General features: G+C 56.5%; 4 protein-coding genes across 9 annotated transcripts in view; 1 reads left to right on the top strand and 3 right to left on the bottom strand.

Annotated features, from left to right (window-relative positions):
* Nucleotides 1-2,408: 2,408 nt before the first annotated feature.
* PPP1R9B (protein phosphatase 1 regulatory subunit 9B) lies at nt 2,409-18,287 on the bottom strand. The gene is given in 11 exon segments (XM_037808282.1): nt 2,409-4,072; nt 4,278-4,374; nt 4,693-4,922; nt 8,078-8,131; nt 8,241-8,393; nt 8,920-9,055; nt 10,134-10,238; nt 12,135-12,255; nt 13,621-13,753; nt 16,775-16,971; nt 16,974-18,287. Coding segments are annotated over 11 exon segments (2,454 nt in total). The 5' UTR covers nt 18,148-18,287; the 3' UTR covers nt 2,409-4,018.
* A 12,511-nt stretch (nt 18,288-30,798) lies between these two features.
* On the top strand, nt 30,799-43,957 carry SGCA (sarcoglycan alpha). Of its 4 annotated transcripts, none has more exons than XM_037810254.1 (10): nt 30,799-30,848; nt 35,684-35,803; nt 35,914-36,068; nt 36,300-36,372; nt 36,824-37,022; nt 37,438-37,600; nt 38,536-38,744; nt 38,974-39,000; nt 43,402-43,594; nt 43,820-43,957. In XM_037810254.1, the coding sequence occupies exons 1-9, from the start codon at nt 30,812-30,814 to the stop codon at nt 43,580-43,582; spliced, it is 1,164 nt and encodes a 387-aa protein (XP_037666182.1). In that variant the 5' UTR covers nt 30,799-30,811; the 3' UTR covers nt 43,583-43,594; nt 43,820-43,957. The 4 variants fall into 4 exon arrangements, with proteins under 4 accessions (XP_037666182.1, XP_037666179.1, XP_037666180.1 ...); XM_037810251.1 differs by lacking the exon at nt 30,799-30,848 and adding an exon at nt 37,270-37,359 and having other exon boundaries at nt 35,213-35,803; nt 35,913-36,068; XM_037810252.1 differs by lacking the exon at nt 30,799-30,848 and having other exon boundaries at nt 35,213-35,803; nt 35,913-36,068.
* On the bottom strand, nt 39,611-48,954 carry LOC119514479 (spermatid-specific linker histone H1-like protein). 3 transcript variants are annotated; one of them, XM_037810255.1, is made up of 3 exons: nt 48,654-48,954; nt 47,905-48,053; nt 39,611-40,438 (listed from the first exon to the last, which is right to left on the bottom strand). In XM_037810255.1, the coding sequence occupies exons 1-3, from the start codon at nt 48,663-48,665 to the stop codon at nt 39,676-39,678; spliced, it is 924 nt and encodes a 307-aa protein (XP_037666183.1). In that variant the 5' UTR covers nt 48,666-48,954; the 3' UTR covers nt 39,611-39,675. The 3 variants fall into 3 exon arrangements, 2 of the variants coding, with proteins under 2 accessions (XP_037666183.1, XP_037666184.1); XM_037810256.1 differs by having other exon boundaries at nt 48,737-48,954; XR_005212829.1 differs by lacking the exon at nt 48,654-48,954 and having other exon boundaries at nt 40,303-40,438; nt 47,880-48,123.
* Nucleotides 48,955-52,472: 3,518 nt separating this feature from the next.
* Nucleotides 52,473-60,424, bottom strand: part of COL1A1 (collagen type I alpha 1 chain) — a 16,092-nt gene continuing 8,140 nt past the window's right edge. Inside the window, 28 exon segments of the mRNA XM_037808854.1 lie at nt 52,473-52,914; nt 53,042-53,284; nt 53,553-53,743; nt 53,890-54,161; nt 54,163-54,170; nt 54,262-54,369; nt 54,755-54,808; nt 55,178-55,285; nt 55,382-55,435; nt 55,827-55,934; nt 56,038-56,091; nt 56,194-56,253; nt 56,255-56,302; nt 56,475-56,582; nt 56,693-56,854; nt 56,979-57,032; nt 57,160-57,213; nt 57,301-57,408; nt 57,617-57,670; nt 57,868-57,921; nt 58,144-58,251; nt 58,658-58,765; nt 59,031-59,129; nt 59,219-59,263; nt 59,755-59,808; nt 59,918-59,971; nt 60,087-60,140; nt 60,368-60,421. Of these exon segments, the coding sequence (XP_037664782.1) occupies nt 52,768-52,914; nt 53,042-53,284; nt 53,553-53,743; nt 53,890-54,161; nt 54,163-54,170; nt 54,262-54,369; nt 54,755-54,808; nt 55,178-55,285; nt 55,382-55,435; nt 55,827-55,934; nt 56,038-56,091; nt 56,194-56,253; nt 56,255-56,302; nt 56,475-56,582; nt 56,693-56,854; nt 56,979-57,032; nt 57,160-57,213; nt 57,301-57,408; nt 57,617-57,670; nt 57,868-57,921; nt 58,144-58,251; nt 58,658-58,765; nt 59,031-59,129; nt 59,219-59,263; nt 59,755-59,808; nt 59,918-59,971; nt 60,087-60,140; nt 60,368-60,421 (2,625 nt within the window). The 3' untranslated portion in view covers nt 52,473-52,767.

The raw sequence follows: 60,424 nt of genomic DNA, 5'->3' as shown, positions 1-60,424 counted from the left end.
TGGAGGTAGAGGGGTTTGGGGGTGGATGAGATCAGATTTGGACCAGGTGAGCTGGAGGTGGTGGCCAGCCAGCCAAGGGAGACAATGTGATCACCACTGGCTCACAGCCACGAATGAGAGCCTCACATGAGCTAGGTACTGTAGTAGACACTTTCCTTGGCCTATTTAATGTCACCCTCACAATAAACCCATGAGAGAGGGTATTACCCCCGTTTTAAGAAGAGAAAATGGAGACTCAGTAGAGTGAAATGGCCTGTTCAAAAACAAGTGGTGAAGTTGGATAAGGGAGTTGAGAACTCAGGGGAGAAGGGTGGAGGCTGTAAGGGCCAAGGGTTCCCTGCTGGCCCAGGCCTCTGACAGGCATGTGGAGTCAGGATGGTCTTGCAACTATGGGTGTGGACAGACTTAGTAGTCTTTGGGGGCTGAGGGTATCCAAGGAGATCTGTGGGAGTTTGGGAGTCTCTGGGTGTCTTCAGAATCTGCTGGCAGCCATGGAGTGCTGAAGAGTTTGTGGAGATCAGGGGAGAAGGTGGTGTCTGGGGGTGACAGATGTGGGGCTATGTCTGGGTCTTTATACAGTTAGCACAGTGTACGGAGATGTGGTTTGCAGGCATCTGGTGAGATCTGGGTGGTGGGCTGGGATCAGGGGATTGATCCCCTGTAGACCCCAAGGGGTTAGGGAGATGCTGGATATGCAAGATCAGTGCTGGGGTGGGGGTGGGGGATCTCTTCTAGGCCATAGAAGGAAGGACTTCCTGATCCTAATGATGCCTAAGCTTCTGGGAGTTGAGCACCCCTCCCCTCCATCTGGTTTCCTTCCCCCATGACAAATGGTGGGGTTATGGCAAATCTGCTCAAGCTCCCAAGAACTGTGCAGGTGAAAGGGGCTGCACAGCCCACACCAGGTTGCCGAACAGCCATTCGACACAGCCCTAAACATGGACATATATCATGAGCAAGTCGCATCTCAGGCTTGAGACACTTGCGCTAAAGCCACATACAACACCCCCAGTCACACAACACATTCAAGCTTAACCATGGGGGCCTACTTGGCCCACCTTTCAGAACACACAACAGGCACTCAACTGCTTTGAACAGAGGCCCCTCACCTAATACATACAACATATGGGGCAGCAGGACCCCACCATACATGCTCAGCCCGTCGGACCAACAGAAGCCCTCACTGCAAACCCCACATCTGCCTCCCCACCCAGGAAGGGCCAGCAAATTCACATCTTGGACTTCTTGGCTAGGATTCCTGAGCAGGGCAGACAATCCCTCATTTTCAATTTTGGCCTCAGAAGGCCCCAGGGTTCAGTGGTCTCTAATTCCGCAGCTGTGGCCTGTGACCTCGGGGCTTGATCTCAGCCACCTAAAGATCCGTCTTCAGCATTCCCAGGGTTCAGTCTTCCAAAGATGATCCACTTGAGAGGCATGGTCACCATCCCCAGGTTTCCAGATGGTCCTCAGGGGGGTGACGGGAGGTGTGGAGCTAGGCTTTTTTTAGTAAAGGCCATGGAAAGCCAGAATTTGGCTGGAGATGCAGGAGACCTGGGTAACAGCCATCCGCATGGGAGGCTGCCTCAGGGGTAGTGAGCTGTCACTGTCCACTTATCTTGAATGTTGTCAGGGATAAACCAAAATGGCAAAGGGAGGGGTAGGTGAGGATTCCCCTGGAGGCCAGGCCACTGAACATCAAGTGCCCTGGGCCGCACACCAGCACCACGGCAAAGAAAGGCTGCTTCCAGGAAGGGCCCACACTGCTCCCCACTGGCTCTCACCTCTCTGGGACTTCATCAAAGCTTTTTCCCTGGAATCCTGGCACACACACACACCCCCACCCCCCAGTCCATTTAGTATTAGAGTGAGTGACTCAGCAACAAGACCTGCTGGGCACACGGCAGGAGACTAGGGCTGTTAAAGGCCTCTCAGGCCGGCCCCCAGAGGGACAAGAGATTCTCTCTAGGACCCTGGGGACAAAACTGCCCCCACCTGTCACCCCACACCTCCAGGAAACCTTTATTCCCTCAGGTACTCTGCACAGGTTACCTCCTGAGAATAGGGGCCGGGTATCCCCATTGGTTTCGAAGACTTTTCAGGGGAGGGGCATGGGATTCACCCTACCATACCTAACCTATTCTCTAAATTCCTCCAGAGGCCTTGAAAAATACGAATGCGATGGGCAGAACGAACTTGTTGGAGACCCCAGCCCTGATCAGGAAAGCTGGATTCAAAGCATGGGTGCTAAAGGTGGGGAATGGTGGCAGCCGGAATCAGGAGCTTGAGAACTCAGTAGAATATCCCCAGGGCCAGAGGCGGCACCGGTAGGAGGGGACCACCGGGCGCGGGCTGGCGCCTCTCGCCCCTCCCCTCCCCTCCCCAGACAACCAAGAAACCAGGCAGCGGGGCTCCGGGGGCTGCTTTTATGAGGACGACCTGACAGAGGGCATGGTCCGTACAAAACTGGGAACAATACATACATATATATATATATATTATATACAGAGACGCGGTCCCTCGGGGGACCGGACAGGACGGCCGCTGGCCCGAGAAACCGGAAGTGGTCCCGCGGCCCCGCCCACCTGGCTCCGCCCCTCCCTCCCCCGCCTGCCGGGTTGGAGGTGAAGCGCGTGGGCCCGGGGGACCGAGAAAGCTTTCTGGGGGTGAGGGCCACGTCGGGGCGCAGGAAGAGGGGACCAAGAAATACTGATCGATGGCATGGTCTATTTACAGACGTCGGGGAGAAGCCAAAACGGATGAAACGGCGTTTGTCTGTTTTTAAAAAATGAACAAGACCCAGGCTTGGAAAAAGGGCACAAGGAAGAGGCAAAATGAGATGGATTCTGAAAGTGGAGGGGACCTGGGTGTGTGGGGGGGATCTCACCTCCCTTGGTCCAAGCCCCAATTTGGGGTTAAATTGGGGAAACAGAGTCGATTTCATTTAGAAAGCAGGCTGCCAGCAGGGCAGCCCTGGTCTCCAAAAAGATGAGTAGTAAAATTTTGCCCTCCAGTCAAACACTGAAAAACAGTACGGGGTGGGAAGGGGTGAGGCTGAATCCCTGCGATGTTTCTACAAGGCTTCCAGGTGTCGCCCTTCGCAGGGCAGGGCCTGGCACTCGAGAGAAAATGTTCCCCTTGCCTAAGATCAGAGTCTCTGGGGCCAAGCCCCCCAAACTGACCCTCTCTCCTCCCTAGCATTCCCAGGCTTGGCCAGGGACCCTGGACCTGGGAGAGGTGGCAGAACAGTTTCAGGAGGAGGTTATGGCTATTTGGCACCTGGAGGAGGGGAGGCACAAGGAGAAACTGAGGGCTGCTGCCCCAGAAAAGGGGAGCCAGAGACAGGTGTCCTGGACTCTCCCTTTCCCCTTTGCTCACTCATCCTGAAGGATACATGAGAAATCAGTGCAGGGCCAGGCCCAGCCTCCAGGCTCTGGAGTGGATCCTCTCTCTCCCAGGAGGGGACACAGGGACGGGAGGAGATGTTGAGGCAATCCCCCTCTCCCCCAAGCAGGAGGGTCAGATGCAACAGAGACAACACAATGATGGGGGTAGAGGGGGTAGGAAGGGGAAGTGCCAGGAAGCTAGAGTCTCAAGTCCAGAAGCCCAGGGGCCACCCAGGAGCTCGGTGGGCAGGGAGCAGCTCCTAGCTGGCGAGATGCTGGGAGACCCCCAACCCCATGCCAGTCCAGAGACAAAGACTGGAGGTTGTAAAGTCTGGCAGTTTGGTCTGCAGGTGCTTGTGTCCATCCACCACCCAGGCCAGCCCTCGGCATCCCACAGCCTCTGTGCCTCAGCCCCACAGAGCAGGGCAGAGGCCACCTTCCAGCCACCTCTGTCTGCCCGGGCCACCTTAAGTGGGCCTGTGGTGTGGGCCCTCTGGTCCCTGAAGCTGGAGTGGAGGGGTGGGGGAAGTCGGGGCACCTGTCCCCAGGCTGGTAGGGGGCTGGAGTGGAGTATTGAGGACAGGGGAGGGAAGACAATGGGAAGGGATTCATGTCCGGTCAGGGAATGATTCCCGTTAAGTAGAATTGGAATTCCTCAGTGTCTGCAGGTTTCCTTCCAGTTCTGAGATCTGGAAAACAAGGGGAGAAGGGGTCAGACCTGGGTATCAGGCGGGACCCTGTCCCCTCTGCCGCCCTGGTGGGTTCATGACCCTGAGCTCTCAGCCGGCACAGGACACCTCCCCCTCCCTCCAGGGTGTGCAGGGCAGGTGCGTGATGAGGCTTACCTGCTGCTCCCTCCATGGGAGCCTGTCCCTGGGGCGCCCCCCATCCTACCTTATCCAGGAGCTTGTCCATCTCCTCCTTCCGAGCCAGCTCTGATTCTTCCAGTACCCGACGCTGCGCGGTCTCCTTTTTCAAGAACTCGATCTCCCTGGGGATAGGCAGGGCACAGAGTCGTTAAGGGTGTGTGGTCTTGGCCCTGTCATCAGATCCACCTGGGCAGTTCGGCCACTCTCCCTGTGCTTGGGTTGGGAGGTTCCAGGTATTAAAGGCCTCCAGGGCCGGCTCTGGGCTGGCTCTGGTGCACAGTCATTCCGGGCCTGGACACGCCCACCCCAGGGCATCCAACTTCAGGGTTCCTTGCCTCCCTACTCAGCTGGGGGTGGGGAGGCACTGTTACAAAAGGCCTCTCCATTTTCCATGGGCCCGAGGCCCGGGACCCCACCCCACCCCCACCCCGGCCACATACTTCTGCTGGTAGTCCTTGATGAGGCGCTTGGCTTTGCTGTACTTGCGCTCCAGGGCCTGGTACTGGGCCTGGGTCTCCCGCAGGTGCTCGTCCACAGCCTGGCATAGGCTCTGGGCCTCGCCCCAGTAGCCTTCCAACTTCTCCATGCGCTCCTTGTTCTCCTCCACACTCTGCTCCAGCTGGGCCTTCTCCACCCGCCACCGCCCCTTCTCCTGCTCTAGGCTCTGCAGCTGGGAGAGGAAGGCGTGGCCCTGGGTTGGTGGGGGCCAGAGAGACAAGGGGCACCCCTTATCCTGGCACCAGGGCCAGAGTCCAGGGGACTTCTGCAGATAGGGGGCCCGCTGCACTCCAACTGACACGCTGTGGTTGAGCCTGAGGACTGAGGTCCAGAGAGGGAAGGGGTGGGGACCCCAGCCTCAGAACTCCCAGCCCAGGTCCCTGACACTGCACCTCATTTTCAGGGAGGCCGGAGGCCCGTGTTAGTCACTGACTGGCTCCATGACTTGGGGCAAGACAACTTCTGTCTTAATTCTCAGTCCTTCCATCAGTAAAATGGGAGTAACAGCTGCCTTGCCAAGCTCCCAAGGGCTACAATGAGATGGTAGATGTGAAAGAACAAGGCAGGTGAGGGTCACCATTGCTCTCTGTCCCCTCTCTGCACCCAGTCCCTGCTCCTATCACTTTCTCAACAATCCTGACTCCTCTCTCAGCTCCCAACCATCCCAGTGTAGACCTCCATGCCCAACAGATCACTCCTGAATCCTCTGTTCTCTCTCTAGTCACTCTGCTGGGATATGGTCCCACCTCCTCTACCACCTCTGTGTACTTGGAGCCCCAGATTCTGAGCTCCAGCCCAACCTCATTCCCAGCCTTGTCTCCCAGTTCATCATGGGCACCATGCCCAAACCAGACCCCTCACCCTCACAAACCTATGCTTTCTTTCCCAACTCACTCATCTCTTAAAAGGCACCACCAAATCATAGCCACCCTTGCACTCAGCCTCAAGCCCCTGCCTGCCCCTCCAGTCCTGTCTGCTGGAAATGCCCTTTGCTCTCCGTGCCCCTGCCCCTGCAGGTCCTCAGACTTTCCATGTTCCCTCTTGCCACAGGGCCTTTGCACGTGCTGTTCCTGCTGCCTAGAATGCCCCCCATCTGCTTGCCCCCTTGCCTAGTTATTCCCACAAGCTCATCCTTCAGCTCTTCTCAGTGTCTCACTTTCCAGGGAAGTATCCTGGGAACCACCCCACCCCCCACAACAGCACAGCCCTACCCTCACCCCCAGCTGGATCAGTTTTCTCTGCTTTAGTTGCTCAGTCACCCTGTGCTCTCCTGTAGAGCCCTATCTCTTTTTGCAATGATACAGTACTGGTGTGCACAGACCATAGCTGCAAGAGGACAGGGATCAAGTCTTCTTTGGCCCATCACAGCATCTGGAACAGTGTCAGGACCCAGAAGGTGCCCAATAGATGCTTATAAAGTGAATGCATGAACAAACCTTTGACTCGCCCTTCCCTTCATGCTGTGTGCACACTCAGGAATGTGGCCTGTTAATTTTACTTCCGAAATGCAGCTCTAACCTGCGATGGCTAGTCTGATGTGTCTACTTGGCTAGGCCATAGTACCCAATTACTTCATCAAATGCTAATTTAGGTTTTCTGAAAATATTCTGTAGATGTGGTTAACATCTAAAGTTAGTTGGCTTTAAGCAAAAGGTATTACCCTAAAAAATGAAGGCAGGCTTCATCCAATCAGTTGAAGGCCTTAAGAGCAAAAACTGATGTTTCCCAGAGCAGAAATTCTACCTCCGGTCTGCAGCATGAGAACCTGCCTGAGTTTTCAGCTGCCAGACTGCCCTACAGATTTCAGACTCAAAACTGCAACATCAACTCTTGCCTGTTTCCAGCCTATTGGTCTGTCCTATAAATTTAGGACAACCAGCCCCCACAATAGTGTGAGCTAATTCCCTAAAATCCATCTATCTATCCATCCATCCATCCATATATATACACATATCCTACTGGTCCTGTTTCTCTGGAAAACCCTGATTGATACACCCACCATTCCTTTCTGTACCCTCTGCAAGCCTCTGCCAGGATACCACCCAGGGCCTCTAACCAGCTTGTCTACCTCCAAGTCTTGCCCACCCTCGTGGCTCCTCCACTTTGCAGTGGCCTTCTGAAAATCCCCCTGTGGCCATACAGCCCACTCCTGTCCACAGGACGAAGGCCAGAGTCCTTAGGGGGAGTCAGGACCCTTCAAGCCACAGCCCACCCTGGCAATCAGACCTGTCCCCCTTCTCTCCCACAGCCTGGCAGGCCTCCTCTCTACCCCAAATCCAGCCTCCACTCTTGAGCTCATTTCCCTGACAGGAATGCCCTTCCTTCTGTCTTGTCCTCTAAACCCTGCCCTCCTCCAAGGCTCAGCTTCCCTCTCCTCTGTATATGTGTGTGTTGCATGTGTACCCATGTGTGTGTCTGCATGGCCCCCGTGTACCCCTCTCCTGGAAGCCCCACAGGTGCTGGGACTCCTAACATAATGGTTTTTTTTAATATGAAGCCTGTGGATCTACATGCCTGTGAGGATGTTGGCACTCAACATGCCTGTCTGGGGATCTGTGCCTGGCACATGGGGATCTGTGCCTGGCACATGTGTGTGTTTGTGGGTGCCACTGTCTGATGGTGTCAACATCAGCAGCTCTGTGTTGCTTGCCCAGGTAAGAGAAAGTGATGTCCTGTGACACTCTGCAAGACCAGGTGGCCTAATTATGGCTGTGCCTGTGTCTTGCAGCAGAGTTTGGAGTGGATCTGTGCATCCAAGCTGATGCCTCTGCTTGTAATGTCACATGAAGCACGGGTCAGTGTCTCTGTGATTACATCTGTGTAGAGAGGGTGTCTCCAGGAGTCTGTACATGCTGTGTGCCTAGGGTCCATGCTAGCCTGTACCAGTGTGTGTATCCCCAGGTAGTCTGTTTATTTCTGGGCCTGTATGTACAGAACATCTGTAGGACAGTATGGACACGGAAACATCTGGAGTGTGTCTTAACGTGCTTCATTATAATAGCTAATATTGGCCAACTTTTTATTATGTGCCAGACACTGTGCTAAGCACTTTGCATGAAGTGTCTCATTTAATCTTCACAATGACCTTGTGGAGTCAGTACTATTATTTCCCCATTTTACAGATGAAGTGACTGAGACACAGAGCAACCAGCAAGTGGTAGAGCAGATGGGTCCAGTTTGCTTCCGAGTGGCCTGTCCTGTATGTCCCTATAGGTGGTATACGAGTGTCAGCATGCACGTGTGTGTGTGTGTGTGTGTGTGTGTGTGTGAGGGTGGGATCCTCCCAGCCCTCAGACCTGTATCTCACGTGCACACCTGTGCCCTCACCTTTCTTTTCAGCTGCTGGATCTCTGCCTCGGTGACGGCATGCTTGATCTGGAGCTGCGGGAACAGGAAGGTAGGCGCTCAGCTCTGGCTGGGGCTGGGATGCTGTGGGACAGAAGCCTGGCCTGCCCTCGCCCCCCACCACCCAGGGACACGCCCCTCCCACCTCCTTGAACTTGTGCACCAGCTTCTCGGGCTCCATGTCCACAGGGGACAGTGCGTCCTCGTTCTCTGCCAGCTCGAACACCTCAATGGCCATCTCGCCACCCGGGAACGTGGGGCTCAGCTCCTCATCCTCGTCGGTGGCATACTCTCCCGTCTGTGAAGGGAGACGGGGCCACAGCCCCCAGCCAGCCCAGCTGCCTCCAACCCTGATGACCCAGGCCTAGGCCAGCAGCTGTCTGCCCCGTCAGACTGGGAGCCACCAGGGGATGTGGGTTAAGCCTCCCACAACGGACAGGGCCCTCCACAAGATGCATGACTGGAATCTTCCCAACAGCCCCCGGGAATACCCTGAAGGCAAGTATTTTCCCTCATGAGGCTGGGATGCCCAAGGAAACAGCTCATGCCTTCCCTCACACCGGGGGTCCCCTGAGGTCTGAAGCTGTCTCCCTCCTCAGATTAGGTCCCCTGAGGTCAGGTGCTGGGCCTTCCCCTCAGCGGGGGCTCTTTGAGAGAACTGCATTTTCCTTGTAGGACCATCACACTCAGGGTTCTCTGAGGGAAGGGTCTACATCTCAACCCCGGCATAGGGAACGGCGCTTTCGGCTTCCTCATGCTGCCCAGGGAAGGGTCAGAAGCAGAGGGGAGCGGCGGTGCCTCATCCAGCCGCCAGGGGGCCCTACCTCCTCGTCATCCTCCCCGTACTGGGCGTATCTCTGCTCCATCATTTCCCGCTGCCATCGCTCCTGTTCCAGGGTCTGCTGGATGAGCTGGGCCACCTCGCTCTGCTCTCCCGGCCGCTCCCGGCCAATCATAAACCTGCAGGGGCACCGGCATCATCTCCCTGACCCCCATCCTCTCCTGGATAAGGCCACCATTCTTCCCTCTGGTGTTCCCCTTTCCAGACCCAGGCCTCCCAGGGGAGTCCAGAGGCTGCAGAGTGTTAATAATGAATGGGGGAGCCGGGGGCCCTTACTGGGTTTCCTTCCCAGGGGAGGCAAGAAGGCCCAGGAACCCTCCTGGCCAATTTTGGGAAAAGGAGCTATCTGCCAAATTTAGGGTTGGGCTGCTGGGGACACAGGCTCGGGAGCTGCCCGTGTAGGGAGCTCTCCCCACAACGTGCCAGAGAAAACGAGGCAGGGGCCGGGCAGGTGACCATCCCGGCAGGGCCGGGCGGTGGCGTTGTGTCTTGGGTGCAGGCCAAGCCTCTGAGCAGCAGGAAGGGGCGGGATGATGGCGAATGGAGATTAGGATGGAGAGGAAGTAGTGGAACTTCCAGGCACCAGCCCCTCCTCCCCGTGGCCGCCCACATCCTGTTTCTCTCCACCACCCTTTCCTGGGGGCACTGCCCCTCTTGGAGGGGGCCCTGAGTGATCCCTAAAGTTATGCCAGAGACGGAAGGGACACAGGGAAGTTCTAATGCAACCTCCTCAATTTACAGGCCCAGGGAGGAGGACGTCTCCCAGGACTGCACAGAGCTGGTGAGGCGGAAAGGGTGGAGTCTCGGGTGGGGGAACCACAGTTCAGATGGCATTGTCTCTGCACATCTCAGCTCTTCACTGAGAAAGTTGGGCACAGGAAGGGAGAAAGAAGAAAAAGTCTGTGTTATACAGAACAGCCCAGGAGGACTGTGGAGGGAGCAGGAGATGCTGGGCCTTGAGGCCAGAGGGCTGGTGGCCAGCCGTGGGCAGGGAGGACAGGACAGGAAGGCAGGCGTGGGCCAAGGGACTATGGCGACAGCAACTCCTTCAGGCAGGGGGTCCAGGGAACATCCTGTGTATGAGCTAGACCCCCCAGAACCCTGCCTGGATGCGGGAGGTGGGTAGAGTGGCCAGATGGGGCCTGAGCCTCCCGCCTGCTCCCACCCTCCACCCGTCCCTGCCCCCTGGGCCCTCACCGCACTCGGCCCTTGGTGTTCCGGAGCACGGAGGCTGCAAAGCTCTGGGTCACACCCACCAGACTCGTCCCATCCACCTCCACCAGGAGGTCATTCACCTGGATCCTAGGGGAGGCAACGTCAGTTAGGGGGGCTGCGAGGGGCACCGTGGAGCTGGGGCAGAGGGGACCACCCTCCCAGCAGTCCCCCAGGGACTTGGTACTCTGTCCACCTGCACAAAATGCCCAAGGGAGGATGAGGCGTCAGCAGGCCCACCTGGGTGGGCAGGGGGACCCGGCAAGGGAAGTGGACACAGGTGTCCAGGATTGGTGACAGGCACACCTCCTGTCCCCTCCTCCATCCCAGCTGACAGAGTGACGTGACAGCCCCACAGCTGGCTCTGCCCAGGGCCCCCCTGCCAGCATGCTGTGAGCCTTCCTGCACACCCTTTTCAGCACAGACCTGAGTCCAAAGCCAGCCCCCCAGATGCCTGAGGTTCATGTAACACTCTCGCATACACAGCGTCCCCTAGGGTCACCTCACCCTGACATGGTGCACATGCTCCAGTGCTCTCCAGCTGTGGTACCTGGAGCCCTGCTTCTCCACACAAGAAGGGGGAGGTGGGGTGGCCGAGCCCTGGCCATCTTCTCCCTCCACTCCCACCTTCCCCGGCGCTGCAGGCCTTCTCTCGGGGCTCCCACGAGGCCATGGAGTAAGTGGCCTCCTGTAAATAGCTCACTCACTCCCCACACTCCTGTGTGTCTGGAGATGAGTTATGGACATGCTCTCATGTGCACAAAGTCACATATGCACACACACTCCCCAAACCACAAGCAGGCAACAATGGGAAAGGTTCTGCGAAGTTCAAAGTGGGGGCTTTGTGTGGGATAAGTGATGAGTGGGGACTGTCACCCTTCCCTTTCCTGCCACCCCCCCATCCCTCCTAGGCCACAGCAGGCAGAAGTCCCCGAATGAGGCAATGCCGCCTCTCACAACACACCTCCAAAGCCGTCCAGCCCTCCACAGCTCACCTCTGCCACGTGGACAGCGTTTGGATTTGGCTGGATGGTACCTCCAACTCATGACAACCCTGGGGGATACCTGAAAGCGCGGCCCCTCTATCCCCACCCAACCACTCCCACCCCACCCCACTCACACAATCAGAGCAGAGCCACCAAAAGAGGTCCCTGGGCTGGCCCAGGATCCCGGCAGGGCCTCAGAAATTTCTGACCCACAGAACTCACCCCCTTCAGCCACAGATGCTAAACACAGGCACACAAGCACATGTGCAGAGCAGCCCCTCCCCCCAGCACACCCCTCCTATTTTTCCAGCCCCCTTGTACACCTGGACACCCCACCACCACCACCACCGCTCTCCCTGCTCCAGCAATGCCTGCCTGCTTCCAGCTCCGCTGCCAGGAACCTCTTCTACACCACACTCACTCATGTCCACACCCTCAGCCTGACTCACTCCTGTGCATCCTTCAGAGCTCAGGTCAGACATCACTTCCTCCAGGAAGCCTTCCCTAACACCCAGAGAAGTCAAGTCCTCCTGTGTTATATCCTCACAGTTCCCCGTGCTTTCTTCTACATCACTATTTTCAGTCTACTTGTCTAGGTCTGTCTACTGCATGACACTGCAAGCTTCCTGAGGGCAAGGCCCTTGCCACTGACTCCCCAGGGCCTGGCACCAGCCGACGACAGTCAGGGAATTCACAATACTTGTTAAATGAAAAAGAGGATGCTCAAATGTATTCCATCAGGCCTACTCAGTGCCGCTGCTCAGCCAGCACACCCTGAACTGGGACATGCTACACCCATGTTCACCACTCACCCTCACCCTCACCACCCACCCTCCTCCAGTGCCATGAGGGCAGGACCTTCTGCTTTGTTTGCTGCTGTGTCCCTTGGGCCTAAACACACCTGGCACGGTAGTGCCCGATGGCTATCTCACACACCACAGAGCACACAAGTCTCCCAGGAGTGGGCCCGTCCCTGGTGTGGGGCAAGGGGAGGTGGTACCTGCCATCCCGGTGGGCTGCACCGCCCTCAGTCACGGTCTTGACGAAGATGCCCAGCTTCTCCAGGCCCATGTCCGCCCCGGCCCCCATGCCGATGATGCTGATGCCCAGGCCCTCGGAGTCTGTGGAGCAGAGAGGTGTCAGGTGCCAGGCCAGGGTGAGGCTGGGGTGCTCCGGACCAGGGCTGGCAGGGGATGGAGTGAGGGCACCTCCATCCCAAGCCCCTCACGCCAGGGCACAGCCCCCTGTCAGGAAGCCCCCAAGCTCAGGGAATGTCCCACAACAGGGGACAGGACATGGTTCTGTCCATCCCCTCTTTGCTCTCGAGTCACTCCCTGCCCTTTGTTTCCCCCCTGCTGATGTGGCACAGGGAGCAGCAGTGGGCATGCAGGTGAGGCTGAGGGGCTGGGGTGGTGGGCTGTGCGGCATGATGAGGAGGGGTGGGCTGGCGGGGAGGGGGTGGCTTGGTGCAAAGCCTTCTGCTCTTCTTTCTCCCTCAGCCATCGCATCCACAGGCACAGCTTCAATGACCAAAGGCCCCTGACTTCCTCCCCCTGGGCTCCACTCTCCCATCCACACGTGCCCCCCTACCGGCTGTTTCCTGGGCCTCTGACCTCCAGACTCTTGGTCCTCCCCCGCAGCTGAACTCGGTCACTCCCCGACTGGCTGCCAGGCCTGGGAGTCACCCGGCCTCCTCCCTCCCTCACAGCCCCAGCCCCAGAGCCCAAGAGCCACCAGGCCCTCCCTCCGAGTGTCTCTCAGGGGCCCCCCTTTCCCACACTGCTGTCATCACAGTGGTCTCTCCATCCACTGTGCCCCTGCCACCCACCCCCCATTTCACAGCCTAAGTGGTCTTTCTAGAACACCTTCCCCCGCCCCTCAAAGGCTGCCAGTCGGTCTTAAAAAAAAAGACGTTCCTCACAGGGTTGCGTGCCCTCTTCCCCTCACGGTCAAGGTCCAGCCAACCCCACAACCTCTCCTCCCCTGGGGCTGCTCCAAAGGCAGCTCCTTCTGCACAGGCCTCTCTCTCCTCCGCCCCACACAACCCTTAATTCCTCCTCTTCAGATCTCAGTTCACGACCCCCGGCCTTGGGGAATCCCCACCCAAGTCCCCTCAGGTCTCCTGCTAAAGCCACCACCTGCCCTTCCCAGCACCCAGCACAGTGCAGAGAGTATAGTTCCATGTGACTACCCCCCGCCTCGACCTTCCCGAGGGCAGCTGCCACGGCTGCAGTTTGCCCATCATTGTGTCCCCAGCACATAGTCTGGGACCTGGCACCTGAGTGATTAAGCAAATAGTGCTCCATGACAGGGCTGGCAGCAGGTGTGAGCTTGTGCTGGGTGAGAGACCAGGTATGGCTATGGGGTGCTGGCAGGGGAGGGACAGGAGGGCTGCCAAGGGGCCGTGGCAGGGGTAGAAGCCCCTGAGGGCACAGAGCAAAGGTGGTGCTGGGGAGGAGGTCCTGGGTCAACCCCACTGGGCTCACCCTTCTCCAGCTCCACAGGGAAGAGCTCCAACCTCTCCACCCGCTTTTCCAGCTCATACTCGGCGGAGGCGGCCATGGGATCCACATCCTCGTTGCGTCGATCGTAGTCTTCATTGGAGTAGGTGCTGAACACCTGGGGGGACGGACGGAAGAGGGAGCAGCTGTCAGAGGGGCCTGAGGCCAGGAGGGCCAATGACAAGAGCACAAGGGCAGAACTGTGAGAGCAGGCCAAGCCACCCTCCAGTGCTCTGTGCCCCTTCTGCTGTGCACTTCCCCCCACCCCACAGCCACTTGGAGCCAAGGCGGGGTGAAGAGGGGCAGGGAATAGCCCCATCAGATGCCTAAGGAGCAGGTGTGGGGACCCCATCTCCCCCCACTGAGGTCCCTGCCCAGGACACTGTCTCCTCCAGGAATAGGCCCCAGGATGCCCCCAGCTGGCAGCAGCACCCTGGTGTCCCAGCCTTTGTTTGGGCTTGCTGGGTGTCATCCCTACCACCACCATCCCAGAGGCTCCGCCCCACCTGCAGGGGCTCACAGGATTAGATCCCAGCTGGGGGGGCCCAGGTGATCACTTAGCTCAGTGCCCTCAATTTCACAGCCATAGAGAAACGGCTCCGGCCCTTGGAGCCCACCTGTCAGCTTGCAGCAGTCAGTCTGCCCTCCCACACCCGGCCTGCTTGCCCTCACCCCCTGGAGGAACGGGCCATCCATTTTGCAGAGTCCCGAGACCACCCACTTAGTCAGGGGCAGGGCAGGATGAGACCACACCCAGCTTGGTTCCAGCAGGTGAATCACCAGCAACTTTGTCCCACCACACACTTGCTCCAGGCCCTGGGGATGGAAAACTGGTGTGGGACCCTGTGAGCCTGGGCCCTGCAAACCGGCTCTGGCCCACTTTTTGCATCTGGGTCCCCTGACTCTCTGCTCCAGCCAATGGGGTCTTCTCATGCTTCCGTCTTTGTGGTCTCCTAAGTCAGCCAACTACCCCTCCCCAGACACACACATACCCGCCACCATGACCTCCAAATCACACCTTCAGCCTGCTCTGCGCTTTGCCCTCCTGGCTTTCCTGTCAGTTAAATCCTGCTCCCCTTTCAAATCCCGCCCCCTGCAGGAAGCTCAGGCCTCAGTGAAGGGGCCACAGGCCACCCCCACCTCCCCCCACAGGTTGCCCAGGGCCACATGCCTAGCCCTTCAGAGCACCCCAGGCCCAGTCCCACCTCCCCGGGTGGCAATCTGGATTTGGGCTCTCTGTCCTCAGCAGAAGCCTCCACCCCCTCCAAAAAGGCAACAATGTCAGCTTTGGAGCTCAAGACCCTGGACCCACTGTCCCAGAGTAGGGAGGAGGAAATCCCCAGCAAGGTCAAAAGTCAGACACATTAGCGCCCCCCTCCCCCCGGGCTCTCACACCGGTGAGCACCAGCCACCAGGGAGCCGGGAAGCACTGCTCCAAATCATGTGCTATTTTTTACCAAAAAATCAGGGTAATGTCAAATATAGAAGGAAGCCCAGGGCCTAGGATGTAAAGAGCAAACTCTATCTCTGAGGGGATCAGGCTGCTCAGAGAAACGGGGGGGCGGTGGGTGGTTGGGGGGGGTGGTTCCTGCCTCCCTCTGTGATTTCCACTCCTGTCTTCGGTACCCCAAGAAAACCCCGACGAGGGGTTTCTCAACGCCTCCAGAATCTCATGCCTCCAGATTCCAGGAAGGGGAGAGGGGAGGTGATGGGACACCTGAGGCCCCAGCCCAGGGGAAGGGGCTGGTCTGGGAGGAGGTGGCCACCCACTTTTAACCCTTCAGGCCTCCTGCTGGGGTGCAGGGTGGTGAGGAGGGACAGAGGTTGAGCTCCTCTGGGGCAGGTGACTGGAAACGTGGGCAGCTTCAGGATCCAGGAGTACTTATAGAAACCTCAAGCAAACAGATTGGGGGGATGGTGCTAGGGCCAGGGGACAAGCTGTGCAGGGTCCAGGCAGAGGAAAGTCCACGGGCCTAGGTACCCCAGGAAGCAGACCTGGGGTCCTGCACGGCTGAGCCTGAGGTGGTGAGAAAGAGCTATTAAGGCAGAATGTGCCAGCCAGAGCCGAAGGTGGAGGGGATGGGGATGGCCTGGGGTTCTGAATTCTCCCCTCCCCCTTAGCATGGGCTGAGGATCTCAAAGCACAGGTGCAGCTCACAAACCAATCACCAACAGCAGTAGTGGGGATGGGGGAGGGGACAAACAGGGGCTCAAAAAGGGGCAGCTGCAGCCCCTCTTGCAGGGCACCCAGGGAATGTGGCATGAACATGCAGGGACTGCCTCGGCCAAGGCCATGGGAGTCTGTCCTAGTTAGCAGCCATGACCAAAGGTATGCCCGCTGGCTGCTGCTAGGCACCCTGGGGGATTTCCCAGCCCCCACCCCCCTGCCCGGGAGAAGGCCTACCCCCCTGAAGAGCGACCCAAAGTGCTCCCTCCCATGGAACAGGGGACCTTTGGTAGCAGGCCAGCACTGACCCCACGGACAGAGCCCCAGGGCTAGCCCTCCCACCACCAAGTCACATGGCCCCAGCTCAGCCAGCCCTCACAGACCAGCTTCCCTCTTTCACTTCTGCAAAGTTGGGGTGGGGGCTACAGGCAGGAGACAAGGGCTGCAACCCTGTGCATCTTCGTTTTGGGAAGTTCCTGGCTCCCGCTCCCTCCCTCCCTCCTCTGTTCAGCCGCTGGCACCCTATCGCGATCCTGATCCTGTGGAGGGGGCAAAGCAGAGAGTGTGAGGGAGGGCTCCCCAGAGAACAAGGGCGCGCGCACGCGCACACACACACCTTCCCACCTCTCGAACCTTAGCCTCTGGTCGCCCCAGGCTTTGGAGGAAGGCATGGCCGGGAGAGGGAGGGAAGGCAGGTGTCCCCGGACCCGCAGGGCGGGTGCGACCGGAGCGCTGGGCGGGCCTGCAGGGGAGGAACCTTACGGCAGGTCGGGGCAGGCCACCCCCGCCCCAGGCCTGAAAACCGTCCCTCCTTGACAAACAGCTGGTACGCCCCCCTCAGAGTGGTAACTTCTGGGAAGGGGGCTGGGTGGTAGGAGCTGACTCAGCCTGCCAAACCCGGCTGGCGGGGCGGGGGCGACGGCGCGCACGTGGCAGGGGCGGCGCGGGGGAAGGGAGTGGGGGCTCACTCACTTGGATGGGCGCCGTGCTGAAATGAATCTTGCGGCTCGGGGCCGGGTCCTCTTCCTCCGAGAGTCCCGGGATCTCCACGCACCCCGACTCGGGCTCGTAGGGGGGCTCCCCATCCTCCTCGTCCTCTTCGTCCTCCTCCTCCAGGGCACTGCCCCCAGAGTCCTCCCCGAGCCCACTGTAGGCGCTCACGTCCACCAGTCCGCCTCCGAGAAGTCCTCTTTCTTGGACTCATCCACCTCCTCGGGGCCCACGTCGGGGGCCCGGTCATTGCCCACCCCCTTCTCTGGCGCCGCCGCCGCCGCCGCCTCCTCCTCGGAAGCCGCTTGGGGCTTCTGCTCCTCGGGCGCAGGGCTGGATGTGGTTGCCACGGTGCTGCCATTCTCCAGGGCCGCGTGGACCGTCACCTCCGCCTGGATCACTTCCCCAGGCGCCGCCTCGGCCTCCGACTCCCCGCTCTCCTCCACCTCCACAGGCTTAATCTTGCGCACCTCCCGGGGCTTGGGGGGCGGCCGGGCGGGGGCCACTCGGTGCTGCGGGGGCTGTTGCCCTCCGGGGCCGCGTTCCTTCTCGGCCTGGGCATCCCCCGACGGGGCGGGCGGAGGAGGCGGTGGCTGGAACACCCGGGACCGCTTACTGACCAGCTTCGAGTTGACCTGAGGGAGGCCGGCGGCCGCGGCCCTGGGGGGCCCAGGCCCACGGTGGAGGCCGGTCCTCAAGTCGGCCTTCTCGAAGACGGCGCTGAGCTGGCTGACCGTCGGCGACACGGCGTCGGCGTCCAGCTTGTCTAGCGCCTCGGTGCTGCCGTTGAACCGCACCACGACGTCCAGCTTCCGGTCCTGCAGGCCGGCGCGCTCCTGCCTCAGCAGCCGCCGCGCCACGGCCTCCTTGTCGCCGCCCGTGGCCGCCGGGACGCTCCGTTCGAACAGCTTCCGCGTCTCCTGCAGCCGGGAAGGCGGGTGCGGCGGCGGCGCTGGCTGTGCCGAGGGCGCGGGCTTGGAGTCGAAGCGGCTCACGCGCTCCGACACGCTGGTGCCCAGCTTGAGCAGGGCGCTGTGGTCCACGTTCTCGTTCAGGCTGCTGGCCCGCGGCAGCGACAGGCGCACGCCGCGCTCGGACGCCCGCGGGGCCTCGGCTGGGCCCGCGCCGCCGCCCGCCTCGCCCGGCGGCCCCGCCGTTGTGCCCATCTGCAGGAACATACTTTTGATGCGGTGGACGTTGGAGCCATATTTCTTGTGGTGGGCCGCCTTGGGAGCCTCGTCGGGCCCGGGCGCGTCCGGAGGCTTCAGTGCCTGGATGCCTGCCTCGTAGGCGCTGCGGTGCGGGGAGGCGCTCCGGAGGGGACCCCCGGGCCCCCGCGGCTCCGTCTTCATCATGGTGGGGGGAGCCGGATTCGCATGCCCCCGCTCCCCGCTCCCCCCCTCCAACAGGCTGCTGGACAAGTCGCGACCACCGTCCCCCTCCTCCCCAAAAAGAAACCCCGAGAGGCCTTTCTTAGGCTCCCCCTACAACCGAGCTGCCAAAAACAGTTAGCCGTGCTTAAAAAAAAAAAAAAAGGAAAAAAAACGTCCGCGCGCCCTGTGTGGGTCGCCTCCCCCAATCAAGCTGCCGAGACAGTCAGACCCTCTTAAAAAACCCAAGCGGCCTGGTACGCTCGCCCCCACCCTAAACAGAGAAGCAGCGGCCGGGGACGGTGGGACCGTGCGCCCTGCCCCCGAAGCAGCGGCTGCGGTGCCGGCTCACATCGTCCGAGGCGGTGTCAGCGGGGCTGGCAGCACGGGCGGCCCCCACCCCGTCCGGGGATCTCCGCTCCCGGGACACCGGGCACTCCGGCGCCCATGGCTGCTCCGCCGGCCCGGGCCGCTCCGCCGCCGCGCCTCCCTCCCTCCCTCCCTCCCCCCCCCGCGCCCCTAGCTTCGGTCTTTCTCTCGCTCTGCCCGAGCGGCGGCTGCGGGAGACCGAGCGGCTGCCCTTCTTGCCGCCGCCGCTGGGGAACTGGCACCTCTGGGTCCTAAAGGGATCGGATTTCCGGGACCGGAGTCTGTGAGCCCTCCCCTTCCCCTCCGGCCGAAGGAATCCCCTCCCCTGCCCGTCCCTCGCCGAGAGCCTTCCGCTGCCCCCAGACCCTGGCCAATCCTCTTCCACCCTTCCTTCCCAGCCTGTGGCCGAGGATGATGACAGCCCACAAAACCCCTACTATTTATTGGGGGAGGGGGAAGCGAGCAAGCCACAGCGTCTCAGTGCCACCTCTCTCCACTCCAAAATGTGAACTAGGGGATCGGCAGGGAGGGGCAAAGGATCGTTTCCTTCCAGGTCCTTCGAGCTCCCTAGTGATTCAACGCCATAAGCATCAGACTCACTGGATGTTGGGGGGGGCTGTTTGACAGATTTCCGGGCCCTCCCCCAAACTTTGTGACTCAGAATATCAGAGGGTGGGCCCGGGAATCTGCGTTTTTCACAATTTCCCCAAGGGACTCTTTTGCACCATCTGAGATGTGAAACCTTGGCCCAAAGTTGCTGGCCTTGGGATGGCGGTGGAGGGGAAACGGAGAAAGGAGGAGGCCTCCATTAACTGAACGGCAGGGAGTCACCGGAGCTGCCCTTTGCCCTTTGGAAGTCTGAAGAGCCGGTACCTGTCACCTGCCTGCTCCGTACCCCAGGCTGGACTAGAAGGAGCAGAATTCCTGTCTGCATGCCCCTACTGGGCACTCCTGCCCCTCAGATAGGAAGAGGGGGTTGGGAGGAGCAAGTCTAGAGGCCGGGATTTCCCCACTAAGAATTCTATTTGGGGTCTCTGATTCCCCTAGGGGGTGTGTGTTTCCTGGCCAGTGGGGGGGCGGGGGTGTAGCAGTGACCTACACATCCCCTGTCCTGGCAACTCAGAAAGCTGTTTTGATGTTCCCCCCCCACGCACCACCCACACAACTGGGGGCCTGGGGTTGCCTTCTACCCCTCCCCATCTGCCCTGGCCCTGGGGGTGATGGTCTACCCTCTAGACTATGTCCGACGTGAACAGAGCCACTTTGCTCCACAGATTCCAGATAATGATGAACAGAGTGGACCCTAGGACCCAGAGAACAACCCAGGCACAAAGCCTCCCCCCTCTCCCAGCTGCTTCCTGCATCTCAGGCCTTCCTAAGGCCCCTGCCTCCTCCCCCGCCCTCTTCCCCTCCATCCTCTTCCTTCCCTTCCTGACTCCCACTGGCCTGGAAGGGCTGGCAAAGGGAATCTTCCCACTTCACCACTGTAGGGGTGTGTGTGGGTTTTGTGGAATATTAACCTGTTAGCGCAAGCAAAGGAGCTCTGTACTGGGTGGGGGTGGGGGTGGGGTGGGGTTAACTGCCTGGGAACCCCTCATATTGGGATCGGGAGGGGCCAGGAACCATGGGACTGGATCCTTAAGGCTGGTGCTAAGGGGGAGAGATGATTTGGGTTCTGAGCCAGAGGGCCAGAAATGAACCCAGACCTCTGGCTTTCCAATACCATCTGCCTCTTCTTTGCCGGGTTGCCTGGGCAACTGCCCCCTCCCCAATTTTGCACTTTGGGATATAGGGTAGAGTGAGGACAGAACACCATCCTCACTCAGGCTGCCTCCCTTCCTTAGAAGGCATCTTTCAGGAACAAGCTCTGAGACTTAGGTTTCCAAGCTCAAGGATGGGGTTGGAAGCCACCCCCACCCTCCCACAGGTCCCCCAACCTCCCATGGGTAGGGAGAGAAATTTACCCAGTTGGGGGTCAGGCAGAATGTCCTCAGAAGCTCTTGTGTGAGTTGGAGGAGGGCACAGGCCCCTGGGTGTTCTGCCCAGAATCTCCCACACCCTTTGTGGTGAGTCATCTTAACTGGTCCAAGCCCAAGGGGGTCTGTGCCCACGCCTTTGGCCAGGTGGGGAAGCCCCCAGCTTGTGAGGGTGGGAGGAAGAGCTGAGAACCAGCTGTCAGGCCCAGACACCCCGGGTCCCCCAACATCTTTTGTAGCAGCTTGGCATGAACTGGAATTATTGGGATGCTCTGGTCTCCCTTGTCCTGAGGTTCCAAGGGTGAACCCCCTTTTAAATGCTTTGGGATGCAAAAGAGAGGAGGTGGCCCAGAGCTTGGGTGACTTAGGCTAATGAGTGGGATTATCATTTCATGGCCTCTTGGTTAGCTCAACAACACCAGAAGCCAGAAATCCCAAAGAAGCTTTTATGGAGCAGTAAGTACTGTACCATCACTCCTTCCCAGGGGCCAGGCACAAGCTGGCTGGCCTGTGAGATGGGTGGGGAAGGGGGTGTCTTCTTCTCCAGCCCCTCCCTGCCTGTCTGGTGCAATAATGCCACCTGTGAGGAGGGGCACTACATTTGAGAGGATTACCATCCAAACTGAAGGGTTTAAACTTAATTTTCATTTCCTTGAGCTGTAATCCTATTTCTGCAGGGTAATTTAACCACCTTTTCTCTCTCCATTTTTTCCTTTGCCCTGGGACATGTGGTGGAGTGGTTCCCAAAATTGACCCAGGAGCCAAACTGCCAGGGTTCAAATCCTGGCTCTACCACTCACTAGCTGTGAGACCTCCTCGGAGAGGAATGAACTGAGGTCCAGAGAGATGAAAGTGATGGGAAAGCAGAAAATAGGGAGGGAGGGGAAGGAGACACCTTTGCCAGCCCTGGTTAAAAAGGCCTGAGGCCTCAGTAGGCAGAGATAATTCCCTTAACCCTCTGCCTGATAAAGTCCCTCCCTATTTTCCCACGCCCCTAGGTCTTTTAGGATTGTTCCTCAAGGCCTGCTAGTTTTAAACACCAGGTGTGACTGCAAAGGTTGGGAGAGGCCTGATTTGTGATAAGCCCCAAGCCCTCAGCATCCTGGGCTCATGCCCGGGCTCGGTGCCCAGGCTGGCTTCTCTTCCCAGCCCTGGGTCCTTGAGACTCAGCTTCTGAAAGTGGCATTTCTACCTCACCTCAGTCAACTGAGCAGAGGCCTAGGCCCTGCCTTTCAGGCCGTGCGGTGGAGCCGTTGGTCTCACCCTAAGCCCTCCTCTCCATCCGTCCTCCTCTGCCAAGCGCAGGGCAGATCCAAGGATGCTGGAAAGGTGTGCATGTGTGTGCACACTTACATGCAGGAGAACTCAAATCCAGAATGTCGGTGTGGAAGGGGCTTTCAGTGAATGTCCCCTTCCCAGGTCCACACTTGAAGCAGAACAGAACGTGGGAAGCCATGACCATCTTTGTTAGAATGCCTACCTTCCACTTCCCAGCTAAGGACTTGGACTAATTCCTTTACCTGTAAAATGGAGATAATTATTAACCTCAGAGAGTTTAGGATCACATGAGTTTGAAATGCATTAAGCACTTAGAACAGCTCCTGGCACAAAATAGGAGCTTAGAGTATTAGTTGTTATTGCACATATCATCTGCACATGCATGGGTGTTGTGTGCATGCATGCACGCACCTGGGCAGGTGTGGCAGAGAATGAACATCAGTATTTGCGTCTCTAAGCGGGTCTTCACAGTTCTCTGGGCCTTTTGCTTCCTTCCAAATCTTGTGGGATCATCCCTGGAGTGAAAGTGACTTTTCTTCTCTACCTCCCAAAGGGTTTCTCATTCCTGCCTCTTGGTGTCTCAAGTTCTTCTTTACCCCTGCAGAAGCAAATTATATAAAAATTGATGTAATCTTGGGGTCCCTCCCTCACAGCTGGAGATTGTCTTGCTGCCTCTCCACAGTCACTCCAGCACCTTTTGAAAAGTTTGGATACATCTTGGAGGCTTGGGAGGAAGAAGGAGGAGTTGCTGTGTGTGTGTGTGTGTGTGTGTGTGTGTGTGTGTGTGTGTGTTTTGGGGGTGGGGAAAGGGGTGGGGCAGAGAAGATTTCTCCAAATCATCAGTTGCTTTAAAAGCAAGCCTATATTTAGCCAGGCTTAGAGCGCCTGTAAATATGTATTTTGCAATGCAGACAGTCGTAGTTGTGGGAGCTCTGGAGATTTGCAGGGAGGTCAAAGAAAAAAAATAAATATATCCGGAAAGATTGAGCAATGTATTTTTGTCATCAGCAGATTCGAAGAACTCTTTTGAGTTGCCTGCTTCGACTGCTGTGAATACTCATATCTGTGTTTTGATGGTTTCCATGTTTGCTCTGCCCTCTGGATCTTGTGCTTTGGATGCCTGAGGAGGGCATGAACTCTCCGAGTTACCTTCTTCTGCCAGCTTCTGCCTCCCCTGTCCTGGGTCAGGAGAAAGGGCATCCTGCCCCTGCCAGGGTCCAGCCCGCCTGGCTCCACCAGACTCCTCCAGGCCTGTGTGGGCCTTGGCGCAGGCACAGCCTCAGTAAGGGCAACTCTTGAGTTTCCCACACTCAGCCCCTTGCACTTCAAGGTGGCCTCGGTGGGGGGTGCAGGTGGGGAATCCCACCCACCTCAGGAGAGGTCTACTTTAGAAAACTCTCCTTTAAAGAAAACATTGTACTTATGTTTTTTAACTTTCATTAAAATGTTTCTTAAAAGTTCAGAGAATCATATAACAAATATGAAAACTAGCATTTTGTCTTTTTGCTTCAGGTTTTTTTCATATAAAAGAAGTAGAATGTTAGAGTTTGAGCTGAAGCCTCCTTTGTTTCTCCCCAGTCCTGGTGCCCCTCCCTCCCCACTCTTACCAATTTGGAATGCATCCTTTCTAATCCATAATTTTCTATTTTTCCTACACATTTAAGTACTCATAAAACAGCATGTGGAGTGCTTTCTGTATTTTAAAAAATTATATAATGACAATTATACCTTGAGTATCATTTTGTCTGTTTCTCACTCCATGTGCTCTTTACAATGGAGCCATGTTAGTAACATATGGCTTTGGTTCGTTCATTTTAACTTCTCTTTAGTATTTTACCATGTGAATAAGCCACAATTTGTTTACCAGTCAGTCTTTCTACTGACGGACATCTTGGTTTTGTCTCACTCTCTTTTCCCACCACTATTATAAGCAGGGCTGCAATGAATACTCTAAAAGCAGAATGCTGGGGCTGAAGGGCAGGTCCATTTTCAACTTGACCAGTACTGCCAAACTGTTCTCCTCAGCGGCTGAACCAATTTATATTTTCACCACCAGCATTTGTACAAGACGTCCTGGTTGGCCACATACTTGCAAATATTTGCCCTTCTCAGACTTTTTATTTTTGCCAATCAGATGGGTATGAAGTGGTATCTCATCTGAGTCTGCATTCCCTGCCTAGGAAGTAGAGCATCTTATCATGCTCGTTGGCCATCCGGGTTTCCTCCTTCATGAACTGCTTTTGTTGGTGCAAGTTACAGAAGTAGCTTAAGCAAAAGGGACATTTTATTATCTCATATAACAAGATGGCCCAGGGTTGGCTAATTCAGGAGGGGAACTATAATGTCAAGGACCAGGTTCTTTCCATTTTTCTACAATAGCTTCCTCATCATGTTGGCTTTCTCTTAGACTCACCCGTCATAGTCCCAAGAAGGCTGCCTCAGTTCCACGCATCTCATGCAGCTAACAATGTCTAGAGGCAGAAGAGATAGGATGTCTTCTTCTTCGTATCTCTTTCCCAGTGACACCCCAGCAGCTCTCCCTTTGGTCTCACTGACCAAAACTACATACATGCTGTCTTAGTTTCCAGGCTGCTATGACAAATACCATACAGTGGGTTGGCTTCAATAATGGGAACTTACTGTCTCACGATTTTGGAGCCTGGAAGGATTGCTTCTTTCTGGGGTCGGGGCATTCTGGAGGGCTGGCAATCCTTGGGGTTCCATGGCTTCTCTGCCACATGGCGATGCCCTCTCCTTTCTCTTCTGGGTTCCTGCTGGCTTTTGGCTCCTCCTCATGGCTTTGTCTTTATAAGGCCTCCAGTAATAGGATTAAGACTCATTCTGATTCTGTTGGCCACAACTTAACTAAAAATAACATCTCCAAAAGGTCTTATTTACAATGGGTTCACACCCACAGGAATAGATTAAGATCAAGAACATGCTTTTTCTTATCATGCTATATTTAGACCAATCACAATTCACCTAAGGGGGCTGAGGAAGGTGCAGTCTGCCCCAAATCCCAGACCCTGAATAAAATCAGGGTTCTGTTAGTGAGGAAGAAGGGACAGAATGCCACTTGGGGCAGCACTCAAAAGATCTGTCCTTTTCTTCTTGATTTGTAGGAAATCTTTATATATTTTGGATACTAGCCCTTTATCCATTTTATGTGCTGTCAACATTGCCTCCCAGACTGTGACTTGTCTTTTAACTTTGTTTATGATGTCATTTACACAGCAGAAGGCTTTAAAAAAATGTAGTAAAATCGATCCATTTTTATGAGTTGTGTCTCTTGTCTAAGAAATGTTTTCCTACCATGCGGTCTCCTACATTTTCTTCTAATTATCTTAAAGTTTTTTGTTTCACTTTTAGGTCTTTAATCCATCTGGAATTATTATTTGTGGATGGATGGTGTGAAGTTTTTTCATAAAAAGGCCAATTGTCACAACACTGCTTATTGAATAGTCTGTTCTCTCTTACTGAGTTGCCATGCCACTGCCATCATAAATCAAATTCCCACATATGCCCGGATCTGTTTCTGGGCACTTTATTCTATTGATCTCTTTGTCTAGCCCAGCACCAATACCACAATGTTTTAATTACCATTGTCTTCAAATAAGTCTTGGTATCTTGTAGGGGCAGTTTCCCCTCCTTATTCTTTTTCAGAATTGTCTAGTCCCTTCTCAGCTCTTTGCTCTTCCAAGGGAATTTTAGAATTAGTTTGCCTGGCTCCGTGAAAAACCCTGCTGGGATATTTATTGGACTTGTATTGAATTGTTTAATATGCAATTGTCTTTGTGATACTGAGGTTTCTCATCCTGAAACTTAATACATCTCTCTATTCATTCCATATAGCCTACAATAATGTTTTTCTTCATAAATATCTTGAAACATTTTTTGCATGTTTCTTCTGGGTTCTGTACAATTTTGAGTTTATTGTGAATGATTATTCTAAAATAATTAGAATTACAATTTCTAATAAATGATTGCTAGTGGAAGGAAACACTGAATTTTGTATTTGTATTTGGATGTTGATCTTTTTCCAGCAACTTTGCTGAGCTCTTAATAATTTTTGTAATATGCCTGTAGACGGTATGACTGTGTGATTGTAAAAACTTTGTGGCTCCCACTCCCTTTTTACAGTGTATGGACAGATGAGTAGAAAAACAGGACAAAAATTAAATGAAAAATAGGATGGGATGGGGGGATGGAATGCTTTGGGTGTTCTTTTTTACTTTTATTTTTATTCTTATTTTTATTCATTTCTTTTTTGGAGAAGGAAAATGTTCAAAAATTGACTGGTGATGAATGCACAACTATATGACGGTACTGTGAACAGTTGATTGTACACTGTTGGTGATTGTATGGTATGTAGATATATCTCAATAAAACTGAATTTAAAAACATATTATGCCTGTAGAATCTTTTGGAATTCCTCTCTAAATAATCATATCATCTGCATATACTGGCAACAGATTTTGTCTTTTATTTTCTTAATCCTCCTACCACTGGGTGGTGGCTCCTAAATCTGACCTCTCCCAGCTCTCAGGCTGAGCCAATGGGCTGGCTCAGGGCGGCCATTTGCCTTGTACTGTCCTTTTATAAATAAATAAAAGACTCCTTACCTCCTACAGAGCTTTACAGTTTACAAAGCACTTCACGTCCATTATCTCATTTGATTCTTACCACCCCCACTTTACAGAGAGGGAGTCTCCACATCCAGAAGTCTAGCTTTGCAGAGCACTGCGCTGGGGACCTCAGACAGTCCCCCCATTCTCTGTCTCTCCCTCTGCAGACTAAAAAGTTTGGCCAAGAATGGTGTCTCGCATTCTGGGACTAAGTATTGATGGCTTCCAGCGAGCGGTCACGAGGCCCGAGGAATCCTTTGAGGGCTGAAGTCCACCAATAAAAAAAAGGCGAGGGAAAAGAGTCTGGTACACTTAGGTCCTCAGGAGGGTGCCCCAATATGTCGCAGCTGGGAGAGGAGGCTGAGGACATATGAAAATGTCCTTGGAAGTCCGGAGGTGGATAGAGATGAGCGGGTTGGGTGGGGAGGGTGGTTAAAGAGGTCATTAGGTCTAGTCCCCTGCCTCCAGGAGGGCTCTCCTCGCGCTAATCGTTTGGAAGAAAGTCCCCTGAATCCAATAGGGGACGCAACGGGGGTCGCGGCCTGCGGGTCCCTCCTGACCGCCGCGCACGGCACGCAACTGTGACGCGCAACCACAGCCGTGGGCGGGGCGCTCGCTGCCCCCACCGCCCGCCCCTCCCGCTCCAATATTGCGCAGGCGCAGGTCTGCCCGGAGCAAGCCAAGGCGCCCTCTCGTGGCCAGCTGTCAGAAGCACATCCTTTGTTGTTGCGCTTGGGGCGGCGAAGAGAAAGGGGAGAAAGATGTGGGTGGAGTCTGGGAGGCAGAGGCGAGAATCAAATCGCAGTGACGAAGATTCCTTTCCTTTGTCCCTCATGACAACCTGTTATCCCTCGTTTTAGATGCAGGTGAAGAAACTGCGACCCTCAGAGGTCACGAGTCTTAGGGACACAGGTTCATAGAGACTGAAGTGGAAAGAGAGAGTTGGGGAGGTGCATTCATTCATTTATTCATTCATCAATCATTTATTGAGATAGAGACAGAGACAAAGAACCAGAGGGATTAAACTGAGGCACTGACCGGCAAAGATGGGCCAGAGAACTGGGGACACAGATGCCGATGAAATGAAGCAGGGAAGGAGAGCCAGCTGGGATCCCGTAGCTGAGGCAGGCACAAGGGGCGCTCAGGCTGGGCTTGCAGAGACACGGCTGAGAGAGCCAGACTCTTGACCACTCCAGTTCCCCCAGGCGGATGCTCCAACAGCGAGGGCTAAACGGAGAGCCAAACAGCTCCCACAGATGGGACAGCCTGAGCCCAGGAGGGACACTAACTGCAATGGGTTGAAACAATGAAGTATGTTTAAAACCATAAGTTTCATAATAATACCAATAACAAAGAAGTTAATTGGCCACAGTTTGGAGGATACCAGGGAACCAACTTGTTATTTCAAAACTGGTAAATAAAGGAAAAGAATCAACATTTATCCTCTTTCCTTTATGAACTGTAACCAAATGGTGAAAGGAAGTCTGTCTAGAATTATTCCATCTAACAGATGGAATTTGATCACCATTTTGCAAACCATGATGAACCAATGTATGAGGTACTAACCATCAATGGCTAACACCACAGAAAGGCATGATGTGCCTCTTGGTAGAAGAAGTAATGCCAGCACCTATTAAATGGTCTTTCCAAAGAAAATCAAACCTAAACCTGATCAGGCCTCTAGATTCAACTACAATTTACAGGAAATAACAATTTACAGGAACTACTAAGGTCTGAGGAACGTGTTAAAGAGCACCATGGAGATGCAATCAGCAAAGTCCAGACTGTGGGAAACTACAGAATAAATGACCTAGTTTCTTCAGGAAAAAGAGAGATGGGAGGAGGGGGTTCTATAAATTAAAAAACACATAGCAATCAGTTGCAACATGCACATCTTATTTGGATCCTGAGTCATATAAATGCATTGTAAAGCAAATTCTGACATTTATGAGTCAATTGAAGTTTGAAAACTGGAGAGCTGATGCTAAGGGATCACCAGTTTTTAGGTATAATAATATGATTAGGTGTAATTGTGATTGTGGTAAAAAAAAAAGAGTCATTATCTTTTAGAGATATACACCAAAATATTGACAGATGAAATTAAATGGGAAGGAAAGTTTGGGAGGGGTCTAGGTAAACCCAAACTGGCCATGAGTTGATAACTGTAGGAGCTGGGTGATGGATATATGGGGGCTCATTATATTATTTCATATACTTTTGTCTAATTTTAAAATTTCCAAAATAAAAGTATTTTTAAAAGGTGGGGTTAAAAGACCCTGTGACCCTCCCCCGCCCTGGGCCCCAACCGCCAAAGGTGCTGAGGTTAAATGCAGCAGCAGGTTGCAACCCAGTGGGCTCTGAGGTGGAGAGGTCCTCTTGTGGGCCTAGGGATTTGGGAAGACTTCCCGGGGGGTTCAAACTGGTTCCCAGGGCAGCCCCTGGCTTCTCTGAAGCCAGGAAACGATTGGGGGGGGGGGGGGGGGCAAGTAGCTGCAGTTTTTCCAGTAAGAAAGGCTTGCCTCTGTAGGCCTGGTGGCACTGGGTGTGGGCATGCCACCTTAGGACAGCTGAGGGTGTGAGGGGCAGCTCCAAAAATAGCAGGGGAGGCCACATGGGGGAGGGAGGCGAGTCACATGGAGCCGCGGAGGGGCTGAGGCCTGGGCAGCTGCCCAAACTCTGGCACCTCTGCTGGCCCCCTCAGAGCCCTCAGACTCTCCCTCTGCCCCCCCTGCCCCGAACCTTCCTTCCTCATGCCCTCCATCTCTGACAAGGCACAGGGATGCCAAGGTGACTCCAGGCCAGATGCTGCCCTGCCTAAGAGGCTGAGTGGACGCTGACTCTGGAATTTGGTGGCTCTCTAGGGATGGGTGGGACGGTCAGGTGGGAAGACAGGAAGGGTCAAGGACTAAGTAACCTGCCACCAATCGCCCCTTCGGGCCTGACCTAGGGCAGGTCCCAGCTGTCCTTGCCTGGGGCATTGGATGTAGGGATGAGGTGGGCAATGCCCTTCCTCTTGCAGCCCTCTTGCAGAATTTTGGAACCTTGGCATCCATAGGTCCCTGCTTCCCCGGACCAGATGCAGGAAAGGGAAGTGGTGTCCAGCCAGCAAGTACATCAACAGCTGTCATTTATTGAGCCAGGCACTGTGCTAAGGGTTTTCCATGCATCCAACCATCTGCAGTGCGGCCTTGGGGAACTCACACACTACCCACTGCCTCAGTTTTCTCATATGCAAAGTGGGGATAGTGGTAATGCCCACCTCACGGAACTGTGGTGGGGATGGAATGAACGCATATGTACATATATGCAAATATATGGAAAACCTTCAGCACGGTAGCAGGCAGGGGTTAGCTGTCATGACCCACCAGGAGATGAGCTCCACGGGGGCAGGGATTTGCTTGTGGCTACAACCTCCATTCTGGCACAGAGCTGGTGTACAATAAATATGTGCTGGATTCATTATTGATTCCTGACAATGATCCCAAGAGGCGAACACTATTTGGCCATTCACAGGTGTAGAAACAGAGGCCTAAAGAGTTTGAGTGATTTGCTCAAGGTGTGATTCTCCCTGTAGGTGGTGAAGCTGGGATATGGATCCAGGCCTCCGAGCCTGTGTGCTCAGCACTAGCCTGGGGGCTTTTGAGCTGGAGAGAATGCCTCCTCCATTTCTCTGGCCCCACCTGGCTGTTTCTGTCCAGGGGGATCTCTCTCTGCCCAGTCCTGGGGTACACGCTTGGGGGTGCTTTGTCTGTGGATAAGAGCACCCTGTGTGCTGTTAAGGAAGCTGCCACCCAGCCCCCTACACGCTCTCCGTGCCAGGTTAGGGAGACAGAGAAGATGAGGTCCTCGTCTCCGAGGAGCTCAGAACACCTGTCCCAGCCCACAGTGCTGTGTGGTTGGGGCCGATAGTGAGGTGCACAGGGGCTCAGGGGGCCCCCAGCTATACCTGGGGGGAGGAGGGAAGTCAGAGAGGCTCATGAAGGCGGGGATACCTGTGCTGAGCCTTGAAAGGTGTGTGGAAGTTTGCTGGCTGGGTGAGGGCAGAGGAAATAGCTTGTGCAAAGGTGTGGAGGGTTGAGGAACATATGGGGCTGGGGGCAGCAGGGTGTGGCCAGGCAGGAGTGGGGGGGCAGCGGTGGTGTGCGGGGTTGGGAGGTGTGTGGAGGAGGGGATCCATGTCTGGATGGCCAGGGCCAGGGAGGGCCTTGGAAGCCAGCAAACTGGGGCACTCAGGGGCAGTGGAAGCATTGGGGTTTGGAGGGGGAGGCCTGGAGGGAGCGCCCAGGCAGCCCAAGCCAGGACCCAGCTGTTCGGGACGCCTCCCCCTCCGGCTTCCTCCCTCCCCCCTCCCCGCTGCTCCTGTCCCTGTCACTCACAGGGGCCGGTCAGGCTGGAGGAGCCATGGCAGCGGGGCTGGTCTGGATTCCTCTCCTTGTGGGCAAGTTGGGGCGCTCTTCGGAGAACAGGCCCAGGATGAGAGGGTGGGATTGAGGAGCGGTGAGATGAAAGTATAGAGGGTCCTCCGGGAAGAGGCTGGGGTCGATGAGATGGAGGCTGGAGGGGCTTTGGGGTGTGAATGCTGTGGCCAGTGGGGGTCCCTCAGGGGACATCTGGAATGCAGGGGCTGGGAGCTTGGAGGGTTGGGGGTGTCTTAGAGCAGGGGCAGGCCTGACAATGCAGGCACGGAGGGTCAGGGGCTCTTTAATGGACTGGCTGTGCCGCTGCCACTTCTGTCTGGGCCCAGGCTAAATTTGGCCCTGGGAGGGAGGGTGGGGGCCGGCTGGAGCAGGTCCTGGGTCCTCTCCAGGGCTTAGGACCCCCTTTGCTCAACTTCCATCGGCCTCTGGAGTAGGTCCTGTTCCTCCTTGTGCATTTTTTTTTTTTAATTTTTATTTTGAAATAATTTCAAACATATAGGACAGTGGCAAATACAATACAAACCCCCTACAGAGAACTCCAACCCCCCCCAGATATCCGTATCTACCAATTTGACATTTTGCTACCTTTGGAGTACCTTTCTTTCTCTTTCCTTCCCTCCTTCCTTCCTTCCTCCCTCCCTCCCTCCCTCCCCCCCCCCTTTCTTTCAACTATATCTATTATCATCTTTCTATCAATTATCTATCTACCCACTTATCATCTTCTGAACATTTGAGAGCAGGTTGCATATATCATACTCCTTGAACTCATAACACTTCCATGTACATTTCCTATGAACAAGGATATTCACTTATGTCATTAACTTAATTGCAGTTAATTCAAGAAAATTTAATATGGATATAAAGCTTAAATTCTATATTCCAATTTTTCCTTATGCCCCCTTTGAGCTTTTCTCCTCCATTCTTAGATCCACTCCAATATCATATTTTGCATTGTCATTAACTCTTTTTTTTAAATTAACTATATCCAAAAAAAAATTTTTTAAAGAAAGATACACAATAAAAAAGATTTCAAACAAACCATAATAAGGGAGTAAGAAAAAGACAACTAGCGTAAAATAACTACTTTACTTCCAACATGTTCCTACTCTACCCCAAGAAAATAACCTAATATAGCAACATTTCTGTGAACTTGTTCCTACCATACCCATCAGAAATTAACAAACCATAGTCATTCCTGGGCATTCCCAGAATGTTAAATTTACCCACGATAGCTTATCTGTTCTTACTGGGTTATCGTTCCCCCTTCATTAATTGTTCTCTATCACTAGTTCCCCTACATTCTACATTATAAACCATTTTTTTAGGAGTGTGTTGTTTAACCTCCAGGTGTTTGTGAATTTTCTAAGTCTCTGATGGTTATTGACTTCTAATTGTATTCCATTGTGGTCAGAGAATGTGCTTTGAATAATTTCAGTGTTTTTTAAATTTATTGAGGCTTGTTTTATGTCCCAGCACATGGTCTATTCTGGAGAAAGTTCCGTGAGCACTAGAGAAGAATGTGTATCCTGGTGATTTGGGATGTGATGTTCTATATATGTCTGTTAAACCCAATTCATTTATCAGATTGTTTAGGTTTTCAGTTTCCTTATTGGTCTTCTGTCTGGTTGATCTATCTATAGGAGAGAGTGATGTGTTGAAGTCTCCCACAATTATTGTGGAAACAGCCATTGCATCCTTTAGTTTTGCCAGTGTTTTTCTCATGTATTTTGTGGCATCATGATTGGGTGTATAAACATTTATGATTTTATCTCTTCTTGTTGAATTGCCCCCTTTATTAGTATGTAGTGGCCTTCTTTGTCTCTTATAACATCCTTGCATTTAAAGTCTATTTTATCTGAGATTAATATTGCTACTCCTGCTTTCTTTTGGCTGTAGCTTGCATGAAATGTTTTTTTCCATTCTTTCACTTTCAATTTCTTTGTGTCCCTGTGTCTAAGATGAGTCTCTTGTGTGCAACATATTGATGGTTCATATTCTTTGATCCATTCTGTCAATCCATATCTTTTAATTGGGGAGTTTAATCCATTTACATTAAATGTTATTACTGTGAAGACATTTCTTGAATCAGCCATCTTATCCTTTGGTTTATGTTTGTCAGATATATTTTTTCTCTCTTTCTCCTAATGTCCTTTAATCAACAAATACTGAATCTCTTTAGTACTGAACCTTTCTCCATATCTCTCTCTCCTTTCTTTGTTTCTCTGTCAGTGGGGCTCCCTTTAGTATCTGAAGTAGGGCAGGAATTTTATTATCAAAATCTGTCAGCATTTGTTTGTCTGTGAAAAATTTAAGCTCTCCCTCAAATTTGAAGGAGAGTTTTGCTGGATAAAGTATTCTTGGTTGGAAATTTTTCTCTCTCAGAATTTTAAATATGTCATGCCACTGCCTTCTCGCCTCCATGGTAGCCACTGAGTAGCCACTAGTTAGTCTTATGTTGTTTCCTTTGTATGTGGTGAATTGCTTTTCTCTTGCTGCTTTCAGAACTTGTTCCTTCTCTTCAGTATTTAACAGTCTGATCAGAATATGTCTTGGAGTGGGTTTATTTGGATTTTTTCTATTTGGAGTTCGCTGGGCATTTATGCTTTGTGTATTTATATCGTGTAGAAGGTTTGGGAAGTTTTCCCCCACAATTTCTTTGAATACACTTTCTAGACCTTTACCCTTCTCTTCTCTTTCTGGAACACCAATGAGTCTTGTATTTGGACATTTTATTTTATCTATCATATTCCTGAGGTCCATTTCGATTTTTTCAATTTTTTTCCCCATTCTTTCTTTTGTTCTTTCATTTTCCATTCTGTGGCTCTCGAGGTCACCAATTCATTGTTCATCTTCCACTAGTCTTGTACTATGAGTATCCAGAATCTTTTTAATTTAGTCAACAGTTCTTTTTATTTCCTTAAGATCTTCTATTTTTTTTATTTACTCTTGCAATTTCTTCTTTATGCTCTTCTAGGCTCTTCTTCACGTCCTTTATATCCTGTGCCATGCTCTCGCTGTTTGTCTTTAGTTCTTTGATTAATTGTTTCAAGTTTTGTGTCTCCTCTGATCTTTTGATTTGGGTGTTTGGGTTTGGGTTATCCATATCATCTGGTTTTATCATATGCTTTAAAATTTTCTGTTGTTTTTGGCCTCTTGGATTTGCTTTACTTGATAGGGTTCTTTTAGGATATGTAGGATCATTCAAAGACAAATCTCTAATTTGTCAGATCTACAGCTTGGTGGCATACACTTTAACTAACCAGCAGATCGTGTCCACAAGTCTTCTATTCCCCTCAAGTCAGTTCTTCACAACTTTGTCTTTGTGGTGTGTGGGGTCTGATTCTTGTGGGGTCCAATTGGTGCACCAAATTTGGGTGCATTGCTGGTGCTGTCCTCCCTGAATGTGGGGCATGTGTCTGAGCAGTTAGGGAGGGAGGGCAGCTTTAACAATCAAACCTCCCAGGTGTTCCTGGAGATTTAAGGCTGTTGCAAGAGTCTAAAACATCATTTCAGTCTTGCCTCAGATTGTCTCTGCTGCTGACCCACAAGTCTTTGGTATTGGCATGTGGTCCCTGGGATTTCCGAGTAGGTCCCTCTTCCAAGCCATGCCCTTCTAGGGCCTCTGCTGAGGGAAGGTTGTGCTACGTCACAAGTGCGCGCCATCCCTCAAGGGAAGTTCTGGGCTGCCGGGCCGTGTAGGTGCATTTCCAGCCTGCTGAAAGGATGGCTGAATGGGGTGTGTTGATTTCCCCCTTTTCGCACAGCTCCGCCTTCCCAGCTCCGGGACAATTAGCTGCGGGTGCACAAAAGGCAATTGTCCACGCCTGATTTGTGGCGTGTACGTGTTTTGCTGGAAACACTTCCTGTCACACTGGGTTTCTTGGTGCGGCTCTGGGCTGTGGCTCCGGCACCAGGCAGGAGCATTCCCAGCCCGCCGGGAAGATGGCTGCAAGGGGTGTGGTTTTTTCCCCTTTTTGACTCACTTCTGCCTTCCTCACTCCGAGACAATTAACAGCGGGTGCCTGAAAGGCTATCTTCCATGCCAGATATTGAGGCATTTGCACAGCCCGTTCCTGTCGCGCTTCACTGTGCGGTTCTTGCTGCCGTATCTGCAGCCGCTTTTGGGTTTTTTTTGGAAAAGAAATAGTCTGCCTCCAAACAACAACCCTCGGTTTCCCCACACCACAGCATGGCTGCCGGACATTCAGCAGCTTACTCACTCATTTCAGAATGCAGACTCCCAGTTTCACCAAGTGCATGGTTCCTGTGGATTTAGCAGACCTTGTCCAGCTGGTGCATTGCTGGAACTGGTGTTCTGGGTCACTTTCTGGCTTTTACCTAGTATTTTTCATGGAGGTGTTTTTTTTTCCCCGTCTCTCTTAGCCACCATCTTAAGTTCTCCCCACTCCCTGTGCATTAAGGGAGGCAAGCAAGGGGTATGGGGTCCCAGAATGGCCACCCCCCACCCGAAGTCTTCTTCCCCCTTTCCCTGCCCAGCCTCCCAGACTCTCAGGGTGGGGTTCTTTTCCAACTGCCCCTAACACACACACACACACATGCACAAAGACCTCCCCTAGCCAAACATGAGACCCTGCCCACCATGACCCCAACCTGGGGAGGGGTCTTAAAATGAGGAGTCTCAGATATGGTTCTTGCCACTGATTAGGGTGGTAGCACAGCAAGGGTCTGCTGTGCCCCCCACCCATCCTTTCCTGGGAGCCAGTGGAGCCTCCCTCCTTCCAGGCACTTTTCCCAGGCCCTTAGGGGCACCAGGGACTCTGTGGGGAAGGGAATATTGTCCCCTGGACTAGGACTGAAGCAGTCCATGTGTTTGGGGGTTCTGGGGTCCCCTCAGGTCTCCTGGCAGGGCCGGGGGGCACGGAGGCCCCGCAGACCACCCTGCACCCGCTCGTGGGCCGCATTTTTGTGCACACCTTGGACCACGCCACCTTCCTGCGCCTGCCCGAGCATGTTGGTGAGAGGGGGCCGGAGCGGCTAAGGGCTGTGCCGAGGCAAGGCAGCCTCACCGGGGGCTGGCAGAGGCTCCGACCGTGTCTCCACTGCCCTCTCCTCCCTTCCACCAGCCGCCCCCCCCCACCGCCCGCATCACCTACCATGCCCACCTCCAGGGATACCCAGATCTGCCTCGGTGGCTCCGCTACACCCAGCGCAGCCCCCACCAGCCTGGCTTCCTTTACGGAGCTGCAACCCCAGAAGATCGTGGGCACCAGGTCATTGAGGTACAACAGGGACCCCAGAGGGCTGTGTCCACCCCCCAAGAAAATCATGGGGTGGGTCTCTGCAGCCTCCTGGTTGCAGCCCTGTGTGCCAGGATGGGGCATTTGTTCATGTTCATTTACCTATCATTTTCACATCCCTAGTTTGGTGCGGTGTCACCCCTGCCAGGTCCCAGCTGTTCCCCAGATCTCCCCTTAGTCCCACTTCCCAGCCCTCTTTCCCCCGTCTTCCAGGTCATAGCCTACAATAGGGACAGCTTCGAGACCACCCGGCAGAGGCTGGTGCTGTTGATCGGGGACCCAGAAGGTACCACCAGCCTCGCCCACCCTGACCCCACCAATGCCAGGCGGGGGGGGGGGGGGTGGATCTCCCCTGGAAGGGAGGAGGCTAAAGGGGGCTGTGGAAGGGAGAGGACTGGAGAGTAGTGGGGAGCAGGGCATTCTGGAAAGTGGAAGTCAGGGAGGAGATGCCATTTATAAAGTTTTTAAGGACCGAGCACTGGGCTGGGATTCTGGACCCTGGCACTGTCTTCCTGGCTCCTTGGCTGACAGACTGCATGAACTTGGACATGCCATTGAGGCTGCAGTGTTGGGGAAGGGCACCTGGGGCCTGTGAGGTGTGGGGTGTTGGGGAGGGGGAGGGAGAGGAGCAGGAAGGGGTGTGAGGCGATGCAGGGAGAGCTTGGGCAGGATCAGTGCAGGGCTGGGGCCAGAGCCAGGGGCTGGGTGCAGCCTGAGCACCCACCTGGTCCTCCCAGGCCCCCGACTGCCATACCAGGCTGAGTTCCTGGTGCGAAGCCATGACGTGGAGGAGGTGCTGCCCTCGACACCTGCCAACCGCTTCCTCGCAGCCTTGGGGGGGCTCTGGGAGCCGGGAGAGCTCCAGCTGCTCAACATCACCTCTGCCTTGGACCGTGGGGGCCGCGTCCCTCTTCCCATTGAGGGCCGCAAGGAAGGGTAGGCGAGTAGTCTGGGGGAAGAGGCAGCTTCCTTTTATCTGGTTGGTGGGCATGGAACGGGGGTCTCCCTAATTACCAGATGGGGCTTATCTGCCTTTACACACCCTCACCACGCTCATCTGTACCTCCCAGCTTCACGCCATTGTCCAGTCCCCTCCAGCCACCCCCTCTTCTCCCGCTCACCCTCCTTAGCCCAAACCCTAGTTACCCTGAATTCTGCACTTCCTGTCCCCACGAGGACATAGGAGATCCATCAAGGGACATTCCTGGGAAGATAAGGCCACCTGGAAGAGTGGAGGGCTCTGTGCACTCTCACCACAACCCCAGATCTCAGGGTGAGCCCTGGAACCCGCAAATCTCCAGTGTCTGGTGAGCTCGTTACTTTGCTGACAGTGGCTTCTGTCTGGACCCAGGGTGTACATCAAGGTGGGCTCTGCCTCGCCCTTCTCCACCTGCCTGAAGATGGTGGCATCTCCCGACAGCCAGACCCGCTGTGCCCAGGGCCAGCCTCCACTGCTGTCCTGCTATGATACCTTGGCACCCCACTTCCGTGTTGCCTGGTGTAATGTGTCCCTGGTGAGGAGGGGCCCTGGTGCCAGGGGTGGGGTGGGGCACGGCCCCCATCACATCACAATTTCACCCCTTCTCTGATTATCTCTGTGTGCTCTCGATCTTGGTCTTGTTCACGCATGTGTATGCAGGTGCACGCAAATACACACACACTCAGGTATTCTATCTCCTCCCACAAGAGGGCGACAGAGTCCATAATCCAGACGGGGTCTCACCCTTCTGGGCTCCCAGACCAACCAAGCCCCAAAGCAAAAATCACTCCCCCCACCCCCGCCCCACTGCAGGGCGGTTAACTCTTTGATGACCAAGGACCTCTGTGGGACAGCTCTGCTTCCTTGAAGTTGTCACCTAGCAGACCCACCTGTGATGAAGAGTGGGTAACTCCATTTTGTGTAAAACAAAGACGCGGCTCTTTGGAATGTTGAACCCAAGGTACCTAAATTCCTAGAGCCCCTGACTGCCTGGCTGGGAACAGCTGTCATGCTCTGCTCCTGTGAATTGGCCAACAGAGCAGGGAAGGGACTTTTCAGGGGCTGATAATCGATGACATCCTTGAGCACCTGCTACATGCTGGACACTGAAAAATCAACATGTTTCATCCTTGCAGCCACCCTATGGTGGCACATAGGTTCTGCTCATATCATTCTGACTTTACAGATGAGGAAACTGAGGCACCCAACTAAGGGCTTCAGGATTCAGAGCCAGGCAGTCTGACTCTAGAGTTGTGCACTACCATTGTCCTGTCCTGCCTCTCTCAGAACTCTCTCCTGGCTCTGGCACCAGGGCTGGCCCAGCTAGGTCCCATGAGCTGGTGGAAGCAGGCGGAAACCCTGTGGTTGGATGGGGTGATGGGTAGGGTGGCCCCGGAACGCACGCCCTGTCCCCCAGGAATCCATGTGTCTGGCCAGCTGCTCCGGGTCAACCCTGGTCTCTCGGAGCAGGTGGATCTGTCGGTGCTGGAGCCCGCAGACGACTCACCCACCCCAGGGGATGGGGTCCTGGAGCACGACCCGTTCTTCTGCCCTCCCACCGAGGCCACGGCCCGTGACTTCCTGACCGACGCGCTGGTCACCCTCCTGGTGCCCCTGCTGGTGGCCCTGCTGCTGGCCCTGCTGCTGGCCTACGTCATGTGCTGCCGGCGGGAGGGACGGTGAGTGAGGGGGAAGGAAGGGCTCTGCGGGACCGGGTGGAGACCCAGACCCCACGGGGAGTGCGGGGCTCCTTTCTAGGTCGCTCTGGTTCCCGGCCCTCGGCACCAGGAGGGCACTGTGGAAGTCGGCACGCAAATGAGCCTCGTCCACGCACACCCGGGGCCCTGGGGCGTGATGAGGCAGAGCCCAGAGCCGGGCTAACCACCCCCTCCCTTCGCTTTTCCACAGGCTGAAGAGAGACCTGGCTACCTCTGAGTGAGTAGGGGAGAGCTGGGAAAGGCTGGGTGGGGGCTCCCCTCGACTATTGGGCTGGAACCTCCAACCTCCACAAGCAGCACAGAGGCCAAACCAGATTGTTCTGGGGTGACAGGGGTGGGGGGCACCTCTGACCTCTGAGCCTCCAGCCCTGGGCCAGCTGGATTCCGGGTCTGACCTGTCCTGGCCTCACTTTGCTTTCTGTGTTTTCTGGTCCCCGTGGAAGAGTGTGATGTGGAACGAGGGAGTGGGCCTGGCTAGGCTTGGGGGGTCTGCTGCACCCAGGGGGAAAGGGTTTGAGAAGCAAACTTAAGGGGCTCCTCCTGCCCCCACACTTCTCTCTGAATCAGAGTCCTGGGTTCCAGGCCCAGCTCTGCCCCCACAGTGGCCCATCCTGGTCTCCAATTCTCCACCTGCAGACGAGGAGCCGGTTGGACTAGCTCATGTCTGCGGTGGCTTCCAATCCCTCCAGCCCTTCCCCAATCCGTGTCACTTTGCCCCCGCACCCAAGGCCTTGGCCTTCTCTCCTACACCCCCAACCCTCTTCGACTCCCCCTCCCCTGGACCCCAAAGATTCCAGGAGACAGGTGTGAAATAATTTAGGCTCCTTTTATTGGCACTGCACTGAGCCTGTGGCGGGCCTGGTGGCCCTGCCCGCTTGCCCAGCCGGCCTCTTTAATTGCAGCGGCATTTGGCCCCTCTGCGAACGCCCTTGGTTAGCCGCTTGTGCCCCTGCTTGGAGCCCATTAGCAACCTCTGCTGCCCGGGTCGGCGCTGCCCAAGCTGACGCTGCCCAAGCTGGCGCTTTCCGGGTTGGTGTCTCCTGGTCTGCCGCCGTCGCTGCTGTCGTTTCTTGGCCTTGAGCTTGGAGGCGTGCTTCTTGCCCATGCGGAAGGAGCCCGAGGCCCCCTTGCCGGACACCTGCTTGAGCATGCCCTTGTCCACCAGCCCCTTGAGCACCCGCTTGAAGCGCCAGGCATTGCAGGCCATATCATAGCCAGTGGTGGCCACCGCCTTCTTCAGGGTGGCCAGCGACACGCAGTTGCGAGTCCCCTTGCCCTCCACAGTCCTCAGGATCACCTTGGACATACTGGGCTTCTTCTGGGCCCTGGGACAGGCATGGCGCCCAGCCTCTGTCTTGCTGGGGACCCCTGACATACTGGCCAGCTGGCCCGCACCCAGGGCAGTGTTCGAGCCCAAGGGCGAGGTGGGGGGAAGCAGCGAGGTTTCTTTCTGCATCTCTTCCTGGGGTGGGTGAAGGGAGCTGGGACTGAGGACCTCCAGGGTGGCGGCCAGAAGTGTCCACAGGTCTGCTCCTTGGTGGGTGGGTGCGGCACGTCCCGGGTCCTTGGTTCCCTCAGAGGCTTCCTTGTGGGGCTCTAGCCCACGCCTTCCCCTGGGATCACCCACGGCTGGCCTCAGCAGATTTGTGCCAGTGCTACAGGGGGCAGGATGGTTATCTCTGCGGTGACCTCAGGGCACATTGTGAGGCCATCAGAATCCTGTGCAGGTCACAGGGGCCCATTGTTCCCTCCCGGGTGGGGGAGGGACTGGGACATGCCAGATGGTGTGGGCACCTGGCCCTAGGGCACCCTGGGGAGGAGGGCTCTGGTGGTGTCCCCAGCACAGGGGACACACGCGGGTGCACGTCCTTGTGTGCTGGTGTGGGAGTGGGTTTCAGGGGGTTCTGCGCCCCCAGCTTAACCCCACCGCTCGTCTCCACCATCTTAACCCACTGAGCTTTTGACCCCATGGGATGAAAAATACAAACATGTTGAAAATCATGATTGTACCAACCTTTCTGAGTTTTTACAGTGAACAGAAATATTTTCCAGAGGAATTACAGAAATGTAATTCCTTGATTTACTTTCTGATTTAATTCCTTGATCAACTTTCTATATCCAACAGTTAAAAGGCTTCATGTTTTTTTCTACTTTCATTCTCATTTTATAGAATTTCTACCCCATTGAGTTCAGTGATTTTCCATGTAAATTTTACAAGGAGGATTTTATTATTATTATTATTTTATTTTTTTTGGCCTGTGCCAAATTTGATCGGTTATACCTTCTGCCATTATGATATTATCTCGTGACCAGTATTGAGCTTTTCTGGGTCAGTTTTGTAGATCCAGATGTTGTCAGGAAGATTTGCTTCCAGCAGTTTTAAATCAATAACCAATTTTACCATGAATGTTTGGGTTTTGTGTTGATTTATTTCTACAAAATCCAATTTTTTCCCTTGTTTGGTGTCTGCCATTTTTCAAATTGGGACTCTGTTGCCTTTTCTCATCTACATCAGATTTTACAGGTTAAAAGTCCTCCAGGCCCCAAAAGCCCTTGCCTGCGGGCGTGTGAGCCAGCAGCAGGGTGGGAGGGGCAGTGGGCTTCCGGCAGGGTGGGCGAGACCGAAAGCCTCCTGGCGGGACGGCAGCCACGCCTGTGTGTGCGTGTATCTATGTGCACGTGTGTGTGCGCGCGTGTGCATGTCTGCAGGAGTGCCGGCCCATTTGTCTGCCCGAGTGCTGATGTGGAAAGATGAGAGGAGGCCTCCGCAGCTCTCTACTTCTCCTGTTCTAGCAAAAACACCCCAGAACATTTTTCCACCTGTGTGTGTTGCCAGAGTAATGAGACCCAGATGCGGGGCTGGGGGTGGGGGGTGGGGCACTTAGCTGAGGCCTGTCCCCACCAGGGGGCGTCACCTTCCTGGCTGCCCGCTCCACACACTTCTGACTCCCCTTCCCCCTCAGCCTCCCCTTTCCTGAGAACGGAAAATTCTCTGCTTGCCAAATTCCAGACTCAAGAGCTCATCTTGACCCGCCCCCAACTTTAGATAGTCACTCCACCTCCTCCCGCCAGCCAGCCAGGACTCAATCCCACTGCCCCCAAGATGAGTGTGGCCCATTCAGAGCTAGAAAGTCCATCTTGTAGTCTAACCTCTCAAGCTGTCATGGGAGTCTGTGTCCACTATTTGAGCTCGGACATGGGTGGGGATCAGCTCCTTTTCCCCACCTAATCAGTAACCAAGTGGCAAGTGGGGTCACTTCAGCCCTGTCTGGGGCCCCAGCCCCTTCAAGGAAACCAGTTCTTACTGTTTTTAATGAAAATTTCCTGTTCTTCTGTCTGAACTGACCTAGCAACTGGGTAGTCTGGGAATTATCTCTGGGCTGGGTCTACAAATGCAGGTGAGTTTGTGTAAAGGAGCTTGAAAGCATCTTACCACTGGAGGCCAAGTTCTTTGGGTAGGCTTGCTCTAATAAAATAATACTGATGATTATAGTAGCAACTAACACCCCAGAATAATAGTTACCACTCACTACATGCTGACCAGGAGATGTTATAAAGGCTTGTCCTGTATGAACTAATTTAATTCCCACAACAACTCTATTACAGTTGAGGAAACTGAAGCACAGAGAGGTTAAGTAGTTTGCTTAAGGTCACACAGCCAATAAGCAGTTGAACACAAATTCAAACCCAAACCGAGTCCTCATGCTTAACTACCATGCTGCCCTGCCTCTATAATGAACTAAAGCTTGCCTAAGGACAGCAGACAGCCAGCCCAGGAGGATATAAATGAGAATAAGGCTGAGTGTTCTGAGGAGCCACTGGAGCTAGACTTCGGGAAGGACTTCCTGATGGCCATGGCTGTAACACCACTCAGTGCTGCTGGCATTTCCAGCTCATTGAGGGTGGTGCCCAGGCCCGGCCCTCAAGGAGCCCAGATCTGAAACAAAGGCAGCAAGAGCATGCTGGGGACAGGCTAAGTGGGCATGGGAGGAGTCAGGGTTCAAAGGGAGCAGAGGACAGGCCTGAGGAGCCAAAAGATGAGCTAGTCATGGCTGGGCAGGAGATGGGACAGGGTGTTCCCAGACAAGGAAAGAGCCTGGGCAGAAGCTAAGAGGTGAGAAAAGGTGAAGGAGGAGGTAGCTCTGCCAGACTCACCGGGGATGGGAGGTGGGAAGGAGGGCTGGGTGTTGAGAAGTTGGAGAAGGAGTGGAGGAGGGAGCTGAGTGGTAGAGGGGGCCCAGAGGGGCTCAGGATATCAGACCCCAAGTGCAGATGCTGGGCCCTGGAGCAGTGAATCCACGCAGGTGTCCCCTCGGGTCTGGGGACCTTGGGAGCACTTGGCACAGGCTGGCACCGCTCCACATGCCGAGGCTGCATTTTCCCACGTAATCCCCACTACAATCCCACATTTTACAGTGGAGGAAACTGAGGCCCAGAGTGATTAAGTGCACAGCTTTGAATGCAGCTGTCTGCCCCTGGAGCCTGAATGTCCTGCAGCCCCTGCCGCCTGCCCCCATGTGTGTTTGAGTCTCCCCCACGCACCAAGTGGGGGGGTGCTGCAGGGTGGCTCCCGGGCCACGGGCCGAGCTGACAGCCTGCCGGTCCTGCCTGCACCCAGCATCCAGATGGTCCACCACGGCACCATCCGCGGGAACACGGAGGAGCTGCGGCAGATGGCAGCCAGCCGCGAGGTGCCCCGGCCTCTCTCCACCCTGCCCATGTTCAACGTGCACACGGGCGAGCGGCGGCCTCCCCACGGGGACAGCGCCCAGGTGCCCCTCATCCTGGACCAGCACTGAGGGCCCGGCTAGGTGGGTCCAGCTGGGCCGTGCCAGTCTCTCTGGGAACCAGGCTGGGGCGGGTGGTGGGGTACGGCAGCAGGCAGGGGAGGGGCGCTTAGGCAGTGGTGGAGGGGTGGTGCCTGGCAGTTCCGGAGCCGTGCCCCACCCCAGGGCCAAGAACTTCCGGTCAGGATGGGGGAGGCAGGAGAACTGGCTGTGGACTCTCCCCTCACTGTCCCTTCTCTCCCCACCCAGAGAACAGCCTCGGCCCACCTGCTGCCTCCAGCCCCTGGCCCACCTAGCCCCCAGGCTGGCAACAAGCCAAGAAGAGGGAGCGGAGAGGTGAGGGGGCCTGGGGTCAGGCCCCTCAAAATAAATCCCTGCTGCTCTGCTTGTCCGTTGCCGCCAGTGCCTTCCTCTCAGCAGCCCCTTCCCCAGCCCCCACTGCCTCTGTTTCCCTTTCGGCCTTCTGGGACTCCCAGCCTGCCTCTGAGCTTGTGGCATTTTGCTGTTTTCTCAAATTCTCTGGAGGAGAGAGGGAAAGGATCTGCTACAAGTTGTCTGGTCTTAATCCTCCCTTGAAACTGATGGCAAGGGGTACCTGCGTTATCATCCCCATTTGACAGACGAGGACACGGAGGCCTAGGGAGAGAGTGACCTGCCCAAGGACACAGAGCAAGTAAGTGGCAGAGCCTGGATGCGAACCGTGGCTGCCTCCCTGAGCCAGCTGGAGGGTCGAGGTTCTGGAAGCAGGGGACCCAGGCTTTACTAGGAGAGTTAGAGGTCGTTTGACGAACCCATCAAGCCTCTGGAGGAAGATGTGCCAGGAGGGAAGCCAGTCTAGGTATGGGGAGATGCAGAGAGAGAGGGTTGGGGTACAGGAACCCCCTCCCAGTAGGGTTCCCCAGGCCCTGGGTACAGAGGACACTGCCCAGCCTGGGGCCCTTGTGGAGCTGAGGACTGACAGTGGGCTTTGTCCCCAAACCCACGTGGAGCCCTGGAGAGCTCAGCAGACCAGGAAGAAGCCTGGGCCACCCCAGCGGGCTGGTGCTGCTCCTGCGCGCTTTCCTCCTGAGGCCACATCCAATGTCACATCTTACCACTGCTGAGGATGGACCAGAGAACGAGCTCAAGAGGGGCCCAGGTAAAGGAGGGGCGGCAGAGGAGCAAGGACACATGGCCCCGGCCCTGGCCCTTCTCCAGGTAGCAATTGCCAAGAGAATCCAAACCTGGCAAAGGCACCTGTCAGCCTGGGCCTCGTGGTCCTTGGAGCACCAGCCCCCAGGCCTGGCCCCCGTTGTCCCAGAGCATGACCCTCCAGCCACCCCTTCCCTCCAGGGGACAAGGCGGGGAGGCAGGGGGCAGCTCTCCCCCACCTGGAGACAGGGGCTCAGCCTCGGGGCTGATGGGGATGGTGAAGGCATCTCAGGGTGGTGCCTCCTTGGCCAAGGACCCCTGCAAAGGGCTCTTTCTGCCTGCTGAGTCCCGGTGGTCAGAAATGTACAGGTGAGGGGCCTGTGAGGGCCCCAAAATGTCCTCGAATGCCCAAATCCATCCATTTCTCATAGCCTCCACTCTACCTTCCCCAGGCACCACGGCCTCACCCCTTGGCCCCTGCAACAGCCTCTCTGCCTCCTCCCTGGCCCCCTCCAGTCTTGTTTCCAACGGCAGATGGGGTCACACTTCCTCAAGGAAAACCAGGGTACATCACTCCCCTGCTCCCAACTCTCCAGTGCCTTCCTGTCACAGGCAGGGTCCACAGGGTCCCAGCCCACCTCTCTGTCCTCACCCCCACTCTCTCCTTGCTTGCACTGCTCCAGTGCAGTGGCTTTTGGGGTTCCCACAACATGCCAAATACACCCTGTGGCCCAGCCTTCGCCCCTGCAGCTCCCTCAGCTGGGAACCCTGAGCCCTGATGTCCACACAAATCCCGCTCCCCCTCACCCTCCCATAGCATCCTCCTGGCCTTGGCCCAAATGACATCTCCTCAAAGGGGCTTCCCTGATGCCCTCAGTGCACAGAGCTGCCCCCCCCCCCAGGCTGTCTGCCCCCCAGTGCTGCTTGCCCTCGGATGTGTAAGCTGCCTCCTGCCCTGGAACATAAGCCCCCGGTGGGCAGGATTTCTGTCTGCCCCCAGGAGGCACAGCGCCAGCACAGAGTAGGCCCTCAGGGAAGGTCTCCTGACCGAATGCACGAAGGGACCTGTCCTGTCCGGCTTTGCCCTGAGTCCTGTAGGAGGCTGCTCCTCCTCTCCGGGCATGGGGTAAGCAAGGCCAAGGCTGAAGCTTCTACCACTGTCTTCTGGACCTCCCCCTCCCCGCTGGGCATCCCATGCCCATTAACTGATTAACTACTTTGTCAAACATTAATTCCACAAGCATTTACTGAGGCCAAGCTGACCTCAGCCAGACCCAGAGAGTGCTGGTGAGGTGCAGCATATGTGCTCACTAAACGTTTGTTGAATGAATGCTTAACCCCCAACCAACGGGTTTCTCTGACGAAAGGGTGCCTCTGACTTCTCATATGCTCTTTCCTTCTTTCTCCTGGGGCCCATCATCTGACCCAAACCAGGAGTTGCCCCGAATCTACACAGATGGGAGCCTCTGAGCAGCCTGCTCCTCTTCAATCCCAGCCCTCCTGAGCCCTTGTCCTCTGTCCCTGTGCTTGTGCCCCTTGGCCAGGCAGTCCTCGGGCCCCTTCTGGGTTCTTCCTCTGCTGGCTGGGGAAGGGAGAGTGAGAGGCCAGCTCCTCACTTCCCGCTTCTCGGCTTTGCCTCGGGGTCTTGGCAGCGCCTTCTTCCCTGCTTGGCTCCCAGGAGCACGTGGCAGCCTGGCTGCCGGCCTGGGAGGAAGTGGCCGAGACGGAGCCGGGAGCACAGCACGACTGCAGAGCACACGGGGCCAGCCGTGCCTAGGTACACACTTGCACGTGCCCCAGCCGTCCCTGGCAGACGCGGGGAGGACACACACACATTCAGTCCCCTCCACTCCTTGCCCTGACATGTGAGGTTCCACCCAGCAGTCCCGCACCCTCCCCTCCCCCAAACTTGGACAAATACCAGGAGCAGCAGCGACCCGCCCCCTACCCCCATTCCCGACCGCAGGACATCTTCCTCCACCTTCGGTCTCTGTCACCCTCTGCTCCACCCTCACCTCCTCCAGCCCTATAGCCGGACACTGCCCACGAGGCCCAGTGAGTGAGTCCCACCTACACCCTAAACAGCCCCCATGCGTGGCCTGACCCTCCAGACGTTTCCTCACCACCTCTCAATTGGCCCAACTGACCCGGAGAGCAGGGTACCACGCAAAGTGGGCCTGCCCCTCTAGATGGACACTGCCCCCATCTCCCTTATTGTGATGCCTCCTGCAAGGAGACACACACACACACACACACACACACCATTTCACAGAGAACTCTCGGGGTCAAAATACCCAAGTGTGTTGGGGTTCGGGGTCAGCTGGAGCAGTTTCGAATCACAGCTCTGCATCCTGACAGCTGGCTTGACCAGCTGACAGTTTGTCTACTCATAAGATAATAATAAGGAGAGCTGCCTCGGACTGTGGTGAAAATGAGTGAGAGTCAGGTGAGCTCCAGCATGTAGTAGCTCCCAGGAGTGGAGACATTATCACACATGAGTCTCGCATTGTCACGCCAAAGCCAGAGGCCAGTGGGTCTCTCCGGCCCTGCGAGCCAGAAAAAACAGGCTCCATCTCCATTCCACGCCCCCGGAAAAGTCCAGTCTCCCCTGTGAATTGGGGGTGGAGGCTTCATCTGCATGACCGTGACCGTGATCTGCCGCCCACGGCTGTGCTCTCCAGTACCGATGACACGATAATATTTTTGGCTATATGAAGTTCAATAAAATATATTCTTAGAATTAATACCACCTGGTTCTTTTTATTTTTTTTGAATGTGGCTACCAGAAAATGAAAAATCGCACATGTGGCTCGCATAGCATAGTGTTGGGCGGCACTGTTTCAGGGCTGTTTCTTTATCTCCACCCAGATGGGCTCAAACCCAGACCTCAGCCTCATCCTTGCCTTCTACAGAACTCCTGCTCACGCCAGGCCGCTGGGGACGCCAGCGCTTTCCCAGGGCTTGGAGGGCGGCCGGGTTTGCCCCTAACCGTGAATTCACCTTGAACGTGACCACGTGCCCTCCTTATTTTCAGATGTGCTTTGTTCCCCACCTTGGTTCTTGTCCTCCTCTTCTTCTCTCCTTGGCCCCCTCCCTGTTGGCAGCACCCCAACCCCCTAAGCCCAAATTCCTCCCTTTTTCTTGCACTCTCCCCAGCACTCAGGTGCACCAAACTCACCTCTCTGGGCCCTTGCTTTATGTACCTTCTGCAAAGCGCTGAGTCTCTGCGTGGGTAGGGGTCCGATGATCCTGCTAGACATGGGCCAGCCTTTTTCCAAGGGCAGGGGCTTCCTTCTCCCAGGGTCTTGTCTCCTGGTCCGTTGTCAGGCTCACAGCCGGACTTGGGAACCCTCTGGAACACGTGTAGGGGAGGGGCCACAGGCACAGCCCCTCATCACCTCCAGGCTCCCTCTGGCCCTGGAACCTCAGGACCATGCTCCCCTCCCCCACTGGCCTCTCCTACTTTTCCCCACACCCCTCCCTGCCCGCATTCACCACACTCACTCACGTAGATTCCTCCTGTGCCCTGTTTTTTTTTTTGCTGCAGGCGTAATTGTCTCAAATGCCTGGGCCCTGTGTCCTCACAGTTCACACACCGTCTCTTTCGCTGCCATATGTGGGGGGAAGTTGCCCCTGTTATATAGACCCCCACCACCCCCACCACAGCCACACTCACGTGTGAGCCCCTTGGAAACCAGACACACTTGTTCACGGGTGGGTGGGTGCACAGAGAGTGAGACACACTCTCGTCCACACCCACACCCACCAAGGAACCCACACAGGGCCCACTGGTGGGGCCCCCCCACTCACACTTACACGCCACACACAGGCCTCTTCACGTGGGCACTGGCTCCGTGTGCATTCACACACAACATGCACGCCTGCTCCCCCAACCCCAGCCTTCCCCATGGGAGGGAGGCCCCTCTCAGCCGCTCCCCTTCCTCAACCTCACCATCTCCTCCATCTGGGAAAGTCTTGGAGGCTCCCGGGCAGCCAGGGGTTAAGAAGTTGAAAAGAAAAGGAGGGAAAATTCACCATATTTCCATCATAGAAAATCTCGTCAGGGAGATGGTCTCAGGTCACAAAGCAACCCAGGATTCTGAGACAGGAGCAAATATCAAAGATCCATAAGAAGACTTCTCACTTTCTAGAATTTTCCATCTGAATTTGACTGAAAAATCAGCCACAGGAACGCGGCTCACAGAGAAGACAAAGATGAGTCCCGTGCAGCAGCACTGCGAACAGCAGGCCCTGTGCCACCAAGCAGGGGGCAGCGAGGGTCTGGGGGAGCGAGTCTGGGCAGCGGTATTTAGGGCAGCCGTGATGTCAGCGGAGAGGAGGACTTGAGCCAGGAATGTGCTACAATGGCCCCTTTGTCCCCCTCCCCTCCTGTCCTGCACCCAGACAGCAACCACAGACAGGCCCACACCACGTGATGCAGGCGAGGCTGGAGCTGCTGCTGGGGTCACCGCCGCTGTCCTGACACGGAGTGCTCGCCTCCTGTGTGTGCACACACGCGCACACACACTCATGCATCCATGTGGAGATTTGTACAAGTGTCATGAGAGACACTAACCCCTTTGCCTGGCAGCCTCTAGCCACGGGCAGCTGTTAATTAAAAGTAAATAACATTAAAAATGAAGTTCCTCCGTTGCACAAACCTTCCCCTGCTGTTTGCTCCTGCACACTTGCTTCTTGTCTCACCCTCGCTGTCTCCCAGGCACCAAGGTGCACGTGGCTGCACCTTCTCCTCTCTGTGCACTGTGGCGTTCTCACGTGTCCTCTGTCCTCTCCCCCGTCTGAACACAGACGCTGTGCCCAGCCCTGCACTGTCCTCAGTGAACTCTGTTTGGCTTGGTTGGAGTAACATGGTGAAAACATGACAACATAAAAAATGGCAACAATCTCTGGGATAAATGGCCGAGATGAATCTTGTAACACATGTGCTTTGGGAACGCAGGAAGGAAAGCTCAGCTCGCGTTGGGCAGGGGAGCGGGAGGATGATGGGACATGAGTGTGGCCTCGAGGGTGGAGGCTGAGCAAGCAGAGGTGGGGGGTGTCATTTCAGGCAGAGGAAGAGGCATAAAGAAAGGCCCGGAAGTGGGTACGTATGCGGGAGTGACAGTCACCCTCTTTGGCTCGTGGGACGGTGAGCCTGGGCAGGTGGGTAGCAGCCGGATAGAGCCTTAGGATGCCAGGCTCCGGATGCTTCCAGGTGCTCCGTGGGGACAGCCAAGGGTCCCGGGGTCCAGAGATCCCGGGTCAATGGGGTTCCCTGGGCAGTGTGTAGGTGGGCAGGTGCCACCAGTCACTAGATCGATCCATCGACAGGTGCCACAACCTCGCGTAACCTGCGTAGGAATAGACCTTCCTTTACCGGCCACAATCTCTTGTCCTCTCTAGATTAATTCCTTTTCTACACTGCCCCAATTGTGGCAGAAGTGTTGTGATGAATTATTAAAGGACATGATTAATAACCACGAGTACTCAGTGACAGCTGCCACACTACGCAGCACTGGCCCGGTAGCAGCACACTGCAGACCCGCGTGGGGGCCCGGGGGGCACGGGCTTTGCCTTCCTTGAGACTCAGGCCCCGGGATGCTGAGGAGGGGGTGTCATCTTCTCCCCGTCTCTGGGTCTCTGGGCACCTGGTCCACTCCAGACTTCTGACTCTCTGGGTGCCTCGTCTGTCCCCTCACTGACCACACTCTCCTGCTTTCATTCCCTGAGACCGGGGAGAGGCCGGTCACCTTCCTTTCGGGCCTCAGGGACTCGAGCTGCAGGGACGGGCAGGCAGAGGGGGAGGGGACGGAGGTGGTGGGAGAAGGAGGAAGAGGAGGAAAGAACTTTTCAAAAAAGGTTGAGAGGCAGGAGGCAGGGGCTGGGCGAAATGACCTCCCAGGGCCACTCCACACCCAGGGGTGTCACATTCTGAGATTCAGAAGACCAAGAGGGACCCAGGACATTCTCAGTGGCGTTAGGACATGGATGAGCCTTGACCTTGAGAGACTCTCCTGGGGACTTGGCCGTCCCCTCAGCCCCCTGGGAGCCCAGGAGACAGGCTGGTGCCACTGGTCCCCACGCCCGACCCCGGGCAGGCTCAGCAGACCCCTTCTCAGGCTGGAAGGCTTGTCGCCTGTGGGGCGGGAGCTCGGAGAAGGGGAGGAGGGGGTGGCAGCCAGGTGGCCTCCATGTTTGCAGGGGAAAAGGCCTTGCTGAGGTTCCTGGGTACTCCTGGCCGTCCCACCTCCCTTGCCCAGGCACAGCCCTCCCAGTTCGCCCCAGGGAGCCCTCCTGATTCCAAGCCAATCCCACCTCTGCACCTCCCCCACAGCAAGAGGGCAGGCATGAGGGACCCAAAGGGGTGTGTGTGTGTGTGTGTGTGTGTGTGTGTTGCTGATATGCGTGCATTGCCTGGATAGTATTTTAGGGGAGAAGAGAGTTTGGGAAACATGCGAGGACTGCAAGAGAGGAAAGAAAAAGGATTAAGGCACAAGAAAGGCCCGAGGAAGGGGGAGGGGTCTAGCAAGGGGCTTGGAAGAGATGGGAAGGGATGGCGGCTGCGGCCAAGGCCAGGGCGAGGACAGGAAGGGACAGGAAGGAGAGCCCCCCACCCAAAGCCCCCTCCCCCTGCCTCCCCCCTCCCAACCCCAAGGAAGGAAATGAGGAGGCCACTGCAGATCTGTTTGGGTCATTTCCACATGCTTTATTCCAGCAATCAAAATAATTAAAAACATCTCAAATTATTATACACATACAAAATAGGTACAGAGTCTTTTGCTTCCTCCCACCCCTAGAAGGAAAAACTGCTTTGTGCTTTGGGAAGTCGGGCTCTGAAACCCAGAGAGAGAAGGCAGAACAGGCTGAGAGAGGCAGTGAGGATGGGAAGAGCCGCAGGGGACAAGGGGTTCAGAGGAGAGAGGGGGAAGAGGGGAGCGAGAGGCCTGAGGAGAGCTGGAGAGGCAGCCAGAGGCAGGTGAAGAGGGCAGGAGGGCGGAGGTGAGCGGCGCGGGCTGGGGCCGGCAGCACGCCCTCCCCCATGTTAAATAGCACCTTTAGAAAATTCACACGAGTCCCCATCCACAGGAAAAAAAAAAAACAAAGAATAAAAAAAGACTTTGAACAAAAAGGATCATTTGCTGGCCAGAGGGGCATGTCAACTTCTATAGCACCAGTGACTCCCTTCCCGCCCCGTCACATAGATGTAGCACCTTTGATATAAAACGGGGAGCCCCGTCCCCCTTTCCCCATCCCCGCCCCACACAGTTGCCCCGGTTGACACAATAAAGACAAGAACGAGGTAGTCTTCAGCAACAGTTACACAAGGAACAGAACCATCTCTCCCACCCAGCCCTGCGGTACAGGGGGGGCTTGACAAGCTTCCCCCAAATCTGATGTCTCTGCTCTGCAGTGCCTGACTCTCCTCCAAACCTGGTGAGGGGCACTGGCCCCCCTCAAAAACAAAGAGGGGTACGTTTCAGGGGCCAGAGGGTGCCAGATTACAAGGCTTCTTGGCAGTCTGAGAACCCCAGGTTCCTCCAGGGTTTGGGGGTGCTGGGTGAGCGGGCATGAGGGCCATTTGGGCGTTTGAGCATTGCCTTTGGCTGCTGGGCAGACAATGCATTGTTTCCTGCGTCTTTTGGGGAGACTTAGATTTGGGGAGCAGTAGAGGGGAGGCCCCAAGGGGAATGGAGGAAGTGAGCAGAAAGGGCAGAGTTGGGGTATCATAAGCCCAATGGGCAGAAAGGGACTTACCCCCACATGGGTCTTCAAGCAAGTGGACCAAGCTTCCTTTTTTAAAAAGTTATTTATTTATTCTTTTTTTTTTTTTTTTTTTTTGTATGGTTGAATGCACTTTTGGTTTTTTTGGTCACGTTCAGTTTGGTCAAAGATAAAAACTAAGTTTGAGAGATGAATGCAAAGGAAAAAAATCTTTTCCAAAGTCCATGTGAAATTGTCTCCCATTTTTTTGTTTTTTGCGGGGTTCAGTTTGGGTTGTTTGTCTGTTTCCAGGGTCGGGGGGAAGTGGGTTGGGTGGGAGGGAGCCCGGTGGGGGCGGAGGAAGTTTACAGGAAGCAGGCAGGGCCAACGTCGAAGCCGAATTCCTGGTCTGGAGCACCAATGTCCAAGGGGGCCACGTCGATGATGGGCAGGCGCGAGGTCTTGGTGGTTTTGTATTCGAGCACTGACTTGGCCCAGGCTCCGGTGTGGCTCTGGGGGTGGGGCGGGGGAGGGCAGACAATGGGAGAGGGGTGTCACCACGTGGGAGAGGGGGCCAGGGGGCTCTGGCTTGTCCCCATCAGCAGAGCCCAGAGGGCCCAGCCCTGCCCAGGGACTCACCGTGCATCCATCCACGGTGACGCTGTAGGTGAAGCGGCTGTTGCCCTCGGCCCGGATCTCGATCTCGTTGGAGCCCTGGAGCAGCAGGGCCTTCTTGAGGTTGCCAGTCTGCTCGTCCATGTAGGCCACGCTGTTCTTGCAGTGGTAAGTGATGTTCTGGGAGGCCTCAGTGGACATCAGGCGCAGGAAGGTCAGCTGGATGGCCACGTCCGCAGGGTCGGAGCCCTCGCTGCCGTACTCAAACTGCAGGGGGGCAATGAGGCATGAGCGGCCCCGCAGGACCCTCTAATCCTGGCCTCCCTCCCTTGTGTCCTCAGAGAGAACCCCAATTAACACCCCATCACTCGCCCACTGGCACCGGGTGTCTAAGCCAGTGTCAAGAACCTCCTGCCTCCTGACCCCGCTCTGTCTGTCCCTCTTAGCAGAGGTCCAGCCCAGGCCTCAGCCCCACGCTCCTCCCGAGTCCTGGGCCAGCCCATTGCCTGAGTGGTTCTGAGTCCGTTGCGCACACCTGGAATCCATCGGTCATGCTCTCGCCGAACCAGACGTGCCGCTTCTCCTTGAGGTTCTTGCTGATGTACCAGTTCTTCTTAGGCACGTGGGGCTGGGTGGGGTACAGGCAGGTCTCGCCTGTCTCCATGTTGCAGAAGACCTTGATGGCGTCCAGGTTGCAGCCTTGGTTGGGGTCAATCCAGTACTCTCCTGCGGTGGGGCAGGGCAGGACGGGGTCAGGGAGGTGGGCCGTCTGCACCAGGAGGAGACAGGGTCCCCCACGGGCAGGGGACACTGGCACCCGGGCCCCCCCCAGGCCCAGCCCCGTCACACAGGAGGAGGAGGCAGGCCCTCACCGCTCTTCCAGTTGGAGTGGCACATCTTGAGGTCACGGCAGGTGCGGGCGGGGTTCTTGCGGGTGCCCTCGGGGCTCCGGATGTTCTCGATCTGTTGGCTCAGACTCTTGAGGGTGGTGTCCACCTCGAGGTCACGGTCACGGACCACGTTGGCATCGTCGGCCCGGTAGTAGCGGCCACCTTCAGACTTCTCTTGAGGTGGCTGGGGCAGGAAGCTGAAGTCGAAAGCGCCGCTGGGAGGGCCAGGAGGACCAGGGGGTCCAGGAGGGCCGGGGGGGACCCTGTGCAGAGAGGGAGGGGAGCAGGATTACTGGGGTCCGAGAGCTTTCAGGGTGGAGGGCCGTGAGGCAGACGGGCTGGGGGGCTACGTACAACAGGACCAGCATCGCCAGTGCGACCTCGGGGACCAGGGGGGCCGATGGGGCCTGGGAGACCATTGAGTCCGTCTTTACCAGGAGAGCCGGCAGAGCCAGGGGGACCCTGAGGGAGGGCGAGAAAAGGAGAGGGTTGGAGGAAGCCAGAAAGCACACCACACCCCAGCTCTGGCGGAGAAGCCCACTGCCCTCCCTGCCTGCCCTGGCTCCTGGCCCCATGAGGCCCCAGCTCTCCCCAAGATGAGTCACCGCTCATTCCCACAGCTGAGCCAGGAAACATTTTGTGGGAGGAAGGAATGGGGCAGGGGGAGGCTGAGGGCTGGAGAGGATTGTTTGTCCCAGACTCTTCTTCCCTGCCCCCACCCGTCCCTTCTCCCTTCTCCCTTCTTCCTTTTCCCAGAGAGGCAAAGGATATCTGTGTTCCAGGCAAGGGTCCCCTAAGTGAGCCTGGGCTTGGGGCCCAGGAAGAGGAGAAAGAAGGTGTGACTTACGCGGGGACCAGCAGGGCCAGATGCTCCAGAGGGGCCTTGTTCACCAGGAGAGCCCTGCGGGGTGGGTGCAAAGGCGAGTCAGGCCCCTTCGGCCGAGTGCAGCCAGCAGGGCTGGGCTGCGGGGTGAGCGGCCCTTGGCAACTTGCCCTTGGCTTGGATATTCTGGAAGTCTAGCTCCAAGGCATCCTGTGGGCTTAGACCCTGCCCACGATCCCTCTCTGTCCACCCCCTCTCCCTCTCAGAAAGGTTTATGGAAATGCCCATAAATTTATGGAAATACTCCTTTCAGGAAAAGCCCCTCAATCTTCAGATCCCAGACTAGAGGGGGAAACTGAGGCAACGTGCATGCTACAGCACAGCAGGGGAGATGATGAGGAGGACATGATGGCAGCCGGGGCCCAGGAAGGTGCTGAGCATACTCACGGGAGGGCCAGCAGGACCCTGGAGGCCGGAGAAGCCACGGTGGCCTTTTATGCCTCTGTCTCCTGCCTCGCCAGTCTCACCCTTGTCACCACGGGGTCCTTGGGGTCCCTAGAGGAGAAGAGGGGACAGGCTGTCAGTGGAAGTTCTGGGAGACCAAGTGGGACGAGGGTTCTGAGGGCACCGGGGCCAGAGCAGGGCACTTACAGCGGGGCCACGGGCACCAGCGGGGCCAGCGGGGCCAGCGGGACCAGCAGGACCCTGGGGAGAGCAGAGCGCGTGTTAGAGCCCAGCTGCGGGGTGACATCTCCCCTCAGCCAGATCCCGTTGCCCACCTTCTTTCCCACTGGGACCACTTCTCTCCCGACCCGCAGACAAACCTCCCCAGCGCAGGCTTCCTGTGAGCAGGGGACCAGTCCCCGGGGACAAACCTCATTCCTCAGCAGGGAGGGGTAGTGTCTGGGATTGGGGCTTAGAGGCTGAGCTCCGGCTCAGTTCTCCAGGAAGGCCAAGGGCCCGGATGTCTGGCAAGGCCCCCTCCCTCCCCCCAGTCCCCCCAGCCCAGGTGAAGTCCGATGGCCAGCTCTGGCCTCGTGGCAGGCCTGGAGAGTCCCCGGCCTGCCCAGGAGAGGGAGCAGGGGCGGCTACTTACAGTCTCACCACGGTCGCCATTCTTGCCAGCAGGGCCGACGGGGCCGGGGGCACCAGGGGCACCGGGAGCACCAGGAGGTCCAGCGGGGCCACTCTCACCACGGTCACCCTGGGAGGGGCAGGGAGGGGCGGCGGGTCAGCCCCAGCTGAAGGGGCCGGGAGTGGCAGGTGAGGGGCGGGCAGGGCTGTGGCCCTGGGGGTGGCCGTCTTACCTTGGGGCCAGGAGAGCCATCTCGTCCGGGGGAGCCTTCAGCACCAGGGGAGCCCTGCAGGGGTTGAGGGGCGAGAGTCAGCCCGGGAGAGGAAGGGTCAGGCCAAGGCCCAGAGGCTCACACCACAGCCTGGCCTGGCTGCTGGGGGCTGCTCACCTCACGTCCAGATTCACCAGGGGGTCCAGCCAACCCAGGGGGGCCGACAGGGCCGGGGGGGACCACGTTCGCCGCTTGAGCCGGAAGGTCCTTGCTTGCCGGGTTCACCCTGAGGGAGAACAGGAGAAAGCGGCAGGTCAGAGGGAGGGTGGGGAAGGGCCCTCGAGCCCCCGAGGGGTGTTCTCTCCAGAATCCTTCCCTTTTGGCTCCTCCACCCCCATCCTGCCCTCCAGGCCCTGGGATGGTGCTTCTCGGGGTCCCCCATGACAAGGGGCACTCACAGAGGGGCCAGGAAGACCGGGGAAGCCTCTTTCTCCTCTCTGCCCGGGCAGGCCGACCACACCACGCTGTCCGGAGATACCCTGAGGCCCGGGAGTACCGGGGGCACCCTGTGGGAGGCAACGGGGTGAGGCATCTCACGGCTGGCATGGCGCCGTTCCCCACTCTGGGCCATGGCGCCCGTGGACGCCCCCAGAGCTGCCGAGACCCCAGCACTTACGGCAGGTCCGTCAGCACCGGGGGATCCTTTCTCGCCAGTGGGGCCGGGGGGACCAGGGGGCCCAACTTCACCGGGACGTCCAGCGGGGCCGGTCTCACCACGGGGACCTTTGCCGCCTTCTTTGCCAACAGGGCCAGGGGGACCAGGGGGGCCGGCATTCCCCTGCAGGGGGGCAGGAGAGGGGCTGTCAGAGTCCAGTGGATTCAGGAGCACCGAGGCCTGTCCTGATAGGCCGTGTCCCCCACCGCCCCGGCCTGGAGCAGTGGCGTCTCTACCGGGTACTTACGGAGGGGCCGGGGGGGCCGACTCGGCCAGCAGCACCAGGGAAACCAGTAGCACCCTGGCAGACGAGAGCAAAGGGGTGGTCAGAAGAAGAGCCATTTGCCCGGCCCAGCGCCCCTTGGTCTCACCACTGGCTGGGGAGAGGCTTAGCAGGGTGAGGGGAGCAGAGAAGGGGGAGTACTCACAGGGGGGCCAGCGCTGCCACGGGCACCTTTGGGTCCAGGAGCACCAACGTTACCCTGCAGGAGAGCACGGGGACGTCAGCGGGGGAGCAGTCCTGGGCCCGGGCCTGCCAGCAGCCAACACACAGAAGGTGAGGTACTTACGATGGGGCCAGGGGGGCCAGTGGGCCCGGCAGGGCCGGGGGGACCAGAGTCGCCTTTAGCACCAGCATCTCCAGGTTCACCTTTAGCACCAGGTTGGCCATCAGCACCCTGGGACAAGGAGAGGGGTGAGCCGGGGAGGAGGATTTGCTGGGGGGTGGGGGCTTCCTCCGGGTGGGGGCAGGAGCGGTAACTCAGGCAGGAAACAATCCCCTCCCAGCCCTCCCCCAACTCAGGCCGAGGCCTCTGTCCTCGTCTCCATCCCCCAAGGTCCTGGGTCCTGGTTGGTGACAGGAAATGAAGGGAGCTTGGTACTCACAGGGGGGCCAGCGAAGCCAGCAGGGCCGGGGGGGCCAGGCTCACCACGGTCTCCCTGGAAGGAAAGGAGACAAATGGGTGCTGCCCAGACGGCGGAGATACTGGGGTGGGGTAGAGTGGAGGGGGCAGGGGAAGGGGAGGCCATGGGGTGGCATTCCCCAGAGCCAGAGCAGGTGGGGGGGACTGTGGAGGGTCACAGCAAGGGGGCTGGGGTGCAGAGAAGGGGCTGAGAACAGAGGCGTCAGTACTTACGGGGGCACCACGAGCTCCAGTGGGACCGGCAGGGCCACTGGGACCACTTTCTCCCTATGAAGGAGGGATAGGAGGAGGCTCAGGTCAGCGGCCCACCCTGAACCCCTGAAGACCCCTGGAGGATGACCCCAGGACAGCCTCCCCCACCCCCTTCCCATCCTTCCTGGGTCAGCAGCTCAGGGCAGCAGGACCTGCCCCCCACCCCCCCACCAGCGAGCCAGGCCTGGGCCTGCGGGGGAAACTGTTAGGGGAGAAGGCAGAGAGGTGGCCCCTCACCTTGTCACCAGGGGCACCAGCAGGACCAGGAGGACCGATGGGGCCAGTCAGACCACGGACGCCGTCTTTGCCGGGAGCACCGTCAGCTCCTTTGGGACCAGCATCGCCCTAGGGACACAGAAAAGCCTGTTATGTCCAGCATGGGGCAAGGAGGGGATCCGTCGTGTCCTGCTTGTGTCTGGGACCCAAGAGCCACCACCACCCCAGCCCTGCCCTGTCCGGGAGGGTGCCGAGGACTCAAGATCCCTCCTGGGAAGAGGTGCTTCCTAGGCATTCAGGTGGAATTCAGGCTAAGAGCCTCCTGACCGGTGTGGCGGGAATAAGGGAGACTCCATCAAGGGGACCGCCCCACCTCTCATCACCACGGCAACTAGGGGAGAGGGACCTCAGGAACAGGACTCAGCAGCAAAGATGCCAGAGGGGAAGAAGGGGGGAAGGAGAGGGGCGGAGGGAGCCAAGGCAGGAGAGCGAGGGGCCCTCGCGGGGCTCAGGGGGGAGGCCGGGCTGAACTTACTCTGTCACCCTTGGGGCCTGGAAGACCAGCTGCGCCACGTTCACCGGGCATCCCCTGAAGGCCGGGGGCGCCTTGGCTACCGGGGGCTCCAGGAGCACCAGCATCACCCTATGTGACAGCCAAGAAGACTGGAGTGAGGCAGGGGGTCCCAGGGGTGGGTCAGAGCCCAGAGCCCCTCTTGATGTCTCCCAGGCTCCAGGTACCAGCTAAGAGGGAAGGCTCACAGCCCGAACCTGGGGCTGCACGTGGGACTGCACCCCAGTCTTGCACCCCTTCCCCGCCAGCTAGATGGCCTCAGCCATGCCCCACTGCAGAAGGGGTGGGACACGGTCTCTGGGCTGCAGGCTGGAGCCCTTTTCTGGGCCGCCCTCACCTTAGCACCATCGTTGCCAGGAGCACCGTTGGACCCGCGAGGACCTGCGGGGCCAGGGGGGCCTTGCACACCGCGCTCGCCGGGGAAACCTCTCTCGCCCTAGAAGCGAAGGACGGGGCACGTGATGGCCATCCAGAGACAGGGCCAAGAGCAGGGCAATGATGAGAGGTGAGACGGGCTCTACTTACTCTTGCTCCAGAGGGGCCGGGGGCACCAAGGTCTCCAGGAACTCCCTGAGGGGGAGGGAGAAACAGTGAGCGAAGCCTATCTGGGTGCTCCCCACTAGAAAGCACTCCTGACACCCCCCCCCCCCATTGGGGCTGCCCCTCAGGGTCCAGGATTAGAGATGAGCCCTTTCTCATCCCTGAACTGGGATTATCCCGAGCGGTTCCTCTACTCCAGATTGGGATGTGTTAAGCACCCCACACCCAACTTTGGGCCTAGTGTTATAATCAGAAGGCTCTTGGGAAGGCCTCAGAGAAAATTCCAGCAGCTCTAAGAAATCACCCAGACTAGTAGCAATTTAGCTCCTTCCAGATCATATCATGCAGAGTTGTAGCTCCCTGTTTCCCTCTGTGCAAATCCCTTCATGATAGGAAGTCCTTCTTGGTGTCTAACCTTGAGCCTTCTAGCAGGTGGCCATCTGATTAGCCTGGAGAGGCGGCCTCTCCCTCTGTAAACCTTTTCCCACATTCCCTACCCTTTGGCCCATGCTACCTCTTACCTGTTCACCAGGTTTGCCTGCTTCACCAGGAGGACCAGAGGGGCCGGGGAGACCCTGTAGGTGGGAAATGGGGGAGAGATAAGAGGGGTGGTTTGTGGTAGGAAAAAAACACAAGGAGTGTTCCCCACTTCCCCTCCCGACCCCGACAGCCATGAGGTCTCACCTGGAATCCGGGGGAGCCAGCAGGGCCTTGTTCACCTCTCTCACCAGCAGGACCCTGTCCCAGGAGAGAAGATGCTGTCAGGGGAAGGCCTGGGAGAGGAGGGCAGGGGGTGTCTCCCCTTCCCTGCCCCACAGCCCCCTTCCCAGGCCTCCTGGTCAGGGCCACCTACAGCAGGGCCGGGAGGTCCCTGAGCTCCAGCTTCTCCATCTTTGCCAGCAGGACCCTGGGGGGAGAGAGTAAAGAAGAACTCAGGGTGGTGAGACTCTGGCAGGCTGCAGAAAGAAGGGTACAGGTGGGCGAGGCCTGGGGCTGCTCGGGACAAAGCAGACCCTGCCAGTGGCTCCTGGGGCTCTGCTGAAGGGCCACCTCAGCCACCTCTGTCCCTCCTGCCGGGAGGGTATGTGCCATGGGCAGGAGCACAAGGGGTCAGGGACCCAAAGAGATACTTACAACAGCACCAGGGGGTCCGGGAACACCTCGCTCACCAGCTTTGCCAGGCTCTCCCTG

This window comes from Choloepus didactylus, chromosome 18 (assembly GCF_015220235.1).
Source record: "Choloepus didactylus isolate mChoDid1 chromosome 18, mChoDid1.pri, whole genome shotgun sequence".
In the NCBI taxonomy this organism is placed as follows: domain Eukaryota; kingdom Metazoa; phylum Chordata; class Mammalia; order Pilosa; family Megalonychidae; genus Choloepus; species Choloepus didactylus.
Note: the sequence above shows the minus strand (reverse complement) of the source record. Positions and strands in the feature narration are given on the sequence as shown.

Bases quoted from the DNA above. Each gene is read 5' to 3' on its own strand.
- LOC119514479 (XM_037810255.1), bottom strand. The intron at 40,439-47,904 runs GTACATAAAGCA...TGCCCCCTGTAG, and splicing joins GACTCAGCGCTTTGCAGAAG to CACTGGCACAAATCTGCTGA.
- SGCA (XM_037810251.1), top strand. From the start codon at position 35,654: ATGTGTTTGGGGGTTCTGGGGTCCCCTCAGGTCTCCTGGCAGGGCCGG. The intron at 36,069-36,299 runs GTACAACAGGGA...CCCGTCTTCCAG, and splicing joins GTGGGCACCAGGTCATTGAG to GTCATAGCCTACAATAGGGA. The intron at 36,373-36,823 runs GTACCACCAGCC...TGGTCCTCCCAG, and splicing joins GTTGATCGGGGACCCAGAAG to GCCCCCGACTGCCATACCAG.